Here is a 72,089-nt window from a genome sequence, read left to right on the forward strand (position 1 = left end):
GAAGGGGACACCAAAGAAATCATTATATTAGGATGAAAAAAAGTTAAAATACAGGTATACTTAAGTACCTCTGTAATGCCTGAGTTTGTATTTTATAATAGAGAAAAGTTCATAGCAATGTAGTTCTGTGCCAATTAAGGATCTTGAACTTTATGATGAATGTAATTCAGAATTCACAGTAAGAATAACAAAGAAAATGATACTACTACATTTGCATTTCAGAAAAAAAACGTACTGGCAGAAGCATGTATTCTGTGGGCCAAGCATAGTGAAGCTCTCAGCGTCTGCCAGAGTCCATCCCCTTTCACAGTAGCTGCATTTCCTACACTGGACTGCACATGAGTGAGATGAAACTTTATACTGGGCTAGATCACTGAAATACAATTCAATAATGACCACTATTTCAGTAAGCAACAGAACTTTGGAGTTTAAAATTATCAAATACAACATAACTTTGGGGTTTTTGTTTGTTTGTTTGTTTCATTTTTTGTTGGGTGGTGTGGTGTTTTTACTTCGGGATTTCGTTTTGGATTTATTGCTTTCTTTTGGGCCCCGCTTAGATTAAAAATAGTAAAGAGGATTTTTGAACAATTTTTGGAATGTTAACAAAATATATGAATAATAGAGGCTAGATAAATATAGGTTTACATGTTAGAATAATATTTATAGAACACAGATAAGGAAAAAGTGTTAAAGGTAGCAAAAGATCTCAGCAGTAAAGTCAAAGTTGAGGACTTAACCTTTCCAGAAAAGACTATTATCTGAGTATCAAGATCATATAAGGATATAATTTAATACATATATGTATAGACATTTTATAAAAATTTCTTATATATATGTACCAATGGATAATTATAGCATATTTATATGTGTGTTTATATAAAATAATTATGTATTTTATATACATATAATTATATACATACATGTGGTGATATATATATGACATATGAAACATTTAGTAGTGTCACTCCCTAGATCTAGCATATTCAAAACACCACAATGGGGTGAGTAGGGGATCTAGGCAGCAAGAGAGCAAACAGATCTCTGCGGAATGCACACGGAAAGCACACCCCTCCCCCGCGCCCCGCCTGATCCAGGGACCAGGAACAGAACTTTGGAACTTCTGTTCCCACCTGGCAACTCTGAGGCACAGAACAGGGCTCCACCCATCTGCCACCTGGACAAGTGGAGATCCTCAACCAGTGGAGAACCAGGGACACAGACAAGATACAAGGGAAAGGTAAGAACATATCACTGACAACAAAATGGCAAGAGGAAAGCGAAAGAGTATATCCCAAGAAAACCAAGACAACCTGGCGACACCAGAACCCAGCTCTCCCATAACAGCAAATATTGGAATGCCAAACACTCCAGAAAAAGAAGACACAGAACTGAAATCATACCTCAAGATGCTGATAGAGATACTTAAACAAGAATGAGAGGAAAAGCAAAAAGATTCAGAAGCTTTTAAAGAGGAAACAAGAAAAACACTCAAAGAACTCAAAGAACTAGAAAAAAACAGAACCAAAGAGATAAAGGAATGGAAGAGGGAATTTGAAACGGAAATTGAAACAATAAAGAAAACACTAAAAGAGATAACCCTAGAGGTAGAACACCTAAAAAAGAAATCAGGAGTAACATAAGCAAGCATTTCCAATAGATTAAAAGAGATGGAAGAGAGAATCTCCGGGGCAGAAGACAACAATTCAAACATAGACAAAACAGCCAGAGAAGATGCAAAAAACAAAAAGCACATAACCCAAAATGTCCAGGAAATCCAGGACACAATAAGAAGACCGAACCTAAGGATAATAGGACTAGAAGATGGAGAAGAGTATCAACTAAGCGGCACAGTAAATATCTTCAACAAAATCGTAGAAGAAAACTTCACTACCCTCAAGAATGACATGACCACGAGCATAATAGAAGACTTCACAACTCCAAATAGGTTGGACCAGAAAAGAAATACCTCCCGACACATAATAGTCAAAACACCAAGTGCCCAAAGCAAAGAAGGAATACTAAAGGCAGTAATTGAAAAAGGTCAGGTAACATTTAAAGGCAGACCAATCAGAATTACATCCGATTTCTCAACAGAGACTATGAAAGCTAGAAGAGCCTGGACAGACATCATGCACACCCTAAGAGAGCACAAGTGCCAGCCCAAGCTGCTATACCCAGCAAAACTATCGATCACCATAGATGGAGAGATGAAGATATTTCAAGACAAATCAAAATTTACACAGTATCTGACCACAAACCCAGCACTACAACGAATTATAGGTGGAAAAACCAATGCAATGAGGGAAAATACAGCCTAGTGAAAACAAGAAAACACCTAAACAAGAAAAGCAAAAGAAAGAAAGACACAGACACAACTCAACCCACAAAAGCAATAATAGCAGGAAACAGAAACATCTATTCCTTGATATCTATTAACATAAATGTACTCAACTCCCCAATGAATAGACATAGGCTTTCATACTGGATACATGAACAAAATCCAGCATTTTGCTGCATACAGAAAACTCATCTCAGAGACAAAGACAGGCACTATCTCAGAGTAAAAGAGTGGGAAAAAATCTTCCAAGCAAACAACCCCAAGAAGCAAGCTGGGGTGGCTATTCCAATATCGAATAAAGTAAATTTCCAAACAAAAGTTATCAAAAAAGATAAAGAAGGATACTTTTTACTCATTACCGGGGAAAACTGTCTGGAGGAACTCTCAATCTTTAACATATATGCTCCAAATAAAAAAGCACCCACATTCATAAAAAAAAACCAACTAAAGCTCAAAAAATACATTTGACCCCACACAATAATAGTGGGAGACTTTAACACCCCACTCTCACCAATGGACAGATCAGGGAAACAGAAACTGAACAAGGACACTGCAAAACTAGCAGAGACTTTGAACCAACTAGAATTAATAGATATATACAGAACATACTATCCCAAAGTAAAAGAATACACCTTCTTCTCACCACCCTATGGCACCTTCTCGAAAATTGACCACATAATTGGACACAGAACGAGCCTCAATCAATATAAGAAGATTGAAATAATTCCATGCATCCTCTCTGATCACAATGGTCTATGGCTAGTCTTTAACAACAACAAAGACAACAAAAAGCCCACACACACATGGAAACTAAACAAAGCTCTGTTAAATGATAGCAGGGTCAAAGAACAAATAAAGAAAGAAATTAAGGATTTCTTAATTAAGGAAATGGGATGCAATAAAAGCAGTACTGAGAGGGAAACTCATAGCCCTAAGTGCTTCCAAAAAGAAACTGGAGAGAGCTTACATCAGCAAGTGACAGCACTTGCTGATGAATGAAAATTGACCCTTTATAATCTCCTTGTACAAAGCTCAAGTGTAAGTGGATCAAAGATCTCCACATTAAACCAGATACACTGAAACTATTAGATGAGAAAGTAGGGAAAACCTTAGAACAGATAGGAACAGGAGAAAATTTTCTGAACAAAACATTAATGGCTCCAGCTCTAAGGTCAAAGATTATCAAATGGGACTGAATGAGAGTACAAAGTTTCTGTAAGGCTAAGGACATTGTCAGGAAAACAAAACGGCAACCAACAGAATGGGAAAAGATCTTTACCAACACCACATCAGATACAGGCCTAATATCCAAGGTATGCAAATAACTCAAAAAGCTAGACACCAGAGAATCAAATAACCCTATTAAAAAATGGGTACAGAGCTAAACGAAATGTTCTCAGTTGAGAAATATCAAATGGCTGAGAAATATCTGAGGAAGTGCTCGACATCCTTAGCCATCAGGGAAATGCAAATCAAAACAACCCTGAGATTCTACCTCATGCCAGTCAGATTGGCCAAGATCCAAACTCAGATGACAGCAGATGCTGGCAAGGTTGTGGAGAAAGAGGAACACTTCTCCACTGTTGGTGGGGTTGCAAACTAATACAACCACTCTGGAAATCAGTCTGGCGATACCTCAGAAAATTGGATATAGTACTACCCGAAGACCCAGCTATTCCACTTCTGGGCATATACCCCAGAGACACTTTAATACACAACAAAGATATATGCACCACAATGTTCATAGCAGCTCTATTTATAATAGCCAGAAGCTGGAAAGAACCCAGATGTCCTTCAGAAGATGAATGGATACAAAAATTGTGGTACATTTACACAATGGAGTACTACTCAGCCATCAGAAACAATGACTTAACCAAATCTTAAGAAAATGGCTGCATCTAGAGAATATCATCCTGAGTGAGATAACCCAGTCACAAAAGAACAGACATAATATGCAGTCACTGATAGTGGGATGCTAACTCTAGAGGCTTGCACTGCCCCAGAAACAACCTACAGACTGTATGAAGTCCAAGAAAAAAAACAAAACAAAACAAAACAAAACAAAACAAAAATAGTCATGCTCAATCCTTACCCACCAAGAACACATTGACAAATTCCGGATTGTACCCTGTATTACATGTACTGTCTGCTCATTGTAAAAAAAAAAAAAAAAAAAAAAAAAAAAAAAAATCTTTACACACCAAGAAAACTTTTACTATTTCCTGGTTGCATCTTGTTTTACATGTACTTTATTTATGCTCATTGTTACTGGTGGGATCTTTATCACACTATCAAACCTTTAAAAAAAAACAAGTACTGACAAAAATGTATTGTATAATTTTATGCAAAAAATGCTTAAAATCTGTACATTTATTTTTGTTTTGTAAAATAAAGTTGTTAAATAAAATAAGAAACTATTTTGCAACTATGGTGTATCAGTGCCCATAGTTTTCTTATAAGATCATCACTCTTTTGAAGACTTAATTTTGTTTTATGTATGTGCGTGTTTTCCCTGCATGTATGTCTGTATTCCAGGCCCATGCTTGTGGAGAATAGAAGACAGTGTTCGATCTTATGGTTTTGGAGTTACAGGTGTTTGTACACTACTGTTTGGGTGCTGGAAACTGAACCTGGATGTTGTACAACAGTAGTATACATGCTTAACCATAATTTCTGCCCCCTACCTCAAATAAATTTCTACTCTTAAAATGTTTTACACTTTAGACACAAAAAAATAGAAATGAGAATTGGAAACTTTCCTCAGAATTATTGTTGGTGATTGGAATGGAATGCTATGTTAACTGTCACTATATTGAGGTGGTATAAATTCTATCTTTTAAAAAGTCATTGCAAAATGTGTATATTTTTCTAGCATTTGAACTCAGTTTCACTTTTCACTTTCAATAGGGTTATGCTCTACCTATCACATGTTTAAAAGTTTATTTTCTTCTTTACGTACTGATTGTGTCTTGAAGTGTGAATTGTATGTATAAAAATTTGAAGCACAAAACAACAAAACAAAACAAAAAAAAAACAAGAAAATAAAACACCACAAGGGTCCATGTAATCATGTTTTACAAATTAATTTAAATTGTTTTACATATCTGGAGTCAAGAAAGTAAATTAAGACAGTTGGTTACTTTAGAGAGCTTCTGTACTCTGTGGCTACTAGTCATCCTTTTATATGAGGCAGCAGAATTCCAGTGGTTACCTGAAATTCTACCCGATTGTGTATATCTACAAATTGCCCTTTCTAAAGAAGTAGGCACCTATAAATGTAAAAGAAGCTAATAGGACACCAAATGGATGAAATCAGAAAAAGAAGCTTCTTTGCCACATAAATCTTCAAATTACTAAATTAATAATAAGGAATACTAAAAGCTGTATAAATAAGGAAAGATCAAATAACATAAAAGATAGACCTATTTGAATTACATTTGACTTCCCTTCTCTACAATCCAGAAAAGCCTGTTGTACAGGGTCTAAGCCCACATTACTATAAAAAAATTTTCAATCACCATATAAGGACAAAACACAATATTCTGCGAAAAAGTCAAATTTTACCAATATCTATCTGCAAATTCAACCTTACAGCCTGTACTAGAAGAAAAAAAAATTAATCAATGTGGTTAGCTCCATCTACAAAAACAAGCAGTAAATAATTTCACACCAGAAAAACTGAAATAAGTGTAACACACACACACACACACACACACACACACACACACACACACACACACACACACCATCCCCACTATAACCACTTCAACTACCACCACCACTATCACCACCACTACCTCCACCATAACCACCACCACCTCCACCATCGCCATCACCACCACCACCTCCACCATCACCACTACCACCTCCACCATCACCACCACCACCTCCACCTCCACCATCACCACCACCACCTCCACCATCACCACCACCACCTCCACCTCCACCATCACCACCACCACCTCCACCATCACCACCAATACCTCAACCATCATCACCACCACCTCCACCATCATCACCACCACTACAACTAACAACAACAAAATTAAGCACAAGAGATTGTGGAGTAATTCCATACCAGCAAAAGCAAGGGAAGTACATACAAACACACATGTACTTACACCAAAATAACAGAAAATAACAATCGCTGGTCATTAGTAGCTCCCAATATCAATGGTCTTAACCCCCCCAATAAAAAGGTATAAAGTAAGAAAATGAATATGAAACTGCTGCTTAGAAGAAACACACCTCACCAGCAAGATAGGCATTACCTCAGAATAATGTGTAAGAAAAATACTTTCCAAGCAAATGGATCCAAGAGCAAGGTTGGTGTAGTAATTCTAATATCTAAAAAAAAAAATTAGACTTCTAATCAATATTAATCAAAAGAGATGGTTAAGGACACTTTATACTTATCAAAATAAAAAAATACCAAGATGTCTCAGTTCTGAACACCACTGTCCAAAATGCAAGGGCAACCACAGTTGTAAAAGAAACATTACTAAAGTTTAAATCACACGTTGAACTCCAAATAATAATAGTGAGAGTACACAACATGCTTCTGTCACCAATGGACAGGTCACCCAGCAAATAAACAGAGAAATGCTGTATCTAACAAATATGATGACACAAAGGTACGAAACAGATATATAGAGAAAATATAATTTCACTCGAACACATGAAGCTACATCTTCTTTTAAAGACATCATGGAACTTTCTTGAAACTGATTACATTTTTTTTTTCATAAAGCAAGTCCCCGAAGATACAAGAGGTTGGTATAACCCCCAGTAGCTTTTCATACCACCACAAATTAAAGCTAGATTTCAGAAACAATAACAATAACAGAAAGCCTATTAATTCATGGAAATAGATTAACTCTCTACTAAAACGACCACTGGGTAATGCAGTTAAAAAAATTAAAGACTTTTTAAAATTTGATAAAAACAAATGCTCCACATATCCAAACTAATGGGACAGAATGAAATCAATGCTATGAGTGGACACTACTAACTGCTTGTGATAGTCTGAAAATATTTGTCCTAGGAAATTGCACTATTAGAAGGCATAGCCTTGTTGGAGGAAGTGTGTCACTCTGGGGCTGGGCTTGGAGACACTCCTTCTAGCTACCTGTGGATACTCAATCTGTTCCTGGTTTCCTTTGGATGAAGATGTAGAACTCTCAGCTCCTCCTGCACCATTCCTACCTAGATGCTGCTATACTCTAGCCTTAATGATATTGGTCTGAACCACTGAACCTGTAAGCCAGCCCCAATTAAATGTTGCCATTTATCAGACTTGCCATAGTCATGGTATCTCTTCACAGCAATAAAACTCTAACTAAAACACTGCCTTCATAAAGAAACCTAAGAAATATACTAGCAACTTTATGGCACAGCTGAAACCTCTAGAAATAGAAAGAAACAAAGACACCCAACAGGACTAGATTAAAGGAGAAAATGTTAAATTCAGGGCTGAAATCAATACATAGAAAAAAGAGAACAATACAAAGAATCAATGAAACAAAGAGTTTATTTTTGAAAAAAAATGGACAAGATAGACAAACACTTATTTTAACTAACTAAAATCAAAGAAAAAAATGTCAAAATTAGCAAAACCAGAAACAAAAAGGAGTACATAATAAAGACAGGGGAATCCAAAGAATCATTGGGTCATACTCCAAACTCCTCTATGCCACAAAACCAGAATTCCATCACTGTGTATGATATACACCATGGCCTTTTACATATATGTATGCTGAATTTGTTCCCTATTTTCCTAGTTTGTCGAGTGGTACTATTTTGAAAGGATGTTGAATGCTTTCATTACTTACTTGAGTTTGTCAATGTTCTCTTAATTTGTTACGACTGCATGCTATTTTAGTGCATTTCCCTTAAGTACATACCCCTGAACACCAAATAAAATTACTATTTGAACATGAAATCTAATTATTTTAATATTCTATATGTTTACAGATTATTTTGAAGCATTTAGTTTTTGCTACCCAGATTTAAATTCTAGGTGAACCATACTACCAGTCCCTGCCAAGGAGCCACCACAGATCCCCTAATGAAACATGCACACATTAACTTATTTTTATATCCATTTTATCTTAATGATTGGATACTTCTAAGCATCCTGCAGCCAACATGCTCTTATCTTTACTCCCAGTTCAACCCTCCTAATTCTGCCCTTAATTTAGTTGTTCGGTTACCATTAGTACTAGCTCAGCATCTTAAATTTGCCCTAAGCTTAGTTACACTTTCAGTCTCCTGCCTGCTGCCCCAACCCTAGTCCAGGAAGCATCCAATGGCCTCTCCACTCAAGATCTCCCAAGACTAGTCACTTTTTCTCTTTAGAAGCTTGGTGAATATTTCTTTTCCTTTCCTGAGCCAGCTAGACTGCTGGTGGGGAAAACTGGAAGTCTTGCCTCTTCTGCCCAGTCATAGATGCTAGCATAGATGTCAAAAACTATTTGGGGAACAGAACCTTGAGCATTTATTTTCAATCAGAGCATCAGAACCAGCCTCTAAGCAGTTTGTGGTCACATGTTATGATAATTTTTGCCTTGATGTTTCTAACCTTTACTTTAACCTCTTTCTATACCTAATACTCCCTTCCTTTTCATTATTTCTCATACCTCCTTTTCTTCCTCCCTCGTTGTCCCTTTCTTTCTGTTTAATTATGTCTTTTTAGATCTCTATTATCAAGAAAGTTCTATCATAAGAGAGGCAGTTACAAAATGTTCACCAAAATTTATTCACTTATCTACTTTACTTATTTATTTTGGCAAATATCTAAGGAAGATTAGTATTAGCTCTTTTTCAAATATTCAGTGGGTGAACTCTTGAGATAGAGCAGAGTGTAACGTGTTTGCTGAGATAACAGACCTCCATGAACATGTAGTGGCATGTGAGTATCCTCATATATATGTTTATACATAGCTCATACATGCATTGTTTTGTTGGTCATTGCAGAGAACCAGCATTTAGTTTGGCTGATCTTTCTATACTGTGTCTCTTGTAATATTACTAATGCTGTTATTGTTATTGAGAACTTTATTGCTATACTGTATTTATTCTATTTTCCCTTTCTTCCAGCTCTTCTCATGTTGCTTCCCTCTGTTACTCTTTTTCAAGGTCCTGGCCTGTTTTTCTTTACTAATAATTGTTAAATATATACCTATGAAGCTGAAAAAAGAACAGCAGAAAGATAGGGTTACAGTGGGAATAAAGCTTTGTTAAGGAGAACTATTTCCTTCTGGTAATCTGAATGGAATCTGTAACCTAAGATTCTTGTTGGAAAGGTAAATTACCTAGCTAAGAGACCACCCCTCAGGAAAGCTGTACCATTATTCATGAATATTGATCCACTTAAGCTATGTTCACAAATTGGGTAATTATTATATTTTAATGAGACTATACTTTTTTGCTTCCATGTATTCTTGGTTTTTCATGTGGTATTGCGTTTTGTTGTTGTTGTTGTTTCCCTAAGTCCTGACACAGAAGTACATAGCTTCCATTTTCTTCGCTTCTTTCTCTTTTGGATGATTCAGTGTGATTGTTATGGATAATTTTATATATTTATTGTTATTCCTCTGATGTCACCCATCCCACTCACTCCCATCTATTGCCTGCTTATATGTCTTTCCCTCATCTGATTTCCTGTTATCCATTTCTTGGCAGCTATCAACACTTAAAGCCTAATTATCATGGTATCTAACCAGTTTGCTCTCAAACAAACCTTTGAGTCTGTTCCAATATTCTTTTTTTTTTCTTTTGTCTTAAACAGATTAAGAACACTGCAAGGGAACACTGATCTTTCTGCTAGCATATATCAACTCTGTTAACAACAGGCTTAAGTTTAGTCATATCTATAATAATACCAAATATTATTGTAGTATGGCTGCTGCTTCTTTAAGTTATATGATCACTTAAAACAATGGTACTCAACATGTGAATAGCAACCACATTGGGGGTTAAATGACCTTTTCACAGGGGTCACATATTAGGTATCCTGCAAATCATCTACTTACATTAGAATTCATAAGAGCAATAATACTACAATTATAAAGTAGCAAAGAAAATTATTTTATGGTTTGGAATCACTGCAGCATGAGAAACTATTCAAAGATTACAGGGTTAGGAAGGTCATATCAGAACCACTGGTATGTATTACTAGGCAGCAAAATTGTACTAGTCTCTAGAACACTTACACATGCAAACATTGTTGTTAAATACATTAACTGCTATGTCAATCTCTAGTATTGGTAATGAGATCAACTTTCCATGTAGAAGAAGGCTGGGGAATTCATTAAATTCCCCACCCAAAATTTAATATTAAATATAGATCTTTGAAGTGTTAGGAGTCATTCCCCATGTTGAGAATTTACAGGGATTATAGGTGCTGATTTTAGGTAGCCTTGCTTATGGAAGTAATCTTGTTTAATAGATTGTTTTACTGGTGCTAATGTTGGAAGTCTTTCTTTGATTTGTATGTATTCTGTTTCTTTTGATTTCTCCAAGAAAGGTCATGCAACATATGAAAAGAACAAACTACATATTCTGAATGTTGAGTATAGGCTATTTTAGTAGATATTCAAGCTTTGAAACTGCTATATACTTTCTACAAAGACACGCTGCAAAACCAGAAATGACTACATCCAAAAATAACCAAAGAGACACAAAAAGTTATGGAGAAAATGTGGAGGCCCATAAAAAAATAGAAATTAAGTCAATGAAAATTCAGCACAGTAGGAACACAAAACCACCTACATATAAATATTCTAAACATAACATAAAGACACTGCTAATAAATAAAACAGTCTTTATTGAAGACTTTGACAGTCCACTTTAATCACTGATTAAATGATTGAACAGCAAATTATTATAAGGTTAAAGAAGATCCAAATAGCCTCACTTTTCAACCAGAGCTGGCTGATGCCAGTTAATCCCTCAAACTATTTCCTTAAGAAAATAAAACATAATTCAGATAATCTAAAACAGCTACAAAATTTATGAAACATAATATATATTCAAAGTGCCTAAAATCAAAATATTATGATATATTAATTAAATATAAATTAAAAACATTTAGAAATCAATAATATTTACAAATGTATCAACTGACTTATAAGGTGTTTAAACTCTTTTACAAATATATTATAAAATTTACTAAATATAAAATACTGTTATCATCAGAACACACTATTTAAAAAGATGAAATGTATCATAGTTATATTTAAATTAATTTTATGTGTCATCTCTACTGGGTCTTGACATGTCCACCATTTGCTTGAGTCCATAATTTTTATGAGATAAACATTTATAACTGGTATGAGTAAACAGATTATTTCTATCTGATAAGAATGAACATGATCAAACAATGTTGGAAGCAGAGATTTCTTTTTCTGAACACATATTTCTTGACTGAGACATCTCATCTTTATCTGCCTTTATACCACTGGCTTTACTAATTGAGAGCACTTCAAAGTTTTGACTTATATAACCAAGGTCTATATCATAAAAATGATTAAAAAAAATAGGACTTCCCCATTTCCTTAGGTATTTGAGTAGTAATTTCTCTTTCTTTCTTATCCATTATTGTTTGACTTTTCCTTTTCATAATTAATTTACTTCCTTAAACATTGTTTCCTTCAGGTTTCTGAAAACATGCAAAAGTAGCTGATTTGAAATCTTTGTAAAAAATCACATAACTGCGACCTTTAGCATTCATTTCCTTGTACAGGTCACATATTTATGATTTTTATGGCTCACATAATTTTGTAAATCATTTTATAATAAGCTGTAGGAATTATACTCTCTCACCCATGTTATACCCTGTAGCTATTTGCCCTAACTTAGTCTACAAAATGTATATCTTCTATAGTATATATGTGGTGATATGTACTCATTTACCTAATTTTATTACTAAGATTTGATACTGGCATTCATATGTGAATTAATGTAACAATTCAGTTAATGATTTTCTAGATTTGCTTGGGTAACTAGAAACAGTAAGATTTCATTCTTAGCCATTGAAGTAAAATTAGTCAGCCATGCCAATTTCAGACATTCTTCATTCTTTTCAAGGTTTTTAATATCATTCATATGAAAGCACATGCCACCTCACATTTTTTTATGGCCTTTCCTAAGTCTCCCTGTTTTCTATGTATTTTTATGCATACACATGAACTGCACTTAATACCATTATAGCTTGTAGCTTTGAAAACTAGGATGGACGATTTGTCTTTTAAAAGATGGTTGACTTCTTTTAAAAGCTACAATAATATCTTCATGTTTATTCCTAGATTTCAACCAATTTGTTAACTTTGTGAAACTGAAACATTTTCTTTAATTTATTATTTAGTAGTGTTTTTAAATATTATGAGTCATGGAAGCTTTTTCTAATTAGTTGGTAATTAAGCTAAAGCCTTTCAGGAACAGCACATTCCCATGCCCTGTCCTACATCAATAGAACAAACTTTATTTGTAATTTGTCTTATTAGGTTAGATCATTCCAGGCCTCTCTCCCATATATATTACACAGTATTTTAGTTATTATTTTGTTGTTTAAGAGAATGGAAAGACATTTTTGTCTGTCCACCATTTTTAGTCTAAAGTTGTTAGTTTGGGCCAGTTATTGGTTCGCCATTCATTAAGTCTTTGATCCAATTTGTCTGGCTATACCTGAATCTTCCATCTCCTGTTCTCACATCTCTCTCAATAGTTCCCTGAGAAGACTTTTTTCCCTGCAAATTGTCACTCAAATAATTTAGAAAGGCTCGTATTTTTAGAAACTGGATATGATATACCCATGGAGCAACCATTAAAAGAAAAAGAAGAAAAATATTTCTTAGTTTGATTTATTTTTCTTCAGATTACAACTGCTTACCTTCATGTATGTATGTGTACCATGTGGAAACCTAATATCCACAAAGGACACAGTGGGTCATTGTATTCCCTGGGACTAGAGTATACATATTTATGAGCTATCAAGTGAGTAATGAGAACTGGAGTCATGTTCTCTTCAAAGTAGCAAATGTTCTGTATCACCGAGCCATCTCTCTATCCCTTGGAAAGACTTGTTTGTTTCTGCACTGTTTTTTAATGAGGAAAGACATTGTGAGGTGCCACTTTATTCAAATAAAACTGACCTTCAAAATCTGAGCCTCATAGGCTGATATTGTTAAAGGTAGTTGCCCTGAACATTTTTAAGTTCCTGTGCTTAGTCCCACAATGCAAAAACCAATCAACACGCAAATTAATCCATCAATCTGCTCTTCAGGCAGAAAATGAAATACTCTGTACTATGATTTGAGAAGACACTTAACTGGGCTTTGTGGAGAAAGTTGCAAAACTTATTCTCTCTGTGATAAAATACAAAGCAAGATTATTTGATCTTTGAAAAGAAAAGGAAAATAGAAGATAGCTTAAGGGGTGGAAGATTAAGCTTTGATTAAATAATGAGCAGATAGAAAAAAAAGTCCATAAATATGAATAAGTAAATGCAGCTTAGGACTGTTTGTGTAAAGAAAGATACTGTGAATTTGTTTAATGTTTTGATTAAGTTTTATGAGGGTGGGGGTGCACCTAAGTGGATAAATTCAGAATTACAGTGACAACAATTACAGAACTCATTTAGAAATGTGATTTACTTTGTAGAATTTCTGCAGGGTATGTGTGCAGAATAGAGGGTGCTGATTAACTACTTTGTCCTTGCTGTATCCAAATACCAGAAAGATCAATTTAAAGAAGAAATTAAATTGGTAAAGAATTTGAGTTATACAGCCTAGATTGTTCTGAAGAAATGGTGGCAGGACAGTTACTGTCACTGACACAGGAATTAACCTGCTGGTTACATCAAATCAGCATTCAGGAAGCAGAGAAACTAGGCTAGAAGTAGACTGACTGTAAGTCCCAGTGCCTACTCCACAGTGAGCCAGTCAACACTTCCAGAGGTTCTACAACTTCTCAAAATAGTGCCACAATCTGAGGACAAATTGACACAGTATATGAATCTACAAGAGCATTTACTATTCAAACTATGGACCTCATTCTCCCATAAGCTTGTGGCAATCCCATAAGGTAAAATGGATTTAGTCCAACTTTAAAAAATTACCTTGTTTATAGTGTTGAAAAGTCCCGGGTTTGATTTTTTTCTCTTTTGATAAATAAGGTAATCTCTTTAATATGACTTGAACTTAACTAGCACAATATGAATGGATACACAAAACTGAACAGAAAAGACCCATAAGAACTCAACTCTACACAATGAATTGAAGGAAACTGAGGAAAACTGGGTGTGAGGAAACTGTTTTTTTTTTTTTCCCCAGAGAGACAAAACAAACAAACAAAACAAAACAACCCCACCAATTGTTTGTCCTGTGTCAAATGGTTAGCCCTAAAAACATACACACAAAAAAATTATATAAACCAAAGAGGTTATTTTTAGGAATACACATGTATGCAAGTAATTACAGATAAAAAGAGGCCATAGATATGAGGGAGATTAGGGGGGGGGGGTATTGCAGGATATTTGATCATACTGTAAATTCTGAGATTGTGTTGTTTACTTGAAAAATCTTTTTGTAGTTTTGGTATGGCTCAGAATTAGTAGACACCTTTAATCCCTCTAGCTAGAGTATTGACATGCCCTTAGCACATACTATTAATTCAGAACAATGAAAGTAAAGTTAGTTTGTAGAACAAATCACCCATGTTTGATTTTGATGTTAAATTGAGTGGCAGACAACATGAATGATCAGAGAGAGCAATTTAACTGCAACCCTCAAGAGAAGAGAGATGAGAGGAAATTTACTTTAAGGGCAGTGCAAAGAATGAGGGAATGGTCTTACCAGGTGAGTTTTACAGATTGGTTGCTGAGAGAACAAACTAAACACAGGTGACCAAACAAACTAGAGAATGAGGAGGAAAGAGGAGATTAGAACAGATTATCAAAGTTTGTATGAGGCCAAGCAAAGCAATTTAGGAGAGGCTGAGAGAGAAACCATATTGAGTCAATCACCTTCAGAGTTTTGAGCCAGAACAGCTAAGTGGACCAGCCAGCCAGGGTTCAGGCAGTAGCAAGTTTTGGAGACTGAAACATTCTACACAATTCTAGATTGTATTGTACACCAGCTAGAAGCTTTCAGAACTACTCTTGAGTTAGCATATGGACACAGGAAGTATCAGAGACAGCAATTTCTTCAGGTAAATAGAAGATACTATTTCTATTAAGAGAGCTATATAGGATGATTTTAAGGGAGAAAGGGGAATAAAAAACTATTGTAATTTTAATCTCAAAAGAAAATCTAAGTGCACATCTCCAGTATATGAGAGCATGGGTTAAATATTCTTATTCTGAGAGAAAAGAATGATAGTTCATCAAAGAAATATTTTATGCAAGCTGTTGTGGAATGTAGTTTATTATCATCTTGATCAAGTAGCTAAGACTACCAGTAAGATATTTTCATGTTCAGCTTTTTAATGTTCCCTCACAGATTGAGGGTTTTCCAGAGTCTGTGAGGGAATATTAGACATACACATGAGATTTCTAATTTTTCTACTAGTGACTGCATATCTTTAATCTCCACCTAAAGGTGGCCTTGTGGTTTCTGAGGTGGCTGAGGGAGAGGTGACTGTTCATGTATGCAGAGTGTAGGCTAAATGACATAGTGACTAGATCTATAAACCTACAGGTATTAATCATCCATGCTGGTCTAAGACAGCAACAGTTAATCTATGTCTCCAGGACATCTCATGTACGAACATCAACATTATTGTTGGCTTAAGTTAATGCTTTCTCTCTTCATTACAATATTTAAATTTACTTTAAAAATACAAAATGGGAATAGAAAAATTGTTCAACAAATAAACTACTTAAGTAACAAGTCCTGTGTTTAGGTGCTTAGAGCCATGTAAAATGTTTGGTTTGGTCATAAGCACCTGTAACCCTGAAACATTGGTGACAGGGACAGGTACTTCCTTGGAATGTACTGGCTAAGTAGCCTATTTAATTTGGTGAGCTCTGTGTTCAATAAAAGTATCTATCTCAAAAACAAGTAGGAAAGTGATGAGAACATTGACAGAATATACATGCACATACATGTATTCAAACACTACACAGAGATAGAGACAGACAAAGAGAAAGGAGAGCAGAGGAGAGAGAGAGAGAGAGAGAGAGAGAGAGAGAGAGAGAGAGAGAGAGAGAGAGAGAGAAGGAGGGAGAGAGGGAAAGAGAGAGATTATACATACATATACATATACTAAAGATGCTAAAAGTATGACTTTTAAATAATTTCACTTTTAATAATTATGGGTCAAGATGATGTCTAAATGCAAGAAGGCAGGTACAGAATAAAGGGAGGCCTGCCATTGGACAGGAATAAATAATCAGCTAGAACAAAGTTTTAGAAAGAGAGGGAGGAGCAAGAACATATGAGCAGGAGCTAGGAACAACATACAAGCAGATGTAAAGATTCTTCTCTGTGCATAGACATAGGTTGTTATGAATATTTTTAAGAAACGGGCGTGTATAGGATTTTGTGCTATCTAGATAGTAAAATTATAATAATTGAATCAGAAGTTACTGTGTGGCATTTTTTTTCCACATAGCAACTTAATTGAGTTCAAGAGAAGGTATAGTGGCAAGACACACCAAGCCTGCCATGGAATTAGCATGTGTGTACCTGGTGTGGTAACAAACCACAAAGGGAATTGTGAGTGAAGCCAATGTGTCAAGATGCTAGGCTGGAAGGGCTAATGGGCTGTCTAGCAGGAAGTCTCTGAGATATATTAGTGCAAGTTCCATATGGCCCAATGAAGTCAGGAATAGTATGGGAGCAACCACCCAGGTCAGAGAGAGCCAGGGCAGAGCAGAGCATCTTGCACAGAAACCAGTCACATGGCTTTTTAAATATTTACCACAATATATGGGCTACAGTTTTAATTTTTAATATTTGTACACTAAAAAATAAGGCTAAGGCTTGAACTCACTTTGTAACTATGTGCCTACGAAAAGTTCAGATATTCATAAATATTATAATTTGATTAGTTACCGTTAGTATATTCATTAGGAACCAAATGTTACGAGTTGCCTAAGTCAGAAGAAAACATTAGTAAAATACCTGAGTTAAGAATACAAGCTTTCAGTTTTCTGGGAAAGTTAGAAATACTGATGTGGACAATTTTACCTCCCTAGAAGAGCATTAATGATGAGACAAGTTTGTAGTTTCTCTTCAATGTCCAATTAATGTGCTGGTAAGCTTGGCAGAGTAATCTGTATATGGGATGGATCCCAGGTGGGGCAGTCACTAGATATCCTTTCCTTCAGTCTCTGTGCCACACTTTGTACCCATATTTCATTTAGACAGAACCAATTCCAAAAAAATAATTGGAGATGAGTGGGTGGCCCCATCCCCCAACCAGGAGAATTGCCTAACTCTAGATATGTGTCTTCAGGTTCTATCTCTCCTTTATGGGCATTCCAGTTACCTTTGAGTCCCAGGAGCCTCTTGTTTTTCTGGCACCTAGAACTTTATAGTGGCTACCCTCAGAGGCCCATTCTTCATTAATATACACCTCTGTACAATTTCCTGGCCCTCTGTATGCCACCTCTGTCTCCGCCCATTCCTTATTTGCCCACGCTTTACCCTTCCACTCATGTATTCCATCCAAGTCCCTCCAACCCTCTACTTTCTCTGAGTATTTTGTTCCCCTTTCTTAGAAGTACTGAAGCTTCTATATGTTGATTTTATTTTTAACTTGAGCTTCATATAGTCTGTAAGTTATATCATTGGTATTTCTAGATTTTTGTATGACATCCACTTATCAGTGAGTACATACCATGGGTATTGTTCTGTGACCCAGCATGAAATTTTCTAGTTTTATCCATTTTCCTGATATTTTCATGAAGGCTTGGTTTTTAATGGCTAAGCAGTACTCTGTTGTATAAATGTACCATATCTTCTGTATCCATTTGTCTCTTGAGGGAAATCTGTATTGTTTCCAGACTCTGGCTATTATAAATAAGGCTGCTATGAACATAGTGGAGCACGTGTCCCTCTTATATGTTGAAACATCTTTTGGGTATATGCCCAGGAGTGGTATGGCAGGGTCCTCAGGCAGATGTACTATGTCCAGTTTTCTAAGGAATTGCCAGATTGATTTCCTGAGTGGTTATATTATCTTACAATATACCACGCATATTGATATGAAACCCAAAAAATATTGCAGATGACACAATGTGCTTACTTATAGGAGCATGATATATCTGTCTCCTGACAGGTTCTGTAAGATCCTCAGAAATACATAGGTGGAGGCTTCCACCCAACCATTGGACTGAGAATGAGGTTCTCAATGGAGGAGTAAGAGAAAAGACTGAAAGAGCTGAAGGGTTTGCAACCCATACCTAGAACAATAATATCAACCAATTAGACTCTCCAGCGCACACAGAGACTAAACCACCAACAAAAGAGGACACATGGAGCAACCCATGGCTTCAGCTACATATGTAGCAGAGTATGACCCTGTTGGGCATCAATGGGAGGAGAACCCCTTGGTCCTGCGAAGGTTTAATGCTCCAGTGTAGGGGAATGCCAGGGCAGTGAGGTGGGAGTGGGTAGGTGGGTTGAGAAGCACACTCTTAGAAGGAGGGGGGAGGAGGAATATGATTGGGGGTTTATGGAGGTGAAACCAGAAATTAAAATAACATTTAAAATGTAAATAACTAAAATATCTAATAAAAATGTATGTCAGAATCAGGATCTTAGTGTTATAAACACCCTTTTCTGTGTTGAGTAGGAGTATTTTCTTCTTCAAATTGGATTCTGTAAAGACATTTTTATTGTGTATTTTTAAAAATTCAATGACAAATTAATTTTGGAAAACAAATTTGGAAAATTTGATTTTTTTTCTCTCTCTCTTTCTCGCTTTCTCTCTGAATGTCAGGCTTTCTCTCTGCCCCCTCTTCTATTCCTGCTTACATGTTTCTATAGTGATCAATAAGGTAGCTAATTTAGAGCTATGCAAAGTTTACTAATGACGATATCTGGGTTGTTTCCAGATTATAGCTTTGAAAAATAAAGTTGCAATGAACATAGTAGAACTTGTATCTTTGTTATATGCTAGAATTTTATTTTGTTTTATGCCCAGGAGTAGTATAGCAAGACCCTCAGATAGTACTATGTCCAATTTTGGTAAAGATTATTTCCTATTCTACAGATTTCCTTTCTGTCCTATTGACAGTGTCTTTTGCCTTACAGAAGCTTATCAGTTTTATGAGAGCTCATTTATCAATAGTTGATATTAGAGCCTGAGACATTGGTGTTCTGTCCAGGATGTTTTCACCTGTGCGGGTGTGTTCAAGGCTCTTTCCTAATGTCTTTTCTGTTAGATTCAATGTATCTGGTTTTATGTGGATGTCTTTGATCCACGTGGATTAGATTTTGTATAAGGAGATAAGAATGATCAAATTTCATTCTTCTACATGCTGACAACCTTTTAAATCAGCTTCATTTTTGAATATACTTTCTTCTGTTAGATTTTTTTTAGTTCCTTTGTCAAAGACAAAGTGACAATAGGTCAACGATTTTGACCAAACGTCAAGAGACCAAGGCTGATTTCTTGGACCAACTCTGCTCTATTTATCTACCAGCTTCTCTGTGTACCAATATCAATAGTTTCACTACTGTTCTATAGTAGACCCTGAGGTCAGGGATGGTGGTTTCCCCAGAAGTTTTCTGATTGTTGAGAATAGTTTTAGCTCTCCTAGTTTTTGTTTGGTTTTTTTTGTTGTTGTTGTTGTTGTTGTTGAAAATTTAAGAATTGCTCTTTTTAATCTCTGTGAAGAGTTGAGGTGGAATACTGGTGGGGATTGCATTGAGTCTATAGATTGCTTTTGGTAAAATGGTCATTTTTACTATGTTTTGTCTGCCAATCCATGAGCATGGAATATCTTTCCATCTTCTGAGATCTTCTTCAGTTTCCTTCTTCAGTGATTTGAAGTTCTTATAATACAGATATTTCACTTGCTTAGTTATGAGGTTGTCAAGAAAAAGGCATACCCCTCCATTGCTAATGAGATTGTGATTTTACTGGAATACAGTCTGGTGGTTTCACAGAAAATTGGACATAGTACAACCTGAGGGCCCCACTATACCACACTTGGGGATATACCCAAAAGATGCTCCAACACATAACAAGAACACATGCTCCACTATGTCCATACCAGCCTCATTTATAATAACCATAATCTCAAAAGAACCCAGATGTTCCTCAATAAAGAATGGATACAAATATATTGTCCATTTACACAATGGAGTATTTTTTAGTCATTAAAAACAATGACATCATGAGCTTCACAGGCAAATGGATGGAACTAGAATATTTCCTGAATGAGGTAACCCATTCCCCCTACCCCCAAAAAAACACATGGTACAAACTTACTGATGTGTCATTATTAACATAAAAACCCAGAATACAAATGATACAACTTACAAACCATAGGAAGCTCAAAAAGAAGGAAGACCACAAACTATAGATGCTTCATTCCTCCTTAGAAAGGGAACAAAATAATCTAAGACGTAGAGGGTCAGAGGGAATTGAGAGGAAGAGAGTAGGAGAAAAAATGGGAGCCAGCATCTAGCATGGGAGGAGATGGGGGAGAAATAGAGTGTCAGAAAAGTGAACAGAGGTGTATAGCAATGGGGTATGAAGATCTGTGTGTAGCCAACAAAAACTCCCAGACTTCAGGAAAGCAAGAGGTTTCTAGGACCCAAATTTGATGACACTATCTGAAATAGCCAACAAAGGGGAGAGAGAACTTGTAGAGACCATATCAAGAGGTTAGGCATAGCTCCCTGCTGAGGAATGGGGCCATCTACCTTTCTCAGTAATTTAACCCAGAATTGCTTCTATCACATGCAATTACAGGGACAGACGGTGGAGCAGAGACTGAAGGTAAGAGACTGTCTCACCTGGGGATCCATCCCATGTGCAACCACCAAACCCACTCACACATGGTGATGCCAAGAAGTGCTTGCTAATAGGATGTGTCCTGAGAGGCTCTGCCAGATCCTTACCAATACAGTTTTGGATGCTTACAATTAAACACCCACATGAGTATAGGGACTACATTGAAGGAGTCAGAAAAAGGACTGAAGGAGCTGAAGGGGTTTGCAACCCAATAAGAGAACAACAATATCAACCAACCAGATCCCCTAACATCACGTATCTTCCAGGGACCACAAATCAAACAGCACACATGGAGACACCCATGGCTACAGCTGTATATGTAGCAGAGGATAGCATTGTTTGGTATCAATAGGAGGAAAAGTTCTTGGTCCTATGAAGGCTTGATGCCCCAGTATTGGGGAAGGGTAGGGCAGTAAGGCAGGAGTGGGTAGGTGGTTGAGGAAGTACCCTCATAGAAGCAGTGGGGAAGATGTTGCATAGTAGTTTTGGGAGAGGAAAGTAGGAAGAGGGATAACATTTGGAATGTAAGTAAATAATAATTTTTTTCAGTGAAATGTTTTTTATACTATATCTACTATCGAGAAGTAGTTTATATTTTCATTTAAATCTTGATATTATTTTTATATTTTACTTATTTAATATGTCTCTTCTGATGAACCAAGTACATATAAGATGTATTTGATTATTTAAATTTTAACATTAGTCAAAAATGGCATTACTTTATAAAAGTTTCCTCTAAACAGACTAAAATGACTACCCACTTGAGATAATCTACAATATTTAAAGTTTTTATTTACCCTCATATATGATGTTCAAAATGAAATATATAATTTTTCCTATAGAAATTTTAAATATGATTGTTAGTATTTTGTCTAAGTGGAATACAATTAATAATCAACAATTCATCTTTAGTGAAGCACTATATATAAATATATATTTTAAAATAGCCCCAATTTTTTGAGTTTACTATGTGTAGAATGGGAATTTATTTGTACTGAAATATTTTTTTCAAGTATGAGACTAAATTATCAGAAGAAAAATACTTTAAAGAATTGGGATCCAGAAAAGGTCATTGATTGTGTTATACTTAAAAGCATTTTCTCACAGTTTCAGGTGCTTTAGGTAAATGATGGTTGTTATTGTCTTATGAGCTGGGGTGTTTGTCCAGCTGTTGACTTCTCAGTGAGTACACATCTGTCCTGCTTCCATTTGTGAACTCTGTGAGGAGAACAGCAATGAACATGAGTGTCTCAGAGTAGTTGGAGTTGAGATAGGTTAAAAAAATAGCATTGAGGAGGAGATAATGCAATTAAATATGAAAATTCAATCTCACAAAGAACAGATATATAATGGTACTGGCTGGTTTTATGTCAACTTGACAGAAGCTGGAGCTATCACAGAAAAAGGACTCTCAGTTGAGGAAATGCCTCCATGAGATCCAGCTGTAAGTCATTTTCTCAACTAGTGATGGGGGGGGCAGCCCATTGTGGGTAGTGCCATTCCTGGGCTGGTAGACCAGGGTTCTATAAGAAAGCAGGCTGAGCAAGCCAGGGGAATCAAGCCAGGAAGCAACATCCCTCCATGCCCTCTGCATCAGCTCCTGCTTCCTGACCTGTTTACGTTTCAGTCCTGAAATTTTTTGGTGATGAACAGCAATGTAGAAGTGTAAGCTGAATAAACCTTTTCCTCCCCAACTTGCTTCTTGGTCATGATGTTTTGGGCATGAATAGAAACCCTGACTAAGACAATAATCAAAAATAGAAATTAGAAAAGCCATGCTATAGAAAGAGATACACTGAAGCATAGACAGGGTACTCTGTTCTTCTTACTCCAAAGCATGAACACACATGGGCAGATAGAAGCAACAGCACATTGTTTTATATGTGTAAAAACCCCAGAGATAGAATATTTAAATGAAAATTGACAACCATGTGCCTTCTCCTTCATGAACGAGAATAGAACCCCTTTACAAGGCTTCATGAAACCTTTAGCTTAGCATACTTACCTTGCATCTTCCTGGCATGCAAATTTCTCTCCTTCAACCATCCTTTGGGCAGACAACCATAGCTGTCAATGATTTAGAACCCTGAGAAAACAGGTATTTTCTCTTTGCCTTGTAAGTTATTCAGACTATATTTTTCTTCAGGACTAATGGATGAAGATCACTGACGTTTGCTTTACTACATACAAAAGGTTATGTACAAAATTCAAGAATAAAAATATTTCAAGGGACAGCTTATACATTGGGGCTAGTGCCTCATGCCTGGGATCCTATACGAAGATGGTGAGACAATGTCTCAGTCCAGAGTAAAGGGAAGCAGGCTATTCAGCAACCTGACCTACATAAAAAGGCCCTCTTTCAAAACAGGCAAATGAATAGAAGAACAAAATAATAAAATATTTACATTATAATTCTTAATAATATAAAGACAAAGTTATAAAATAATTTGCATAAATGACTCATGTTTTTCTTTGTTTTGAATCTATGTGAAATAATTGTCACACAGTGCACCATCTAGTTCTCATTGATGGTAATGATGTATGTTCTACATATAGAGGAGTCTTTCAGGTTGAGGGGTATATATGTTGTTTCTATCTGCCTATGTGCATTAATGATATATGTGCTTCAAAGTATCTCCTTATAATAGCATTTTTTCTAATTTTTATTTTTGATTATATGTTTCCTCATTGGTGAGATTTTATTTAATATTTAAATACAATATTTCAACATAAAAACACATTAATCCCTTTGCTCTTTTCCCTCCAAACCCTTTTATATAGTGCTTCCTGTTCTTCAAATTTAAGGCCTCATTTTTCATTAATTCTTATCACATGCATTATGTATTTATATACACAGACATACACAAAAATATCTACATATTCTAAAATATATATTATTGATATGGGTATTTTCAAGGCTGACCATTTTGCTCTTGACAGTATAGTGGAATACTTTTTACTGGAGATTATTTCTTTAAATCATCCATTGTAATTCAATATATATTTACCTGAAAATAGAAAAAGTATAAAGATCATATAATATTAGCACTTGTATTAATACATCAATTAATACAGGAACTCAAATAAATGATTATTCTAAATAAATTTACTTGAAATCATTCAACGGTATTCAGAGTTCCTGTTTGTTTTCATTTTATTTTGTATTATAATGTATAGCTTTAAAACTCACGAATCATTTAACATCTCTGCTGTAACAAAACTGTAAATCAAATGTAGTATTTATTAACTTAATAATCTTATGCAATTTTGATAGCAAATAACTAGCTAGAAAGCTACTGTTACTTTGAAATTCACAGGTCTGTTGTGGATGGACCTCAGATTTATCATACGTTTCTTTTATTGCTCAATTTTTATAAAAATTTCCCTCTATCTCAGAATTTATCATTATATTAAGCCATGTATAAGCAGATTTTTACTCTTTCTTAATAGTAAATTGCTATTTATTTTATCAAATTTTGTGCTGATCGGAGACCATTTGAGCCATCGTTTGGCTGCGGGTTGTTTTCATTAAGGAAAATTCCTATTATCACTTGCTAGCTCTTGTAACTGAATATCTTGTCGTATAATCTATGTTTAGATGGAAGGAAAACTGTCCAGTAAGTGCATTAAAGTGACTAAGAGTGAATAGTAGGTTTTTATTACATGGTATAAAGAATAGGAGTAATAGAATGCTGAGCACCAAAATGTGCCGTGGCCAGAGTCCATAAGCAATCAGGAAATTAAGAGATGGGCCAATGTTGACACTTCAGTTCTTAATTATCCTAATTAGAGACCATCAGGACAGCAAAATAATGTTTATTGAGCCTGGCAACACGAAAGACTTCATTGTGCTTATTGCTTATTTTGGCAGCCATTTTACACTGTTGATACTCACGGTGTGTAGTTAACAAAATCTCATAAGCCATTTTCATGAACTGTGGTTAAGGTAAACCTAGCTATTCCTCCCCTCAGAAAACTGCCAATTGTAACTCAGATTAAGAATTCATACTTCCCATGTATTCCTAACCTACCATATTTGGTTTAATTTTATAATACATGAATAGGCCACCTTTCAAGAAATGATTGTTGTCTACAGTCATAATAATTGTAAGTAATATTCATCCATTAAATAACAGCATCTATTATATATCTTAAGGTATCATTATGAAACCATAGGCTAAATATATAACTAATATACTACACATTTAGAATAATAATTCTTACTGAGACTGGGGAGATGATTGGTCAATGACAATCTTTCATTCAAGCATTAGTAACTGAGTTTTCAGTCTAGAATGCATTAAAAATCATTGTTCTGATGGCAAAGCTCTGTAATCCTGGAACTGGAAAGGGGAGATCAAGTGGTTTCTTGGAACTCAGTGGTCATAAAATATAAGATAATCATGTTTTTTTTCTTACGTTTGTTTATATAGCAGATTACATTCATGGCAAGGATGTGGAGGTAGGGGTGAGTGTGTGGGAGGGGGAGCATCCTGAAAGAAGCAGGGATAGGAGGAATGAGAGAGGAAGGAACTGGAAATGGAGAAAATATTTGAAATGTAAATACATAAACTATCCAATTAAAAATTATAAAAACAAAAAGAACAATAATATCAACCAACCAGACCCCCAAGAGTTCCCAGGGACTAACCTACCAACCAAAGAGCACACATGGAGCAAACCATGCCTCCAGCTGCATGTGTAGCAGAGGATGTCTTTATCTGGCTTCAGTGTGAGGGGACTTCCTTGGTCCTGGGAAGGCTTCATGTCCCAGTGTAGAGGAATGCTAGGGCAGTGAGGTGGGTGTGGGTCAAAGCACCCTCAGGGAGAGGGCGACGGGATTGGGTGAACCAGGAAACATATGACATTTTTAATGTAAATAGATAAAATATTCAATAATACACAAAGAGTTCTCTGTTTATATCTGTACCCAATTTTTACATGGGGTTATTTAGTTTGTTGTTTAATTTCTTGAGTTTTTTTTTTTTTTTTTAATAAATTTTGGATATCATCCTTCTGTCAGATGTAGAGTTGGTGAAAATCTTTTTGCATCATATATGTTGCCATTTTTTTAATTGAACAACTTTATTTTAAAAAAAACAAAATAAATATACAGATTTTAAGCATTTTTGCATAGAAGTACACAAATACTTTTTTTGTCAGTACTTGATTCTTTTAAAGGTTTGATAGTACGCATTAAAATCTTACTAGTTACAATGAGTCTTTGCCTTAAGAAATGTTTTCAGTTTAGTGATGTCCCATTTATGTAATTGTTGATATTACTGCCTGAGCTATTGTTGTTCTCTTCAAGAAATTGTCTCCTGGTTCTATATTTAGGCTACTTTGTACTTCTCTTCTATCCATGAATCAGATTTTATGTTGAAGTGTTTGATCTACTTGGACTTGAGTTTTGTTCATGGTGACCAGTATGAATATATTCACTTTCTTCAACATATAGGTATCCCATTTGTTGAAGATATTTTCTTTTCTACGTTATATGATTTTTTAATTATTTGTCATCAAGTGCCCATATGTGTATGTATTTACTTCTGGTTCTTTTATTCAGTTACATCGATAAATCTGTTTGTCTTTATGCCAAAACCCTGTGGTTTTTATTACAATTGTTATGTAGTACAGTTTGAAATCAAGGATGAACGTACCTCCAAGATGTCTCTTATGATACAAATTTGTTCTAATGATCATGGGTATTTTTGTTAATTCCAATGAAGCTATGTATGTTTCTTTCAAGTTCTATAAGGAATTGTGTTGGATGGTTGGTGAGAATTGCATTGAATATGTAGATTGTTTTTGGTAGGATGGAAATTTTTAGTCAGTTTATCCTACTGATACATGAACACAGAAGATCATTCTGTCTTTAGGTATTCTTCTTTAATTTTTTAGCAAAGATTTGATGTTATAATCATACAGTTATCTCACTTGCTAACATCAAGATACTTCATATTATTTATAGCTATTGTGAAGGGCATTATTTCCCTAATTTTGAGAAATTTTATCTTCTGCCTTTTCACTTTGTATCCTGTTGCTCTCCTTTAATTATCTTGCATATCATAATTTCATTTAGGTTGCTTACATATATAGAATAAATTGATGGATTTTACATCTTGCCCAATCATTGCATCACTGGAATGAAGTCTACTTGATTATAATTGGTGATATTTTTGATATGTTCTTGAACTCAGCTTGCAAATATTTTATGAAGTATTTTTGCATCAGTGTTCTAAAGGTGCTTGGTCTTAAGCTTTTTCTTGGTTTAGTTTTTGTGTGGTTTAGGTATCAGGGTAATTGTCTTATAAATTAAATTTGGCAATGTTTTCATGTTTCTATTTTGTGGAGAATTTGAGTAGTATTGGTCTTAGTTCTCCTTCGAAAATCTAGTAGAATTCTGCATTAGTATCATCTTGCCCTGAGCAGGTTGGTTTGCTTGTTTTATTCTTTATTCCTTTGTTCATTTCTTTTCTCCTCTCTGTTTCTTTTTCTCTTCTTTTCTTTCTTTTCTTCCTGTTTTCCTTCTTCTATTTTAAAATTGAGAAACTTTCAATGACTGCTTTTATTTCTTTAAATGTTATTGGTCTATTTAGATTGTCTACCAGTCCTTCATTAAGGTTTTAAATTGATATTTATAAAGAAAGCTATTCATTTCGCCTAGATTATCCATTTTTGTGGCATACAAATTTTTGAAGTAAGACATTTTGCATTCCTTGGTATCTGTTGTTATGACTTTCCTTTTCATTTTTTAATTTTTGTTAATTTTTTATTCTCTCTGTGTCTTTTTCTTAGATGGCTAATTTTTTTTTCTTCTTGATGTTCTAAAATAACCAATTTTTGGTTTCATTGATTCTTTGTATTGTTCTTCTCATTTCTTTCTTTTTTTCTATTCAAGAGAATTAAATCATTTATTGAGTACACATGATAATGGATGACACACAAGCTTCGTTCCCATCTGTTATTTTATCTGATACCATTATTCAATTTTGATATTGCATAGGGTGTGCAAACAACCATTTTATAACCAAATTGTGACCTTGCTTGGATGACAATTTCAATGGTGAAACTCATTAAGTTACAAATGTAACTGGAAGTTTAAAAGCACCAAAGCTTTTGAAGACGATGGCTTTTCCAACCAAGCAACCATAAATAAATTCCAGATGGAACTTGGCACTACCCTGATGGAATTCTAACTTCACACTGTTGGGGAAGTTTACCATGATGGCTTCAGAATGACACTGGAGGGGGAGGGAGATGGGAGCAGGGTGGGATAAAGGGATAACAACTCAAATGTAAATACAGAGTATCTAATAAAAAGATTTTTAAAAAGGTGGCTTCAGAGTATACTAACTTTACACAATAGATTTAAAAAAACAAATTTATTCAGCGTCATGGTCAGACTACTACATTTAGCAATCAACAGCATGGGTTAAAAGAAAGGTCTACAGTAAACCTTTTGTTGGAATGCTTTACACTTTCCACAGAAGAGAAACTAAACTAACCTGTTATACAAATAGTCACAAATACAGTCCTGAAGTTTTTACCCACACACATGTGTATTTTCTAAAACATATGTTCTTTGTAGAAGCGAGGCCCTGCCACACTGTGCTGGGCGGAGTTCACAAATCCATTGTAACCTGTAGCTTCCCTGTCACTTCTCAGGCTCTCCTCTCCTGCTAAGCTTTGTTTCCTGGCTGTGATTAGAACCTCCTGCCAGTGCCACAGCTACTGCTGCTGCTGGAACCACCATGGTCACCTTGGTTCCGTGGTTTACCAAAGTATTGGCCTTTGCCACCATAAAGGCCAGAGCTCCTGCCTCCAAAGTTTCCTCCCTTCACTGGTTCAAAATGTGAAGACTGGTTGTTGTAATTTCCAAAATCATTGCTCCAAAATTGCTTCGGTTATTGCCAAATCCATTATAGCCATCTCACTGCCACGCTATCCATCACCACCACACCCGCCGCCATAACCACCACCAAAGTTTCCGGAACCACTTGGACCTCTCCGGCTGGATGAAGCACGGGCCATCTCCTACTTCGACAGAGCCTTTTCTTACTTCACAGTTATGGCCATTCATAGTACAGTATTTCTGAAGAATAATCTTATCCGCAGAATCATGGTCATCAAAGGTGACAAAACAAAGCCCCTTTTTTTCCCACTGCCTCCTTCAGCCGTAATTCCAATCACTTTAGTTTTTCCATACTGCTCAAAATAATCTCGTAGGTGATGTCCTTCAGTGTCTTCTTTAATACCACCAACAAAGATCTTTGTCACAGTTAAGTGGGCACCTGGTCTCTGAGAACATTCTCTTGACCCAGTTCTCTTAGGTTCCACAACTCTTCCATCCGCATTGTGTGGTCTTGGGTTTATGGCAGCATCCACTTCCTCCACAGTGGCATATGTGACAAACCCAAAACCCCTGGATCTCTTGGTGTTTGGATCTCTCGGTGAGTGTTCCCCGTTGCTCACAATGGCTCCTCGGACTCTTTTCGGTAGTTTCGAAGCTCAGCCCTCCGAGGAAGAACTTCCACAACTGTTCTGGCTCCTTGGGAGACTCTGACTTAGATATGACCGCAGGGTGATAAGAGCCTTCAGCGATGCTTTCTCAGCAGCGTGAAAGGGCCAGAAAGCATTCTTCTCATTTCTAATTCATTAACTGCAGCTCTAAATTTGATTATTTCCTATAGTCTAGTCCTCTGGTGTCTGTTCTTTTTCTAAAACTTTCAAGCATGCTGTGAAATCACTAAGATTTGACTAATTTCTTTATAAAGACACTTAGTTCTATAAACATTTTTCTTAGCACTACTTTCACTGTGTCTCATATGTTTGGATATGCTACACATTTATTTTTATTGAATTCATAAACGTCTTTATTTCCTTTTTTTTTTTTTCTTGACCCAGTGGTCATGGAAAGAGTTATTTTGTGTCCACGTGTTTTAAAGCTTTCTGTTGTTTCTGTTGTTGAGGTTCTGCTTTAATCTTTAATGCCCTGATAAGATTCAGGGGTTTAATTCAGTTTTTGTATATCTGTAAAGGTTTTCTTTGTGAATGAGTATATGATCTTTTCCCATCTCTTTTGGTTAAAAGCCTACTTTATTAGATATTAGAATAGATATTCCTGCTCGTTTCTTGGGTGTTTGCTTAGAATATACTTATCCAGCCTTTTAATTTGAGATAATGTATATCTTTGATGCAGATGTTTCTTATATCATCCACTCTGTTGGGCTGTGTCTTTTTACAAGGGAATTGAGTCTATTATGTTTAAAATATATTAAAGACTAATATGTAAAAAATATATTAAATGGTTATTATTTCATGTGATTTTGATGTTGGTGTGTGTGTGTGTGTGTGTGTGTGTGTGTGTATGTGTGTGTTGTGTGTGTGTGTGAATACTTTTCTTCTTTGGCTTTCCTGATGTGTAATTATTTATTTTCTGTGTTCTCTTACATTGGCACTTTCCTTCTAGTATCTATGTATGGCAAGCACTAAAATGATGTCTATGATGTATTTCATATGAACAAAAAGCACTATACATACTGAGTAGGTAGTATTTGTGAAAAATAAGAAAAGGAAGCCTTACACCTTGAATTCCAGAGAGGTTTGGAAAAGGGAATGTGCTGAGAAAAAAAAGAAGAAATATTGTGCAAAGGACAACCAGCTTGATCTTACTCAGCTCTTTAGCAGGCAACCACATCTGCCATGCTTCAGTGCATTTGATTTCTGTTTAATAGGTCATGAGAGGTTTTATAATTCTGTATGTCTGGGGTAATCTTATTTTCAAGTTCTGAGTGAATTATATTTTAGTTTCAAAAATAAAAATGCATGTTTTAGAAATTAAAATGGAGAAAGCTATAAAGAAGGTGCCAGGTCTCAACCTCTGGCCTTTTATGCATTTGAAAATATATGCCCATGTGAACATAATCTCATGTTAATGGTGAGTTTATAAAGTTTTTGTTGCACTTTTCCTTATAACCTAGCTATCTCATGAAGAATTGAGACTGGAGTATGATATTTATTTAGCGAGCTTTATGGATAAAACAACTGAGCAGTATTACTATATTTTAACTATCTGGGCAACTCTGGCTACCTCCCAGTCAAAAGCCCAGAAATATTTGAATTTTAGTTCTGATCTGGCTCTCTGGGCTCTAGTAGTTTTTTCATGATGTCTCCTAGACTCTCTTCCCATAACTTATCCCCCTCGCCCCTCTCTTTCTTTTCCTATTCCCTGGAGTCCAGCCTTATTCTCTCCCACGCTCAGTAATTGGCTGAGCACCTTTTCTTTTCTTTCTTCCTATTATTTTTTTTTGACAAATCAGAAAATAAATGGGGAAAATGCTTCTACAACAATGAGGAAAGAGATACTTAAGATAAGAATATTTAGAATAAGAAGCTCCTTCCCCACATGAAGTCTTGTAGTCCCATTCGGCAGGCACAATAAAGGCCCAAAACATGATCTTAAAATTTACCTTGGAATTGTGTTTGTGCGTACTTTATGTGTGCGAGACTGACTGTAGCAGACATGGATTCATAGAAGATAGACCTTCACCAAAGCTGCTGAGACACAATACTGAAATCCTTGTACTCTAGAGCCATGCCAGCACTGATGCCATGCTCTTGCTAGCATGCAGAGGATGCCTTATTAGGGAAGGTAATGCTAGAGGAAGACTGTCAGCCACACAGATGGCAGTCTTTGGACACAGCTGCACTATGGCTTCCTTGAGAGCTGTTTCCATTTCTGGTTGTGGACACGGCTGCCTTAGGACTTTGCTAAACCAATCAAACCTTTATATTTTTATGTAGCCAGAGCCTTCCATATTTATGGAAGCATAGACATAAGCATTTGAATAATACAAGTAATGTCATGTCTACAATTACAGAAATACATGTATACCCTCCAACACACACACACACACATACACACACACACACACACACACACACACACACACACACAGGAACACAGATAAATCTTTGGTGATATTTGAAACAATTAACAATTGCTCTCAACTATGTCAATAGTTTAATTGCTGACTTGTACATGACAGCCCAACGGTAGATCTACTATCCCAAGATAACTCAGTAGTAGTCTTGAAACAGGATTCACTTCTAAACGGGTGGGATTCATTGGAGATGGGATTGAATTAATTCAAATTTTATTATGCACAAATTTTCCTGAAGCTGCTTATCCACATACACAACTCTGAGCACATTCACCCATAATTTGTACATATGATTACTCCAAACATAGAGGATTATAAAATCTATTAGAATCTATTTAATGAAATCATACTTGCTGAATGATGGCATATATGGTTACCTGCAGAAGATCTGAACAAGATCAAGCCAGTTGTCATTTAAAGATAGATGTGATATTGGCACAGGAACCTCTTCATTTATTGAGGAATAATTGGAAGTAGATAGTTTCTTACAGATGACAATTCAATTGTTTTGAGAGTATATCCCATAGTAAATTGATCATGCTCTGTGGATGAATTCACAGCATATGGTTTAAGACAGAAATAATTTAAAATTAGTTACATTTTACAAGAAAAGGATATGAAGTTGCCAGAGGTACATGGTTAAAGATCCAGGAGTAGTTGGAATAGGAGAGTAGGAGGAGAATGGGATCAAATCATATTATACATATTTATGAAATTTATAAAAATACATTAAGTGCAAAGTGAAAAAGTATAGATTTAAGTTTATAATATTAAATCAATGTAAGATCATTTATTATAATAGATGCACAATATGAATGCATAATGTAATTATCATGGGGAACTGTAAACTTTTCTTATTATTTGCACTATTCACCTGTAATATAATATTGCTATAAAATATTTGTATAAATAAGAATAGTTAGAGCAAATAGAAATATCAAATACATGTCCTAAGTTATTATTTTTAGATTAGCATACTTAGTTATTCACAATAAACAAATCCACTTTAATTACTTTTTAAAATTTATCTGAGATTCATATTCTCAAATAAAATTATACAATCATATTTGTTTATAAAGAAATTACACTGAATTAACAACTATTGCTAAGATATCAAACTACTTGTTTATTTATGCCTATAGCTCTTCAAGTGCAAATAACTATTTTAACTAATGAATTATTTTTGAAGTTAATTTAGGTTCACAATAATAATATTTAAATATAATATCGCAACTGAAGAGAGCCAATAACAGTTACTTGCTTGGCTGATTATATGATAAATATTGTTTCCTACAATATAACACTCACCAATAAATGCCAATAATAATTGCAACAAAATCTTTTGCTTTTAAAGCTGTGTAAAAGGCAGAAATAATCATGTAATCATCTTGTAATTATATGGTACTTACTATGCAATTACATAGTAAACACATTGTAAATTCAAAATAATTACATGGTTATTTGCATTATGCATAGTATCTAATCCAATTTTGACACATAAAATAATGGTAGCAACCAAAGGGCTCCCAGAATTTCTCCCACCTACACTATAGGACCAGTAATAATGGAAATCATTTAAGTAAGTCATTGTATAAATGCTTGATAGTATTGAAAACTATCCATTCATATTTATAACATATGAAGAATTACAAATTGATACAGAATGGGATTAACAATTACTATAAATTATTAATTACAATTTATACTTACCAAAATTTTGGTGTTCATGACATTTAATGATATTTTATCAAGAACAATGTAAGGGATATTAACATGAAACATATTATGATGATGTTATTATATATACACTCAAACATATATATATGTTATACTTAATAAAGAGCATTTTCCTCCTTATAATCAATAACTTTTATATCTGATATAATCAATAATTTCTTAAAATTATAATAAAAATATTAGAACATATCTACCATATTTAATAAGCTCCATTCATGGACCCCCCCTCTCCTTCCAGTTCCTCCATTGAAGTACAAAATTATTGAAATTTCAAGTTTGCTTCACTTCACGTTGTGAACATTGTTTCTTTGGCAGACACGACCAAAAGCCAATGACTGGTTTTCTGCAAGTCCTCAGTCATAGAACAAGTGTCATCCTGAAGACAATAGAAAATGAAAAATAAAAACTGGCCACCCTAATCATTAATGTTACTGGTAAATATCCTGTACAGTCGGAAGCCAGGAAGAACAGACAGCATGCTCAACCTTCTGCACATAGAAGAGAGGTGTAACTCCTTCAAAACCTGCCATTTATTCCCCCATCAATCTCCTGAATAATTTTGCAGAGGTCCTGCACCTCTGAAACCCTTAATAAGACCAAAAATCTCTTGTGGATAACTCTGCTTGTGATTGAGTTTAAAAAGTCCATGTCTATAAGAGATATGGGGTATTTCAATAGCAAGCGGTTTCGGTTAATATCAGAAAAGAGGTAGCCCTGTTTCACTAAAAACAGTAGCAAAAAAGTGTAGTGTCAGTCATAGATACGTGTACCAAAAAGAACCCAGGAAAGAGTCATTCAAGAACAAGCTCTGAGGTGTGAGAAAACTGAGCACTGAGATGAACAAAGAACCAACTAGAACAGAAGGGACAGAATTGAGGACATCCCTTCAATTGCACCCTGACAAAAACAAAGGGTGAAAGCCTAACTCAATCAAGTTTAGGAAAAAACAAAAACACAAAACCCAACACTCAGTAAACTAATCTTCTCTGACCTTGAAAAAGTCTCTTTTAAGAGCAAAGCAACACAAATTATACACTCTGAGGAATGAACATACAGAAAAAGACCCAGAGTTGTGGACTGAATGTGTATGTTTATGTTGCGAGGAGGGAGGCCTTAAAATTAACAGTTGTGATAGTAGCTTCAATAAAGAGGAAGCAAGAAAGAAAGCAAAGAAGAAGGGAAGGAGAGGGAATGGGGAGAGATAAAAGGAGGGAAGAAGTGAGGAAGAACTGGACAGAAAAGGAAAGGACAGTCATTGTAATAGAAGAAAGGACAAAGAAATCGACCAAGAATTTTATACTCACCATACATACCTTTCAAAATAAAACCAAGACTTGTAGCCCAGCAGGCGTAGCATTTGTTCAAGAGTCACGTGTGATGCCGTGAACAGAGAGAGCTGAACAGAAATGGTTGGAGAACATGCTGAGCAGGAGTCTCTCGCTGTCTCCGGAAGAGGAAATCCCAAGGATAGAGGAAATCTACAGGGCCGCATTCTGAGCTTCCGGATGAAACTGAAAGCCTAAATCTAGATTCAGTAGTAGTTTTCAAATAAAAGTACTGGGTCAACGCCAGGCCCGAGACTTGCCTGTTACAGGTATTTCAGCTGAAAAGCTCTCAGCACGGTAATATTTTTCCATATTAATCCAAAGGTGTCATGTTGGGAATGGAGTAAACTCTGACGCCAGATATTTGAGTTCATTGCTCACACAGAGGCCCAAAGGGAGTGCTTTCTCCTTACCCACCCTTACTGCTGAAGCCTCTGTATATACACAGAGGTCTAAGATCTGTCTTCCAATTTTTTTGAAAATGTAGATTATGCCAGTGAGAGGAATGTGCCAAAGAATCAAGTGTGGTGGGCAAAGGGGAATAGTTGATTACTGTTTAAAGACACACTCAGTATCTGGAATTTGCATGTGTGACCTGCCTATGTTGAGTTATTTTGAGAGATGATATGGTGGAGGCTCTGATTAGGATGCCTACAGCAGGTCATGTGTCACATGTGAGGCCATGGTCAGGTGTCAAGACACACATGTAAAGGACCAGATTTACTATAACTGCCGAGGGCATCCAGATGTCAATTCTGTGCACCCCTTTGCAGTTTACTAATTGTGATATTGAGCATTCGTTGAATCCTACAATAGAGCTGAAAATTTTTAATGGGCAGACATTTTTCTGTCTCTCTTTTGAAAAGTGAGTCATTCCTACTGAAGTGAAGTGACTTGCTTTGCTCTAATGACTACTTTTCCATTGTGGAAACTGACATGTTTCCATTCTGAGCTTGTATGGTTGGTTCAAGGTTCTGCTTTCTATAATGGCTATCTATGTGCACCTTTCTTGGCATTCAAATGTTAAATATAAGAAAAAAATATTATATAAATATGACTTAAGGTTTTCTTCTTTCCTTTGATTTCTCTTATTAACAACACGTTTTAAGATGGGCTTTTAATTCCTTAATTCTGCCTATAGTGACTTATTTGTAGATCCCCTTCTTTACTGGATTCTCCAATCAAACACTGATTATCCTGAAGATCAAAGATTGTATTTATGTAGAGTGCTATGAAGTATCACATAACAAGATAACATTTTTTAACTTTTTAATTTCTCATATTAGTTAATTATAGTAAATATAAAGACAGATGGTATCTGGTTATGTCATAAAAATTCAGTTTGTTTGAAATAATAATAATCAATTTTTATCATTATAAACCCTGAAAATAAACTAATTTCATTAGTACTACATTGATTTAGGAATCAGTTTTTAAAGATATTCAAAAAGTTATCAGCAATGATTACAGTATTCTACCAAAAATTATATGTTTATTTATTTTTTAGCTTTAGATGGATATGAAAAACTGGGTGAACAAATGGAATGAAATAATAGAAGGAAACAGTATAATAACTGCTGTGTATGAATGGAAGACTGCAGATGTCCTTTTCTTACTAAAGAAGGTTCAAATTCATTCAAGTATTTTGAGATCTGTGTTGAAAAACAAATGAAGAAAAATAAATATTTCACAGAAAATGTCAAAATTGATAAAAGATGAGCAGATAGTTGAAAGATGACGGATGACTGATGGATGCATTGATAGATACAGCTATATATACATAATAGATAGAAAAAAATATATAGACAGGTGATAGATCATCAGAAGACAACTATTAGATTAAATATTATCTATTTTCACAGAGTCGAATCCCAATCACAGCTTTTTTGTTGGTGACATAGTTTGGAAGTTGAATTTGTCTGTATTAATCAGTTCTTTGTTCCTAAGGGAAAAATGGCTGAAAAAATTACTAAACACCAAACTAATAAAAACTTTTCTCTGTCTGGACTGCAAAATATGCTAAGGTAATGGTGGCATAAAGCTTGTAGGAGTAACCAACCAAAAGTTGATTCTTTTTAAAGTCCCTTCCATGAGATGAAAGCTATAACTAATGCTGCATGGGTCCTTAAGAACCAGAGTCTAAACTGCTCAAGACATAGGATAAAGGCAAATACTACTTGTCTCAACAAGAAAAGGTTGTGACAAAATGACTCATAATGCAATTCTGCTATGCTCATGAATGAATGCCTTTTGTAGCAAGCATCAGAGAACCATTCTCCTGCAGCAGATGAGAACAGATACAGAGACACACCTCAAATGCTGGGTCCTGCTTACATATTAAGTCTGTTAGCTTATGCCTTTTTATTGCGGAATTAAAACATATAAACTGCATACATGTCATACAGAGCATACAGACAAGAAAACATGTGTACATAAATATTATATATTCTTCTATATATAACACATAAATTACACTAAGATGAAATACATGAGATATAAAGAGACTGCAGTAATAACACACAAATTAGATCTTGAAGAGATTTTGCTAAAGGAAAATAATAACCTTGAACCAAAAAAAAAAAAAAAAAAAAAAAAACAGATTTATACCAACTTATTTCAAAAGACTAAAGAGCAGAGATCTCAAGAATATGTGTCATCAGAATAAAGACGCAGATAACACTGTAGATAAAAAGAACCTACATAGAGATATTTTATTGTTTTATCTATTTCTTCTATCTCTCTGTCTTTCTGTCTGTCTCTGTCTCTCTTTCTCCCTTCCTCTCTCCCTTTCTCTATCCTCTTTACACCCAGAATGCTGTACAATGTGGCGATCAGAAGGCACTTTGCTGAGCTGATGTCTTCTTTGACTCTGTACCATATGGATGTGGGATCAAATTCAGATCATCAGGCTGGAAATGAGCCCTTTATTCACTGAACCATCTTACTAATACAATGTATTTTAGGTCAAGCAAATTTTAGAAAGGTAGTTAACAAAGTAGAACGGGGAAACAATTGTCTATCTTTTAATCAAATAATATGATAATAGTGACTTATACATATTAGAACTTAAAATCCTACCTACAGGCTATACACCAGGGTCAATACACCTAATAAATCATGCTAGTACTCCAAATACACTAGGGTCCATACACCTAATAAAGCATGCTAGTACTCCAAATACACAAGGGTCCATACACATAATAAAGCATGCTAGTACTCCAAATACACAAGGGTCCATACATGTAATAAAGCATGCCAGTACTCCAAATACACTAGGGTCCATACATGTAATAAAGCATGCTAGTACTCCAAATACACTAGGATCCATACACCTAATAAAGCATGCTAGTACTCCAAATACACTAGGGTCCATACATGTAATAAAGCATGCTAGTACTCCAAATACACTAGGGTCCATACATGTAATAAAGCATGCTAGTACTCCAAATACACTAGGGTCCATACATGTAATAAAGCATGCTAGTACTCCAAATACACAAGGGTCCATACACCTAATAAAGCATGCCAGTACTCCAAATACACTAGGGTCCATACACCTAATAAAGCATGCTAGTACTCCAAATACACTAGGGTCCATACACCTAATAAAGCATGCTAGTACTCTAAAGCCCTTAGTAGTATCCAAAGACAACTTTTTAAGTTGATAACAGATCACAAGTAACAAAATAAACTTAGCAATTTAAGAATTAACATATTTGTGTTGCAAATTATACCTTCTAGAAAATGTAGACATCACATGGAACAGAAGAATTTGACCAAAGCAAGTTGTAAGAAGATACAGGTAAGTACTTCGGGCATATTCTCAACTATTCTCGGTAACAATAAAAATTATTTTAGATATTTTACGGATAAACTCAAGTTAAACATTTTAGTCTAATACATCTAAATTTTCTGCACACATGTTAGATGCATTTCCAAGTAATAAGAAGACCACCACCCTAACTGGAAAAATGTTGTTATAGTAAAATAATAAATTATGTTGCGGAGTACATGTTAAGATAAACATTAGTAGAACTTTTGTCTTAAAAAATTAATCTTGCAAAATATATCATAATATGGATTAAATAAAAAGATTTCATGTTAACCACCAACTCTGTTTTTTATTCAATTCCGTCTACTTATGTATACAAATTTGATATTTATTCTTAAAATATTTAACAGGCATAAGTGCTCATAAATCAGTTATGACAATCATTGTTAAAGCAATCAATAATGAGGAATATCCATTAATTCAAATAATATTGATAGGCTCATGAACCTGCATCAGTCTTCTGTGAAGTAAGAAAAATGAGACATGTTCTAAAAATCAATATTTTTTCTTTTTATATCATTCACTTGAATATTACTAATAACAAATGACTTCTTACCTTATGTGTCACTGGTCTAATTTTTAAATATAGGCTTCTTTACAATTTAATTCAAAATGATAATCTACATGGAACTAACAAGCTAAAAAGTTATTCGATGGTATATCATTTAAGGTTATTGCTTAATGTACGCATGTATGTATGCACACACATATACATGCATACATAAGACATACGTATGTAATACATATACTCACAAACACATACATCGCTAGGTGTGTATATGCAGCTGAGATTCATGTGTGGTAGCAAAGGAAGCAGTTTGCATTATGCTTTCTTTACCCCTCTGAGAAACACTCATTTGTTTTATTCTGAGGATAAATTGCTTAAGGAAAACAGCAGAAATCTCAGTACACAGCTTTGTAGCCCTTGTGAACTGCGATGTTATACAGGTATGTATTTAGGTAAAAATATGAAACGTGAAATTACAATACTCATTCATCAAAAAGGAAGCATTTTAATTGGTTATAGGTGGAAAATATCTACTTGACAGTCAGTTTCTCACTTTCACATAAGTGCTTGGCTGCTCGGATGCCTAATCTTGTTTAGTGTAGGAAAAGTAATTTGACATGAAAGTACCTAGATGGCTGCCGAAAATTAATTGCCAATTAAAAAAGAAAAATGTTTGTGCTACTCTATAAACAAGCCAACGTATAAACCTTTCAGTCTCCTTGCTTTATTTATGTCTTTATAGATCTGGTTTCAAGCTATTTGCATACAATTTACAAATTCATATTATAATTCCCAAGCATATTTATGATTTTATAGTTGTATATATTTTACCTCTGTGAGAATTATTTATTTCAGCATGCTACCGATGCTTATTATTTAACAAAAACATCACATTGCATTTGATACTGTATGTGTCTTCTCTAAAATGAGATATTTTTATTTACAAAGGAGAAAGAAAACATGTTACCACTACCAGTCTGCATGTCTGAGCACAAGCTTGTACAAATATAATACACATGTACGCAAGCACACATATACATATACACACACAAAGTACACAAACATATACATATATACACACAAATGTACACACTGACATGCAGACAAATAACAGAGACAATTTACATACATACACAAGCATATACACACCAGATGCACATACAAACTTAAAAAATTACACAAACTTAATCGCATAGACATAGCCATAACACAGAGCACATACATGCATACACATTTGAATGTACCGCACATACATATAGAAAAAAAGTACATGTACCCTCTACACAAACACACACATACACACACACACACACACAGAGAGAGAGAGAGAGAGAGACAGAGACAGAGACAGAGACAGAGAGAGAAAATCTGGCTTTAGAATTGAATCAACAATGATTAATGGCCTTTTGTGTATGTTAGTCTCCAATATACTAAGGAGCTTTTCTAGATGTTTCTGTTTGGGAAATTAAATAATTCTCAAAAGTTGAGTATTTATAAAGTATTATTCATTTAAAAATCTGAGTCATCAAATTCAGATAATCTGAGAGAATTATTATCATTCAAAAAGTGCGATACGTATAAAATATGGAGGAGAAATAAATGATAAAAGAATAGATGCTACTTTAATTTTGACATAAGTGAGGTATGAAATATGCCTGGTAAAAGCAATAAAGCCTTCAAGACAGCTTTTTTAAATTAATTTTTATTGTATATTCTCTGTAGTTACATTTCAAATGTTATCCCCTTTTCCCCCAATTACATCCCACTCCCCCTCAACTTACTTCCATGAAGGTGCTCTGTCTCCCAGTCTCCCTCTCCACCTCAGCACCTTGGCATTCCCCTACAGTGGGAAAACACTCCTTCACTGGACCCAAGGCCTCTCCTTCCACTGATTCTAGACAATGGTATCCTCTTCCATCCAGCTTTCTATCAGTGAGTATGTCATGAACAGGCATGTATGTCATGTAACACGACTTCTGGTCTAACATAAAATTCTAATTTAATACTATCCGGTTATAAATATTCACATTTTTATTTTATTTATACAGCAACATTTTACAATTGGATCAGTGTTACATCAAGTCATGTTTATAATTAGCACTTACAGTTAATACCTGAAACGTTTTTATATTTCCCATTTTGAACTTTTGGCAGCTCTTTCCATTCAGATCAAATTGTCAGTAAGATGTCACGCAGTAATCTGTTCAAGATCAGCTTCTCATCAAGACTTCTTAGTGAAAAGTGATAATATTCCTCCAAATAGTTTTAAAATTAATAGAGGGACTCTGGCACCTAATTGTGTTACTAAGGACAACAGACCATCTTATACTGGTTTTTACACAAACAATAGAAAAGTTCTATTTGACAGTGGCCTGGAATCTATGAACCTAATACTCTTCTTGATGTCATCCTGTTTCCTAAGCATGCAGTTAGCTCTCAGGTGTCTAGGCTGAATTAAGGCACAGCTGTTCTCAGAGCGTTTATCACAAAACTTAGAAAATAGTAGGATCGTGCCATATAAGCTCTACTCAGTTATTAAAATAAAATTTTGAGGCATCTTTGGTATTATCTTCCCTTTTTTCTTCAATACTTGTGTCTCTTAGACTAATAACTCAGTCATCACATCTAAGCAAAACTATTATAAAATTATCCATGAATGTATTATGATTATTTATTCCCAGCTATATACTGTGTTCTGTGGAAAATGTCTTAACATAATTACCTTTTAATCGTCTCTATCAATAAGAATACAGGGAGAAAAATGCCATAAAATTCTCTCACTACAATGTTATCCTACTTTTATGTCCATGGTTCTGTACAAATACTTTCTTATTATACATCTCCTGGGTTTATTTACTTTTTGTTCATGCTCAAATGTGGAGATTAAAACTTGTGTCTTATACTTGCACAGAAACAAATGTTTTACCACTGAGCACATCCCAGACACCATTTCTTTTAAGTTTGAAATAGGGCCTCATTATTATATCCTGGATGTCATGAAATCATTCTGTAGCACAGATGTACCTTAAACTATTGTAACTCCTTTATAAATGGAATTACAGACTATAGGTTTGAGGTCTTGCTCTACATCTCACTGTCTTATTTCCTTTGCTGATAAAATGATTTTTCATAACATTGTTGCAGAACATCTAAGCCAATAGGAAAATGGGCATTTAATGCACAGTTGCTCAAATAGAGAAATATTTTTAATTTTTATTATAGCAGCATTTCATTGCAATGTTCATATTCTCTTAAGTATGCTGCCTTCATGGTATTCCAATGGGTCATGGCAATTCATCAGTGACTATACTCTTAAGGAAAACTGACTCTCCCAGCCAGTGTCACCTAAGTACTTTGCCATTTAACAGAATAATAGTAATAGGTTCTTTTTTGGAACTTGTGACCGATAGAGTCCTTGGTTCTTGGCTCCAATATCCATGCCATATACAGGTTTCAACTGCTGGCTTAGGCCTTAAATCTGACCAGAAAGTATTTGGTTGCTCCCATGATATACATGCCATTAGTACACCAGTGGCAATGCTGTTCCAGGAATATGTTTATTGTCATTTGCAAAACTCAAAATTGGGTATTATTGATATTTACTTCTTTAATACCAAGAACAATCCTTGCTATAATGTTCAATATTTTGTTGCTTATCTGCTATGTAGCTTTGAGCAAGGCATCACACGTATTGAGATGCTAAAAATGTCACACGCATATATGTAAAGAATCATCCATATATTTGTTTTATCTGCTCATTCATGCTTTACAACAATTTTTTTCTGAGAGTAATTTTGAATTTCTGTTAAATTCTTTTACTCAATATGTACGATTTTGCATACCAAAGACATATCCAGTATTTGAGTAGAAACTCTGCAGTTTCTGTTCTCAGTACCTTGACCACTGAGGGTCTCTGCGTTAAGTACCATCTACTAAAAATAGGAAGTTTCTTTAATGAGGATTGGAAGTTGAATTGTATGTGTGTAATAATAAGTTATTAAGAGTCATGTACATACATCTGGTTAAATTTATCCAGAAAAAAAACATTGTATGTATGAGCTATTTAGTAATATGTGTCAAACTTTAAATCTTGGTGAAATATATTTGGTAGCCATAGAAGAAGGTTATGATTCAAATAAGATTGGTTGATTTATTGATTGATTTAGTCAAGTAACTAGATTTATTATTGCAAACTCTAGATTCTCTCATTATTCTATTTTTTAACATGTTGGCTATAAATTGTATCTTCCTTTTGGTTGTAAGGAAAAATGAAATATTTAGTTAAATGCTTTTTAAATTTCAAATACCACCTAGATATAATTTTCTGTTAATGGGTAGTTCCTGGTCAATGACCCATTACACATTCTGACCAGTTGTTCTGACAGATTTCACAAGAGGAGATTCAAACCAATGACATAAGTTCAAAATGGGCCCTTTTAGGCAATTCTCATTTAATCTCTCTAACTATTGCCATACTGGGTGACATAACTCAGAAGCAAAATCTCTACTCATCAACATTTCCAACATTTTTTACTTCAAATAGAAAAATGAAACATCCTCCAAAGATACATTATGACATTCCTACTGTGCCTTGCTGGATTATTGGCATAAATTGATGTTAATAATACACTGATTATATTAGTCTAATTACTTCATAGTTTACCTACCAATCTAACTGTTACTGCTATCTACTATATTCAACATTCTTCACAAATAATTATGAACATTTTAAAAGTGTAAACATTTGGAAAAGCAATTAATAATAAATAACTCAATATTGTTGGATTTTTGGCAGATATTTCAATATGCGTGCTACCTGCTTTGTGTAAGCAATATGTATATTTTAAAAATTGATTTGCCTTTGAAAATTAGAAACTTAGAGAAATATATAAACATAGACCTCATTACTGAAAAGAGCACTAAAATGATATTGAATAATGTCTTCTGATAATTTGGCAGCAATTTAGAATGTATCCTCATTCCTATGTGTGCATGGTTTTAAAATATAAAAATAATTATCATATTACTTTAGTATCCATATGTAAAACGATGCATGACTCTAATGTTTCAGGTATACAATCTTGAAAACTAGACACTGAAGTTGAAAAAATGCATTAAGTTTATATACTAGTAAGTATAGACAATTTATAACATTTCAAGAGAATACATCCTCAAACTTTGTAATTTTACAGTTTTAATATTTCAATATAAGCATATAAAATTCATTAACATAACCACAAATTCTTTGACAAGCTTTTTGGATCAAGTTAGAATAAGTCATTAAAATGCTTTAAGCAATATTTTAGTTTTCGGGTTTCAAATATTGAGCAAAACTTATTTTGTAAAAACAGAATAAAAAGAAAGTATTTTCTATTTATGTATGTATTTGTTTATTTATTTTTATACTCCATATTTTATTTCCCTCCCTGTCCACTCTCCAACTGTTCAACATCCCATACCTCCTTCCTGACCCACCCTATCTCCACATGAATATCCCCACCCCACCCACTCCACCAGATCTTCCCTCTTAAGTGGCCCCTAATCTTTTGAGTGTTAGGTGCATCTTCTCTCACTGAAACCAGACCCAGCAATCCTCTGCTGTATATGTGTTGAGGGTCTCATATCAGCTGGTGTATGATGCCTGGTTGGTGATCCAGTGTCTGAGAGATCTCAGGGGTACAGGTTAATTAAGACTGCTAGTCCTCCACAGGGTTGTCCTCTTTATTATCTTCTTGCAGCTTTTCCATAATTTAACCACGGGGGTCATTGGTTGGGTGCAAATATATTCATCTGACTTTTCCAGCTGCTTGTTGGGTCTTTTGGAGGGCAGTCATGATAGGTCCCTTTTTGTGAGCACTGGATAGCCTCACTCATTCATTTTTAACTCTCTTAAGTAGATGGTAAATTTCCATTTAAAACATTGTAGTTATCTTATCCTGCTAAATAAGCCATCACTGTCCTCTAGACTTCTGACATTAATGTAATTATTATTAGCTTGCAATTCTTATCTCAGACAGTTATATAGATAAAGTAAGCCCTAAGAAACATTAAATCGCCAATTTGACATTCTTCATTGTAAAGATGGTGACATGACTATTTTGCTATGGAGAATGACTATAATTATAATAATTTCAAGTACAAATTTATTACACTAGATATTTACAGGTCCCTTACTCTTTCTAAATTCTTTAGTCTTTAGAAAATATCGGTTGATATCACGGTAATGTCTTGGATATTCTAAAGCGCTTATATATAGTCACAAGAATGAATATAGGCATAGAGAGATTAGATAGATAGATAGATAGATAGATAGATAGATAGATAGATAGATAAATAGACAGACAGACAGGTAGGTAGGTAGGTAGAAAGATAAGCATAAACTTACGTATAGGTATATGCGTAAATTATATATGTATAGTACATATGTATATTACATATATATATATATATATATATATATATATATATATATATATATTACAAACCCAGAAGGCAAAGAGGTAGGTAAGTATGCCATGTCATTAAAAGCTCCTCCAGAAGTACAAAAATGCAGACAAAACCTTAGCAAACTGATGAGTTTATATATAATTTAACACAATGAAATGTCACAATACCCGTGGTATACCCTTTGATTACTAGAACAAGAATTAATAACAGTTAGTAGTTAGTTAACAAAATTAATAGAACAATTATACAACAAATAGGCAACAGAATATACATTTGTCTTTAAGTCATTTATTAACTAACCTGAACATTGCCATCTTTCATCTATATATGATTATGTTTGAATAATATATTTACATGCTTTTCTTTTCTACTTGACCTTTCAGTTATTATGGGAAATGCTTTAATGATATTGATTCTCAGATTTGATCGTCTATTTTATTGTGATTATTTCCTCTTCCTATCTTATATATTTGGAAAATACTTTATAAAGTCCAAAACTATGTCTTCTTATTGAAATGCCTGTTTTATTAGTAGTATTTTTTTTTCCTGATGACACGGTCAGCAAATTTCTACTGCATCTCCCTACAAGTTTAATTCATTTTCTCAGTTTCTATTTCTTAGAAACTAGTACAGGCTTAATACTTAACTCATAGAACATTTTGTTTGCAAATGAAGTCACAAAAGTGCCAATGTGAATCAGATGTTGAGGTTGTGATAGTTTCTTTATATATTCTTCTTTCATACAATACTTCCTGATTCTCCTCCCTGTCTTTGCACAGCCTGCCTTGATCTCCAGATCCACTGCTCCTCTGTTCTCTTTTAGAGCAGACCTCCCGGTGATATCAGCTGAAGACAGCATGATCAGATGCAATAAGGATAGGTGCAGATCCTAACATAAAGGAGACACAAGGCAACCCAGTAGGAAAAAAAGCATGCCAAGAGCACAAAAAGGAGTTAGTGATATCCCCCACTTCCACTCTTAGGAGGCCCAGGAAAACCCCACATTAAATAACCATGTATGCAGAGAACCTAGAGCAGATCCACGCAGGCTATTGTGATCATTGCTTAAGTTTCTATGAGTCCCTGAGACATGCTTGGTGGTGTCTGTGGGCAATGTTCTCCTGGTTACCTTGACCCTCTGCCTCCTAGAATCATTTTTTTTTTCTCTTATGCAAGGTTCCTGTTAATGTTTGGCTGTGTGTCTCAGTATCTTCTTCCATGAGCTGCTGGAGGAGGCCTCCTTGATGAAAATTGAGCTAGGCATCAACTTGAGGATAGCAGAATATTGTGAATAATTAATCCTTTATTATTCCGTTCTGACTGTCATAGATTCATCCACAGACCCAAGGGGGTCTAAGAAACCAGGAGATCTTGAGCAAATACGCGACTCTTCCTTGAAAAAGGAAATAGAATCAATTTTGTGGGTGGACTGAGGACATGTGGAGGTCGTAACAGGAGAGATCAGAAAGGAGGGAGGGGCAGAAGGAGAAAGAACAGAAGGATGGCTGACTACTGGGATAGTGGACATTTGGGGGGCTATGTGAAAAGTTCGTTCAATGCAAACTTCTTGGAGCCTATGAGGGTCACCCTAGTGAGGTCTACTAGTAATGGAGGATCTGACAGGTCTAACTTGAGGTCCAAGCTCCTAGAAAGAATCCATGACCAATCCATGACTGCTTGGGCGGCCCATTAACCAGAAGTTGCATGGCTCGGAGGCAAATGTGATAACTTCTTGACCATATGTAGTAGGGTTTCAGTTTTGATGATTTAGAGACAACCATTCTAGCAACATTTCCCCCCTCAGTCAATCTACAATTTTAACAGGATGCTAAATTCCCAGGGCTGAATTCTTTCTTATTGAACAATTTAGAACTGATTCTGTCAGTGAAACTCACTTTATTGTGTAGCTTATAGCACACAGCCCCAGTAATAAGAAGCCGGGATTAAGTCCTGGTTAGTCTCAGTGGCAAAGATTATTTATAAAAGATTACAAGGAACCTCTATGGGCAAAATGTGTAAGGATTGCTTAATGAAGCTTGGGACCAAATAGAAGCTGTCATAGTATTTGAGATTTGTAGAATACATATTGTGGAATAAATACATCACTGTTTCCTACACTTCAGTGAATAAAGCATCAGTAACATGATAAGTCGAAGTTTTAACCTACTAAATAAAACTATTGCAGAAAAGAAAACTATTTCTGTGTCTCATCTAAAGGAAAATCAATAGATTTAGAAATGACCATATACATTCAGAAAAAGTCTTATACAGTCAGAAGTCCTTCTGGTATCTTGTGTGGTAACTAGAGAACTCTTTGCAGATCTGTTGATGACTCAGAAGGATGCTATTTCTGATGGATTGATTTGATTTATATTACTCTTATTTTTCCACTACCACCTGGGTTCACTTGCTAGCAGATTTCATGTTAGCTCATCAAGTCTACAGAGAAACCTTCTTAAATTCACCACCACAGCCAGTAAGTAGTTATAGCTGTTACATAGTGTGACTCAGTACTCCACCACGTGCCTAGACACTAGGACTTACACAACAAGAACATCTGTGATTACAGCATTGTATATTATTATAATATTAAAATTTATGATTAGGAGTGACTTCTAGAGATACTAGTCAAAAACTTGAAAACACATGCTAAGCAGTGCTGTTCAACAGATGTACAACTGGAAATATTAGTAATATGACTGATTTTCTATTTATCATAATCAAAGAGCAAAAGTGAGGATTTAATTTTTATAACGTATATTTTACCTAGTATGTTTAAAATATTGTTAGCTGACATTAAATCACTATGAAACATCCTGGCTTAGTTTTATTTCCACTTATTTTCAGATTTCAATATTATTTTATATTTATATCAGATTTCAATACAGATGCTAAATTTTATTATAAGAGTTTTTTAAATCTAATACAACTTGGAGTTTAGGAAATAGGTTCATATCCCTTATACTTTCAAGATTTTGAAAGAAGGAATCAAGTGCTAAACTATTTTATTAATATTTACCATATGAGTTTTTTTTCACTGAAATCATCACAAAACTTTCTTAGGTCATTATTTGAAACCCAGTGTAATCTACGTCATACTTATCAGAACACAAAAAGGAATGAAAAAGAAACAGAAGGAAAGAAAGCACCAGCAAAATCTTCAACACTACAAATAAAGTGTAATGACCAGTTCGTTATAAAAATAAATAGTAAGCTGAGAGGCAAAGTGGACAGAGATATGAGTGAGTAAAAATTTAACAACATCTGACTTCAAGATCCTCACTGATGTCTACGGGCCTTTCAGAAGCCAAGAACAATGCATGGCAAATAAAAAACAGTTTTGACATCCTTAGAGAACAATATAAATGTGATTCCTTGATGGTCTGAGTATTCTTTATGCATGGAGCATTGAACTAGAGTGTGTACACTTACACATTGTACTCCCCAAATAGGAAGTTGAGATGAGTAATTTCAGTTCCAACAAAACAATGGGGCTCCTGCAGGTATGCCTGTGGGTCTTGAATAATTAATTATTTAACTAAGAACAAATATGTATAAACTCGAAGTCCTAATTTGAGATGAATTTTTATTAAAACTCGCAGGCAAAACAATGTCATTTCCAATTCGTCATGAATAAAGTAATCATGCTTCCCGTATTCTGCTTTCCTGTCTTTTCTACACGGCTCATTTCCGTGTAGGTTTTCATTTTTGTAGTTCCTTTGATCTTTTTTTCCTGTTTCCCACAGGAAGATTTTCTCAGTAGACATGTTTGAGATGTGTGACATATTACCTCGCTATGTGCATAGAAAACAGAAAGACGTATTAGACCTTAATGTTCAGTTGGGTGATTAAGAGGAATTGGAATGAATGATAACCAAAACACCTCTCAGCAAATAGATGGCTAAGTAGGAATTGAGCACTTTACATTGGAGCTTCCACAAAGGTTCAGAACTTTAACAATCCATTTAAGGGCTTGGGATAGCACCAACAAGTCCCCAATCAGTCTTTCCCTATTTAAAAGAGACCAAAGGGAGAACCTAATGAGTTTAGACTTATAGCCATAGAGATAATGAGAGCAAGACACCTTGGTCTCTAAGCAGAAACCCCTTGCGTTCCACATCTTCCCATCAAATCCTCTCATCTGGTTATTAGTTCTTCCTCCTGTAATATGTGAAACAGTATGAGGCTAGCATCTTTAAGAGGTACATTGCACAGACTGAGAGCCGGTGCTGAGCCAGGGAAAAGGTGAGATAACCAGACTTACACTGCTGACACTGGGAACATGGTGATAGAAAAGGTTTAGAATCAGATTTTTCTCATTTCCACTTATACCCAAATAAGTAAAGAGGCCACCTGTAAAGCATTTTCCCCATGACTAACTGTATGGGAAACATTATAACAAACACATGTTTTAGGCAGAAAGATGTTAACGTTGTTGGATACAGGTTGTTTAAACCTAGGCAGAATCCTCCTAAATGAATGATTCACCCATAGTAATGGCACTAATTCATTATGAAATTTCAGTCTATACCTATTTTCATTTTTTTTTCCAATCTGTTTTCAGTGCAATGGAAGTGGTTGTTTGTGGTGGTATTGTTTTAAAATTTTGTTTTACGTACATAATTTTACTCCATTTGTGCCAGGAAAATGCCCAAACACCTTCATTAGAAACAAAGGAAATCTGTTCGAAAGTACTGTGAACAGCAGGCACTGTATGCTTTATTGAACAGAAAAGCTTTAACAAACCTTAGCTTGCGCACATGTTCACTCTGCCTGTGTCTGTTTATGTTTGTGAGCCTCCTGGAATTGTGAGTGCAACAACAAAGTGGTGTTTAGCTACCCCCACTTTCTTGGCCAGGTGGTTGATTATATGGTTTGGCATATTTTTTGCAGGTGGTATACAAAATCATATATACCAGCTGCTCAGCCCACTGAGTAATACTTTGCTAAATGACACAGCCCCAGCCGTAGCTAACAGCATATAATGACGCTAGAGTGATATCTTTACTGGATTCATTTAGGTTCACAGAGAATTTTCTAAGAAAGACATTTCCCTGCCTTCATTTCTGTTTCATGCTGGGAAAGGCTGGCAAGAATTATTCGTGGCACATGTGAGCAATTCAAAGAAATATTGTAAAAAAAAAAAAAGGCACCAAAGCAGCCTTGCAGAGGTGTGCTATCTGCTTGATGACTTGGCATGCTGCCTCTGGCTGGCACAGCACCCTGGCTGCTGGCACACGGGGATGTTATATATACTTGCCATTGGGCCTCTCCTATGCGACTTGCTGTGTGCGATCAATATCGATTCACTGCATAAACAACCAGATGAACCTTGTATCTGAGGGACAGCAAATAGCATTTGAATTATTTTCCATAAATCTGAAAATGTAATCGTGGTTGACATTCCTATTAGTATTATATCTGAACCCGATGATCATAATTGAGTAACATTAAATTTAGTTTATTGAACAGCAGTCTACTGCCTGCTTTGGTGTGGCCATGATCTGTTAATGAAACCAGCAGAATGAAAAATTCTCTCAGTTGGTACACTTACCGGGGAGCAGGCAAATAGTATTTATTGCTATATGTGCAATTAATGGCCGTATTGATTCTTTGTTCTCTCCCTAGTAAATAGAGGATAAGTTGTGCTGTGTTTTCTTAGCTCTTCAAGGTTTGTTTCGGCTGTAATTAATGTGACAATAAGAATAGTACTCAAATTGTTTTCAGTAACTGGTTTTCATCTATGCAACATTTGCAGCTCACGTGTTACAGTGCTTAGAAATGATTAAATTGATAAGTGGCTCCATTGCCAAAATAATCCCATATGCTGAAGTGTGATTTATTAACATGCAAAAATCAGAAGGCAAAACTTCACTAGCCAAAATGCTGTGGTGGTTAATCATCTGCTCTTCCAGCTAATTCCATAATCCTCAACGTGACAATCAATTCATCATGCTGAAATCCAAATTCATATAAATCATGTTTCCAAGTTCTACATGCAGTCGATAAAATATATTGCACATTTCCCATATATTATGTGATATAATGTTAACTTATTATTCAAATTAAAAACTCGAACTATCCTATATGTTTATCCATTGTGCATGTAAAGCAATGAGTCTCATGTTGGCACATCTACAATTTATACTGTGCAAAAGGAAAGGAAGCTCTTGTGGGAAGAATTCATAGGAATATTGAGCAGATCTTCTGAAAGATGACCAGATGTTCCTAGTTCTTATTGTCTAGGATTCATACTTCATCTCCCATACTTCATCTTCTAGCCTTGAAGAGGAGAGGAAAAGAAGACAATTCCAAGGAGTTTAAGTTAGCATGCCAGAGGTTTTTCCTTCATTCCTATCATTCTAAAGTCTATCTTTTGTCAAGAATAAAAAAATAAAACTGGTGATGAAGAAGTCAGGAAGAGGGACACATACGGAAGGTTAATTGCGGAATTCAAAGTTCAATTAGTTATGAGATCAGGTGTGCATCATTGTGCAGGAGAATGGCTAACAATAACGTACAGTACATTTCAAAGGTTACAGTTACTGAGCTTAGATCATTGTACAGTACCAAAATCTTTGAGGAAACAGGTATATCTAATCTTACCTAATTATTCCATGATGTCTATATGTATCTAAATATTAAGCCATGATGTGTGGAAATGTTTGTGTGACATATGTGTTTAAATGATTTAAAAATAGAAAAGCAGGTAATGCTTAGAAATATAGGTACCACTGCTACATCTATGGATCACACCATGTATCGGGCTCTTCTTAAGACAGTTGTAAGCAAGAAGACAATCTTTGATAAGTAGATACAACCTCTGCTGCTCTGCTAAAGATGAGATTCTATAATTTTTACATGTGTGTCCATGGCATGAAAATCAATAGACTTTTATTTTAAAATATTTTATTGGTTATCTTATTTATTTACATTTCAAATGTTATCTCCCTTCTTTTCCTGGTTTCTCCTCTGCAAATCCCCTACTCCACTCCCAGCTTCTATGAAGGTGCTTCCCACCCAGTCAACCACTCCATCCTCAGTGCCCTAGAATTACTGTATGCTGAGACATCAAGCCTTCACAGAACCAAGGGCCTCCCTTCTCTTTGAGGCCAGATAAGACAATCTTCTGCTACATATGCAGCTGGAGCCATGGGTCCCTCCATGTGTATTCCTTGGTTAGTGGTTTGTTTTGTGGGAACTTTCGGGGTCTGGTTGGTTGATATTGTTGTTCTTCCTATGAGGTTGCAAATCCCTTCTGCTCCTTTAGTTCTTCACCTAAATTCTCCATTGGGGTTTCTGTGATCAGTCCGATGGTTGGCTTCAAGGATCCATATTTGTGTTGGTAAGGTTCTGGCAGAGCTTCTTAGCAGACATCCATATTAGGCACCTTTCTTGGCATCATCAGTAATGGCCAAATTTGGTGGGACAAATGTATATGGAAATAATCCCCAGGTGGGACATTCTCTGGATGGCCGTTCTTTCAGTCTCCGCTCCAATGTTTGTCCTCATATTTCCTTTAGACAGGAGCGATTCTGGGTTAAATTTCTGAGAAGGGTGGGTGGCCCCATCCCTCAGCTGTGGACAGTGCATAATCTGTAAATATGGGCTCTACATGTTCTCTCGCCCCTTTGTTGGGGAGAGAGTTCTAGAGTTCTAGAGTTGAAAGCACTAGAACAAAAGGAAGCAGATACACCCAAGAGGAGTAGACGGTGAGAAATAATCAAACTCAGAGCAGAAATTGAAATAATAGAAACAAAACGAACAATTCAAAGAATTAACAAAACCAAGAGCTGGTTCTTTGAGAAAATTAAAAAGATTGATAAACTCTTAGGCAGACTAACTAGAGGGCAAAGAAAAAGTATCCAAATTAACAAAATCAGGAAAGAAAGTGGAGTCATAACAATTGAAACTGAGGAAATTCTAGAAATCATCGGATCCTACTACAAAAGCCTACACTCAACAAAGCTGGAAAACGTGGAGGAAATGGGTGAATTCCTAGACAGATACCAGATACTAAAGTTAAACCAGGACCAGGTAAACCATTTACATAATGCCAAAGCACCTAAAGAAATAGAAGCAATCATCAAAAGCCTCCATACAAAAAAAAAGTCAAGGTCCAGATGGGTTCAGTGCAGAATTCTATCAGATATTTATTGATGACCTGATACCAATACTCTCCAAACTATTCCAAAAAATAGAGTCAGATGGAACACTACCTAACTCATTTTTGAGGCCAAAATGATACTCATGCATTAACCACACAAAGACCCTACAAGGAAAGAAAACTTCAGATCAATCTCACATATGAATCTTAATGCAAAAATTAAAAAATCCTTGTAAACCAAAGCCAAGAACACATCAAAACGATCATTCATCATGATCAAGTATGCTTCATCCCTGGGATGCAGGGATGGTTTAATATACATAAATCCATCAACGTAATCCACCATATAAACACACTAAAGATAAAATCCACACGGTCATCTCACTAGATGCTGAGAAAGCATTTGATAATATTCAATATCCCTTCATGTTAAAAGTCTTGAAAAGAGTCCAAGGCCCATACCTAAACATATTAAAAGCAATATGCAGCAAACCCATAGCCAACATCAAAATTAACAGTGAGAAACTTGAAACAATTCCACTAAAACCAGGGACTAGACAAGATTTCCCACTCTCGCCTTACCTAATCAACACAGAACGGGAAGTCCTAGCCGGAGGATTTAGACAGCAAAAGAAATGAAAGAAATACAAATTGGAAATAAAAAGTAAAAACATCACTGTTTGCAGATGATATGTTAGTGTAAGTAAGTGACCCAATAATTCTACCAGAGAACTTCTGAAGCTGATAAAAAAGTTCAGTAGAGTGGCTGAATATATAATTAACTCAAACAAATCAATAGCCTTCCTCTACTCAAAGGATAAACATGTGGAGAAAGAAATTAGGGAAAAGATACCTTTCATAATAATAATAAGTAATATGAAATACCTTGGTGAGACTCTAACTAAGCAAGTGAAGAACATGTATGACAAAAACCTCAAGCCTCTATAGAAGAAAATTGAGGAAAACCTCAGAAAATGGAAAAATCTCCCATGCTCATAGATTGGAAGGATCAACATTTTAAAAAAGGCCATCTTACCAATAGCAATCTACAGGTTCAATGCAATCCCCATCAAAGTTCCAACCCAGTTTTTCATAGAGTTGGAAAGAGCAATGTGCAATTTCATCTGGAATAACAAAAGACCTAGAATAACGAAATCCATCCCCAACAATAAGAAAACATCTGCAGGGATTACTATCCCTGACCTCAAGCTATATTACAAGGCAAATATGTTAAAAACTGCATGGTACTGGTACAGAGATAGCCACGTGGATCAATGGAATAGAATAGAGGATCCAGAAATGAGCCCTTACATATATGCTCACTGGATTTTTGACAAAAGAGCTGTAAATATTCAATGAAAAAAGGACAGTCTCTGTAAAATGGTGTTGGACCAACTGACACTCAGCATGCAGATGAATGAAAATAGACCCTTGCTTATCTTCATGTACAAAGCTCAAGTGTAAGTAGATCAAAGATCTCCACATTAAGCTAGGTACACTGAAACTATTTGAAGAAAAATATTGAAAACCTTACTAAACATAGGCACAGTAGAAATTTTCCTGAACAGAACACCAATGGCTTATGCTCTAAGGTCAAATATTGACAAATGGGACTTAATGATTGCAAAGTTTCTGTAAGGATAAGGACACTGTCAAGAAAACAAAACGGCAGCCAAAATTGGGAAAAGATCTTTACAAACCCTGCATCTCATAGAGTCCTAATATCCAAGGTATACAAAGAACTCAAGAAGCTAGACACCAGAGAATCAAACAACCCTATTAAAAATGGGGTACAGAAATAAACAAAAAGTTCTGAATTGAGAAATATCAATTGGAGGAGAAGCAACTAAGAAAGTGCCCGATATCATTAGCTATCAGGGAAATGAAAATCAAAAAAAGTCTGAGATTCCACCTAACACCAGTCTGAATGGCTAAGATCAAAAATTCAGATGAGAGCAGATGCTGACAAAGATGGGGAGAAAGATGAACACTTCTCTACTCTTGGTTGGGCTGTAAATTGGTACAACCACTCTTGAAATCAGTCTGGTGGTTCCTTAGAAAATTGGACAGAGTGCTACCTGAATACCCAGTTATTCGACTTCTGGGCATATAACCCAGAGAAGCTCCAACATACAAAAAAGACACATGCACCAAAATGTTCATAGCAGCCCTATTTATAATAGCCAGAACCTTGAAAGAGCCCAGATGTTTTTCAGTAGATGAATGGATACCTAAATTGTGGTATATTTACACAATGGTGTACTGCCCAGCTATCAGAAAAAATGACTTTATGAAATAAATAGAAAATGGATGCTCCAGGAGAATATCATCCTGAGTAAAGTAACACACTCCACTAAGAACAGACATAATATACAGTCACTAATAATTTTATACTAACCCTAGAAAGCTCTGAACACCCCAGAAACTACTTACAGAGTATATGAAGTTCAAGAAAAACAAAGGCTGAGGGCTTGGTCCATATACCACCTGGAACAACAGTTCCTAAAGTTTTAAAGACTGGTGGGTAGGATATCTGGGCAGCCAGGGAGCAGAGAGATCTCTGAGGAGTGCACACGGAAAGCGTGCCCCCACCATGCTTAAACCCACCAGCTTTGGGGTGCAGAACAGGGCTCGGACCATCTGCCACCTGGACCAGTGGAGATCCAGGGACACAGACCAAATACAAGGGAAAGGCAAGAACATATCACTGACAACAAGATGGCAAGAGGAAAGCAAAAGAGTATATCCCAAGGAAACCAAGACAACTTGCAACACCAGAAGCCAGCTCTCCCATAACAGCAAACAATGGAATCCCAAACACTCCAGAAAAAGGAGATGCAGACCTGAAATTATACCTCAAAATGCTGATAGAGATACTTAAACAAGAATGGGAGGAAAAACAAAAAGATTCAGAAGCTTTTAAAGAGTAAATAAGAAAAACACTCAAAGAACTCAATGAACTAGAGGAAAACAGAACCAAAGAGATGAAGGAATGGAAGAGGGAATTTAAAACGGAAATTGACACAATAAAGAAAACACTAAAAGAGATAACCCTAGAGGTAGAACACCTAAAAAAGAAATCAGGAGTCACAGAAGCAAGCATTTCCAATAGACTACAAGAGATGGAAGAGAGAATCTCGGGGGCAGAAGAAAACATTGTAAACATAGACAAAACAGCCAGAGAAGATGCAAAAAACAAAAAGCTCCTACTGAAATTGTCCAGGAATTCCAGGTCATCATGAGCAGACCAAACCAAAGGATAATACGAATAGAAGAGGGAAAAGAGTATCAACTAAGAGGCACAGTAAATATCTTCAACAAAATTGTAGAAAAAAACCTTCCCTACCCTTAAGAATGAGATGACCACTAGCGTAAAAGATGCCTTCAGAACTCCAAATAGGTTAGACCAGAAAAAAAATACCTCACGACACATAATGGTCAAAAAAACAAGTACCCAAAGCAAAGAAAGAATACTAAAAGCAGTAAGTGAAAAATGTCAGGTAACATATAAAGGCAGACCAATCAGAATCACACCCAATTTCTCAACAGAGACTATGAAAGCTAGAAGAGCCAGGACAGATATCATGCAGACCTTAAGAGAGCACAAGTGCCAGCCCAAGCTGCTATACCCAGCAAAACTCTCAATCACCATAGATGGAGAGATGAAGATATTTAAAGACAAATCTAAATTTACACAATATCTGACCACAAACCCAGCACTACAACGAATTATAGGTGTAAAACCCAACACACGTGGGGAAATACATCCTACTGTAAACTAGAAAACTCCTAAGCAAGAAAACCAAAAGAAGAAAATAACACTGACACAACTCAAACCACTAAAGCAATTATAGCAGAAAACAGAAAAAACTATTCCTTGATATCTATTACCATTCTTGGACGCAACTCCCCAATAAAGAGACATAGGCTATCAGACTGGATACATTAACAAAATCCAGCATTTTCCTGCATACAGGAAACTCATCTCAGAGACAAAGACAGACATTATCTCACAGTAAAAGGGTGGGAAAAAAACTTCCAAGCAAACAGCCCTAAGAAGCAAGCTGGATTGGCTATTGTAATATCGAATAAAGTAAATTTCCAACCAAAAGTTATCAAAAAAGAAAAAGAAGGACACTTTTTACTCATTACCAGGGAAATCTGTCAGGAGGAACTCTCAATTCTTAACATATATGCTCCAAATAAAAAAGCACCCACATTCATAAAAGAAACCCTACTAAAGCTCAAAAAATACATTTCACACAACACAATAATAGTGGGAGACATTAGTACCCCACTATCTCCATTGGACAGATCATGGAAACAGAAACTGAACAAGGACACTGTAAAACTAAGACTATAAACCAGCTGCAATTAATAGATATCTACAGAAAATATCATCCTAAAGTAAAAGAATACACCTTCTTCTCATCACACCCTGGCGCCTTCTGGAAAATTGACCACAAAATTGGACACAGATCGAGCCTCAACCAATATAAGTAGATTGAAATACTCAGATGCATCCTCTTGGATCAACATGGTCTACGACTGGTGTTTAACAATAACAAAGACAACAGAAAGCCCACATACACATGGAAACTAAACAATGCTTTGTTAAATGATAGCAGGGTCAAAAAAGAAATAAAGAAAGAAATTAAGGATTTTCTAGAATTCAACGAAAATGAAAACAAAACCTACCCAAACCTATGGGATGCAATGAAAGCAGTACTGAGAGAAAAACTCCTAGCCCTAAGTGCTTCCAAAAAGAAACTGGAGAGAGCATACATCAGCAACTTGACAGCACAGCTAAAAGCCCTAGAACAAAAGGAAGCAGATACACCCAAGAAGAGTAGACGGCAAGAAATAATCAAAATTAGGGCAGAAATAGATCAAATAGAAAGAAAAAAAAACCAGTGAAAAAATATACAAAACCAAAAGCTAATTCCTTGAGAAAATAACCAAGATTGAAAAACACCTAGCCAGACAAACTAGAGGGCAAAAAGAGAGTATACAAATCAACAAAATCAGAATGGAAAGTGGAGACATAACGGCAGAAACTGAAGAAATTCAAGAAATCATTAGATCCAACTACAAAAACCTATACTCCACAAAGTTGGTAAATCTGGAGGAAATAGATGAATTCCTAGACAGATACAAGATCATAAAGTTGAACCAGGACTAAGTAAACCATCTAAATAATCCAATAACACCTAAAGAACTAGAAGAAATCATCAAAATCCTCCCAGCCAAAAAAAACCCATGTCCAGACGGGTTCAGTGCAGAATTTTATCTGTCATTTATTGCGGACATAACAACAATACTCCCCAAAATATTCCACAAGATAGAATCAGATGGAATACTACCTAACTCATTATTTGAGGCTACAATAACCCTCGTACCTAAACCACACAAAGACCCTACAAAAAAAGAGAATTTCAGACCAATCTCACTTATGAATATTGATGCAAAAATACTCAACAAAATCCTTCCAAACCGAATCCAAGAACACATCAAAACGATCATTCACCATGATCAAGTAGTCTTCATTCCTGGGATGCAGGGATGGTTTAACATAAGGAAATTCTTCAATGTAATCCACCATATAAACAAACTCAAAGAACAAAATCACATGGTCATCTCACTAGATGCTGAGAAAGCATTTGACAAAATTCAACACCCCTTCTTGTTAAAAGTCCTGGAAAGAACAGAAATCCAAGGTCCATACCTAAACATAATAAAAGCAATATACAGCAAACCAACAGCCAACATCAAACTTAATGGTGGGAAACTTGAAGCAATTCCACTAAAATCAGGGACTTGACAAGGCTGCCCACTTTCCCCCTACCTATTCAACATAGTACTGTTAGTTCTGGCTGGAGCATTTAGACAGCAAAAGAAGATCAAAGGGATACAATTTGGAAAGGAAGAGGTAAAAATATCACTCTGTGCAGATGACATGATAGTGTACTTAATTGACCCCAAAAATTCCACCAGAGAACTCATACAGATGGTAAACAAACAAGTTTAGCAAAGTGGCTGGATACAAAATTAAGTCAAACAAATCAGTAGCCTTCCTATACTCAAAGGACAAACATGTGGAGAAAGAAATTAGAGAAAATGTACCCGTCACAACAGTCACAAAAAGTATGAAATACCTTTGTGTGACTCTAACTAAGCAAGTGAAGGACCTGTATGACAAGAACTTCAAACCTCTAAAGAAGGAAATCGAGGAAGATCTCAGAAAATGGAAAGATCTCCCATGCTCATGTATTGGAAGGATCAACATTTTAAAAATGGTCATCCTACCAAAAGCAATCTATAGATTCAATGCAATCCCCATCAAAATTCCAACCCAGTTCTTCATTGAGTTGGAAAGATCAATGTGCAACTTCATATGGAACAACAAAAGACCTAGAATAGCTAAATCCATCCTCAACAACAAGAAAACATCTGTGGGAATCACTATCCCTTACCTCAAGCTATATGACAAGGCAATTGTTCTGAAAACTGCATGGTACTGGTACAGAAATAGGCATGTGGATGAATGGAATAGAATAGAAGATCCAGAAATGAGCCCTCACATATATGGTCACCTGATTTTTGACAAAGGAGCCGTAAACATTCAATGGAAAAAGGACAGCCTATTCAACAAATGGTGCTGGTCCAACTGTCACTCAGCATGAAGAAGAATGAAAATAGACCCTTTCTTATCTCCTTGTACAAAGCTCAAGTGTAAGTGGATCAAAGATCTTCACATTAAACCAAATACACTGAAACTATTAGAGGAGAACAAAGGGAAAACCTTAGAACACATAGGCACAGGAGAAAATTTTCTGAATAAAACACTAGTGGCTCAAGCTCTAAGGTCAAAGATTAACAAATGGGACTTAATGAGATTGCAAAGTTCCTGTAAGGCTAAGGACATTGTCAAGAAAACAAAACAGCAGCCAACAGAATGGGAAAAGATCTTTACCAACTTCACATCAGAGAGACGCCTAATATCCAAGGTATACAAAGAACTCAAAAAGCTAGACACCAGAGAATCAAATAACCCTATTAAAAAATAGGGTACAGAGCTAAACAAAACGTTCTCAATTGAGGAATATTGAATGGCTGAAAAACAACTGAGGAAGTGCTCAACATCCTTAGCCTCAGGGAAATGCAAATCAAAACAACCCTAAGATTCCACCTCACACCAGTCAGATTGTCCAAGATCCAAATCACAGATGACAACAGATGCTGGCGAGGTTGCAGAGAAAGAGGAACACTTCTCCACTGTTGTTTGGGTTGTAAACTGATACAACCACTCTGGTAATCAGTCTGGCAATACATCAGAAAATTGGACATAGTACTACCTGAAGACCCAGCTATTCCACTTCTGGGCATATACCCCAGAGACACTTTAATGCACAACAAAGATACATGCACCATAATGTTTATAGCAGCTCTATTTATAGTTGCCAAAAGCCGGAAAGAACCCAGATGTCCTTCAGTAAATGAATGGATACAAAAATTGTGGTACATTTACACAATGGAATATTCAGCCACCAGAAACAATGACTTAACCAAATTCTTAAGAAAATGGCTGCTTCTAGAGAATATCATCCTGAGTGAGAAATCCCAGTCACAAAAGAACAGACATAATATGCAGTCACTGATAGTGGGATGCTAACCCCAGAGGCTCGCACTGCCCCAGAAATAACTCACAGAGTGTGTGAAGTCCAAGAAAAAAACAAAACAAAACAAAACAAAACAAAACAAAAATGTCATGCTCAACCCTTACCCACCAAGAACACATTGACAAATTCTGGGTTACACCCTGTACTACATGCACTTTTTGTTCATTGTAAAAAAAAAAAAATCTTTACACACTAAGAAAACTTTGATTATTTCCAGGTTACATATTGTTTTACATGAACTTTATGCTCATTGTAACTAGTAAGATCCTAATCACACTATCAAACATTAAAAAAAAAAAGTACTGACAAAAATGTATTGTATACTTTTATGCAGAAAATGCTTAAAATATGTACATTTTTCTTTGTTTTTTTAAAATAATGTAAAAAATAAAAAAATAAAAAATTTAAAAAATAAAAAAAATAAAAAAAATAAAAAAGGTTAAAAAAAAAACAACAAATGAAAAATCATTTTGCTTAATCTTTAAACACCAAGAAAACTTTGACTATTTCCAGGTTACCTCTTGTTTTACCTGTACTTTATGCTCATTGTAAGTAGCAAGATTTTAAGACATACTATCAAACCTTTAAAAATATCAAGTACTGACAAAAATATATTGATATACTTTTATGCAAAAATGCTTTCAAAATCTATACATTTATCTTTGTTTTTATAAAAAAAATTTTCAAATATAAAAAGAAAATGATAATTACAAGGTAGACACTGCTTATTTACAATACTTGTAATAGAAGTATGCAATGCAATGGAACAATGTTTTTATAATTATATTATATTAATAAAATAATAATAATTATTATTAGTATTATTAGCTTACCTATTTTTCCTCTTTGGGCACACTAGGTACACTCAAACTCTTAGAACTCAATAATTTAATTTTTCTTGTGACTACCTGTTAATTATTTTAACAGCCATTTTAATGCAACAAAATGAACCAGATTATCAGTATGTTTGTTACCAGGAAGATTAATAATGTGAACTCAGTTTGTGGTAGGCACTGTGCAGAGAATCTGGCCAGTCTATGAACAGATTTAATTTGGAGACCTGAGGCAAAGTTTCCCCATTTTTCTGCCCACTAGTGGTGGGTAAATACTTTATTCTCTTTTCTATAAATTTGACTTATTTTATTTTATTTTTTAAATTGGATATTCTCTGTATTTACATTTCCAATGTTATTGACTTTACCCAAACCAATCTCCCCTTTCCTCCCTTTGCATGAAGTTGCTCTCTCTCCCAACCATCCTCTCACACCTCAGTGCCTTGGCATTCCCCTACATCGGAAATACGAGCCTTCGTTGGACCAAAGGCTTCTCTTCCCATTGATACCAGAGAATGCTACCCTATGCTGCATGTGCACCTGGAGCCATGGGTCTCTCCATGTCTGCTCATTGGTTGATGTTTTAGTTCCTGTGAGTTCTGGAGGGTTTGGTTAGTTTATCATTTTCTTCTTCCTGTGGGGTTGCAGACCTGTTCAGGTTCAGCTTCTTCAGTCCTTTCTCTAGCTCCTTCATTGGAGTCCTCGTAGTCAGTCTGATGGTTAGCTGCAAGCATCCTCCTCTGTATCAGTATGGCTCTGCCAGGAGCTCCGAGGAGGCATCCATATCAGGTTCTTTCCAGGAAGAACTACTTCGCATCAGCAGTTAGACTCTAGAGAATCAAGTAATCCTATTAAAACTAGGGTACAGAGCTAAACAAAGAATTCTCAACTGAGGAATATTGAATGGCTGAGAAATGCTCAACATTCCTAGTCATCAGGCAAATGAAAATCAAAACAATGCTGAGGTTATACCTCACACCAGTCAGAATGGCTAAGATCAAAAACTCAGGTGAGAGCAGATGCTGGCAAGGATGTGGAGAAAGAGGAACACTTCTCCACTGTTGGTGGGATTGTAATCTTGTACAACCACTCTAGAAATCAGTCTAGCACCTCCTCAGAAAATTGGACATAGTACTACCTGAGGACCCTGCTATACCATCCCTGGGCATATACCCAAAAGAAGCTTTAATGTCTAAGAAGGACACATGTTCTACCATGTTCATAGCAGCCTTATTTATAATAGTCAGAAGCTGAAAAGAACCCAGATGTCCTTCAATAGAAGAATGGATACAGAAATTGTGGTACACTTACACAATGGAGTACTACTCTCCTATTAAAAGAAATGACCTCATAAAATTCCTATGCAAATGAATGGAACTAGAAGCTATCATCCTCAGTGAGGAAACCAAGTCACAAAAGAACACTTATGGTATGTACTCACTGATAAGAGGATACTAGCCCAAAAAGCTTGGAATGACCAATAAACGATTCACAGAACTTTGCAATAAAGGAAAAGACTTGTAAATTGAATGGATATTACAGTCAGGATTAATTAAATGGAGTAAACATTTTTAAAAAATCAAAGTGAACAAACAAAAGGGTGTGGTATCGTGTGTCATTTGTCACTTTCTCCTGCAGATTTTTCGAGAAGTTTTATTTATTTACATAATGGCTGTCAAAAGCACTCTGATTTCTTTCTTTCTTGCATTACTTGAACGACATTGTTTTTCTAAGTCTTTTTTTTTTAATCCTTCCAGAGATGTTTGTTCATTGTATAGATAGATGCTCTGTCTAGTAAAATATGAATGGGATTTTCTGGATGGATATTTTGTAGGTAAAAAATTCAGGAAAGAAATATTATTGCTTTCTTTAAGGTGAGTTTCGTAGTAAACGTATTTGATGAGAAATGTCCTTAAAACTGGGGTAACACTTGTGATAGCTTAGGAAATTTTTACTGATATGCATATCAAAAATGGTCTACTTTGCTTGCCTTTGTGGCTAGCTCTTCCCACAATACTGTGTATTTAGATCTCCTTCAATGTATTTGAAACTATTACTTATGACTCATGTGCCACTTTTCTTGAATTTTTCTCAGACAGGACCTCAATATTTTTGTATGAATGAATGAATAGATGCAAACAGAATACAACTTTAATGCTATTCCTAAGCCATTACTGCTCTGCTCAACTATGTAGAATTATTTTCTATTGCCTCAGAGATGGTGCTTGCTCAGTATTCATTTGCCAGTACTGTTCATCAGCTGGTTTGTTGGGTTACTGATTTGGTCATTTCTTGAAGAGACAGTGATTTAACATAATAAAAGCCACAGATACTGATGTTGCCTGAATTTAGATTAGACAAATATTGCACCCTTCTCGTGTGTTTCTCCATTTTGTTTATGGAGTGTGAAATACATAACCTATTGGTGCTTCTGCACCTTTCAATCAAGCATAGCCAACACTATACCGTATGCATCATTTCTGCTAACCTTGGTAAATTAGCAAGGTATTTGGGTAATCAGGCAGTTGAATGTTTGCACAGTTTATCACTTTATATGGAAAAGGAAATGTGTTCAGGAGGATTAAGCAAGGGAATAATGGCACATGGCTTATATTTAGAATATTGCTGCACTAAAATGAGAAAAATTAAAAATGATGCCTAGTGCTTCATTAAAAGCATGTTGGGTTTTATTAGTCACATGATAACACAACACCATACTCACATAACATTTTTTTTTTTTACTTGTCAGTAAGGTAGAAGGGAAACCTGTTCTCTTTTGCCTTTCCTTTTAACTTGAGAACACTGGTCCACTTCGACATCCATTACTAGTTATCAGTGTTTTCTTTAGCAAAGATTACAGTCCTTTGAGAACAATGCTGACAGCTTTGAGCAGACAAAGCATCATTATAATCAGTGCTGAAGATCCGAAATCGCATTGAGAAAGATTCCATGTTTATAGTGCTAGGACCACACACTGTGATGGTTTGCATTAGAAACTCAGCAGGTGTAGTAGGCAAAACTAAATCACAGCCATAAACTAGACATAGTGAGGATGTGAAAAGGTCATGTTTGAGCAAGGATCTATCTATTATGTTAAAATAAAAACAACATTTTTGCCATATTTTAAGGAGATTTGGTATTAAATATATGAATTCAATAATTATACAGCATTTGTGGAAAATTACGTTATTTGATATCAACAGCATATGGATGTTATGTGAAGAAACTGAAGACAGAAATGTTTAGTTTTGTAAGTATATAAAGGAAAGGAAAACAGATGTTACTCAGATGTTAAGTTCTAGAGCAGACCAATTTATAATATAAAGTTAAAAAGAGATTTTACATAGAAGGTGAAATCACATATTTAAGAGTTTCACTCAAACCACTACAAAGTAGCATCAATTTCCCCTCATCGCTGAACTTCATGCATGTGGCAGAAAGTGATTTTACAATAAAAAGTAATTTCTTTCTCTCAAAAGAAAGTACTGAGTATCTAAACGTTCATTCTTTATGTTCTCCATTCATCTCTGCTTTGAACTTGTTTGAAATCTTTGTCACATTTTTTTTCCATATCATTCTCTCATTCATCTTTTGAAAACATTTGCTCCAGTGGGGCACTGGAGAATCAGAGGTAGTATGATATCTCTTTCAGAGGGATTTAACTATTCCTGGAAGAGATGAGCACAAACATAATCACAGCAGTGCTGTTAGAATTACCAGAGCCAGGGAGAAGAAAATACCAGTCCCTGTGTTCACTGGCAAGGACACAGAGAGGGGCTGTGTGGAAATCTCTGTTTGTCCTATGGGTGCACACTCATCATGTAAATAAAGCCACTGTTTCCAGCAGAGTACAACACATAAAAAGCACAGAGAATGCAATAAGCAACTTGCTGAGACTGGCTTTCAGAAAGTTTGTGAGAAATAGCTGGATGGAAAACGGAAAAGAAGCATGATGCACACATGCTGAGACATTGGGTTTTGTCATATGTAGAAAATTTTAGAAGAATTAAAGGAGGAAAAAAAGGCCTGGGTGCTTGCATCTTAAAGGAATGTGTAAAATGACCCAGAAAATGAAAAATTGGGCAAAATAAAAAGGATCATTTATAAAATAGAACAGTTCTTCCCCACTGTTAATATTTATATTCTTGAAATTGATTTTTAATTTATTTTTAATTATGTGTGTGTGTATATGTACACAGCTGCAGATGCCCACAGCCATCAGAGAATTTAACTGTAGTGCTTGGAATTAAAGTTGGGTTCCTTAAGAGCAGTATGCCCAGTGAATTGAGTTTCTCTCAGACTCAGTCAGATAATCTTATATCTGCTAATGGACTGCAGCCTATGAAGAATGATGCAAGCTACACCAAATGTTGAGAGTAGGAGACTCTGTGCTCAGCCCTAAGTGGGCTAACTCTACCAAACTCCCACTCACCCAAGGCAGAGAGAACCTCACTGACTCGGCTCTAAGTGGCCTATCTCTACCAAACTCCCACATACCGAAGCAGAGAAACATGGTAGTGAAAGAAATATAAAATAAAAGGATGGAGAGGAATGCTGTGAATTCTGGGTATGATATGATGTACATGATATCGATGGGGAGCATGGCTGACACTGTGGACATGATGTGCCGACTAGGTTTATATCAATTTGAAACAAGCTAGACTCATCAGAGAGGAGAAAGCCTCAATTGCGAAAATGTGTTAGTAAAATCAGGATGTAGGCAAGCCTGTAGGACATATTTTTCGTTAGTTATTTACTTATGTTGAAAGTCCCAGTCCATCAAAGTTGTTGGTGATGGCATCTTTGGACTTGAAGTCCAGCGTTTGATAAAAATATAAACTAGGCAAACTACAGGGAGCAAATTACTAAGCAATATTCCTTCATAGTTTCTTTATTTATAACTTCACAAAGGTGAGAATCTAGAGGCTTGAGTTCCTGTGCTAGCTTCCTCTGATGCTCAACTGTACCAGAGTTGAATAAACCCCACCTCCTGGCCCAAGGTGCTCGGCCATGGTGTTTCACCACAATAGTAACCGGAACTAAGATGAATGACAATGGCCCTCATACAGTCACAGTACCTAGAATTCCCTAAATAAAAGGAATAAAATATAAAGCATGAAAAAAAAATCCCTCATAGATGCTGGAGATCTCGTCTAGGTCTTCTCTCTTATTGGTTGTAATATGTTTCAGGGATAATTTTTTTTTTTAATGAAGGTTTCTTTATTTTTTTTTTTTTTTTTTATGCTCCAGTGTATATGCCCAAAACCATGCAGATAAAGGCATCACTAGTAGGAAATTGTGGGTTGTCAAAAGAAAATGAATGAGGACATGAAATTGTGAGAAGCATATTGTGGGGATATTGGAAAAATTGGGGAGAAAAATAATGTTGGATAAATAAGATAATATTGCATTGTATATGTATATGAAATTCTCAAGAACAAAGAAAATAATAAAAGAAGAAAAAATTAACTGCCTTATGACTCGTATGTATCGTTCCAGGGAATGTACCTGAAGGAACATATATCAGATCACAGAAATATATGCACATACATACCTCTTGTTTCTTTACTTAAAATAGTAAAAGAAGGCACCAACATATATGTTCATCAACGGATGAATAGACAATGTACATGCGGTAGGAACACACATGAATGCTTTTTTCAGCTATAAAAAAGTCGCAATAATATGGATGAATATGTAAATTAATTTAGTAAATTTAGTAAACCAGGCTCTAGTAGATCCTCACTACACTTTTTGTATATAAATCCTAGTTTTAATGTGTGTGTGTGTGTGTGTGTGTGTGTGTGTGTGTGTGTGTAAAGGAAAATAGTTTATGGAACTTTAAAGGGGATCATAGGAGACTAAAACTGTTTTAAGAAAAAATGAAAATGGAAGAGAAAGATTGACATGGAAGCAGAATGGAGTAGAGAAATACAAGCTGGGACAAAAGGATAAGAGAGATGGAGAAAATTTGTGAATAAAATGCTGTAATAAAACATATTACTTTGTATACTAAAGTTGAAAACAAAACTAAAATCCCTATCATCCCAGACAGCTCCGGTCCAAAGCCAGAGTCAGCCCAATGCCATCAGGACCCGACAGCCTGCCTAGAGACTGCTGAGCAACCAGAAGAGCTGAGTACTCTCTCTTCTGATCCCACAGGAGAGAGGCCACCAGGAACTCTTGGGGCACAGGTAGGGCTGTGTAGCCTGGTAATAGATGATTCTAGCTCAAAATAAGATCTGGCCCACTACCATCATAACTCACAGCCTTATTTATAATAGCCAGAAGCTGGAAAGAATCCAGATGTCCTTCAGTAGATTAATGGATGCAAAAATCGTGCCACATTTACACAATGGTGTACTACTCAACTATTATAAACAATGACCTTATGAAATTCCTATGCAAATGGATGGAACTGGAAGTAATCATCCTGAGTGAGGTAACAAAGTCACAAAAGAACACACATGGTACTCACTCAATGATAAGAAGCTAATACTAGCCAAAAATCTCTAAATATCTAAAAACAAATCACAGACGTTTTGAAGCTCAAAATGAAGGAATGCCAGAAGGTAGATACCTCAGTCCTTCTTAGAAAGGAGAACAAAGCACTCACGGGAGAAAAATATAAGGACAAATAGATGAGCAGGTATTGAAGAAAAGATCATCCAGAGGCTGCCTCACCTTAGGTTCCACCCCATATGCAGCCACCAAACCCAAGTAGTATTGCTGATACCAAGAAGTGCTTACTGGGAAGAGCCAGATATGGCTCTGCCAGAATCATACAGATAGAGTTGAGGATGCTTGCAGCTAACCATGGTATTGTATACTGGGTCCCCAATGAAGGAGCTAGAGAAAGTACTGAAGGAGCAAAAAGGGTCTGCAACCTCATTGGAAGAAAAATATTATCAACCAACCAAACCCTCCAAAACTCCCAGGGACTAAAACACCAACCAATGAGCACACATGCGCAGATCCATGGCTCCAGTTCCATATGTAGCCGAGGACAACATTTTCTCATATCAATGGGAGAAGAGGCCTTTGGTCCAGTCCAGACATGTTTTCCCAGGGTACAGTAAATGTCAACTTGCTGAGATGGAGAGGGTGGTTGGGAAAAAAAGCACCTTCATGGAAACAAGTGGAAAGGGGGGGGGGGGGTTTGATGGGAATACTGGTAAAGGGAATAATATTTGAAATGTAAATACAGAGAATATCCGATAAAAACAAAAAAATTCTATCATCCAACAGATTAATATTATTCAGATAATTTATTAACATATCCTCAAACTTAGGTAAATATCATAAAATTCACAGCATGATTTCTAATATTATATGCTTGAACATTTTAAGTTCTCCAATAAATAACTTCTAGTATAGAAGTTATCATTAAGACACTAAGTTACAACCTCCACCACTAAGATTAAGATGACTGACAGTTCAATTTCTAGCACCTGATAGTACCTAGCAATATAATCTGTAACTCATTTCAGAGTTTTGCTGCCTTCTTCTGGCCTGAGTACTCATGGTGCACAGATATACATGGAGGAATAGCATCCAAATGCATAAATCTTTGTTTGCCCAATGGATTTTGAATAGACAGACCAAGAAAGGGTTCTTGGCTTTTTATGAGTTAGTGTAATTCTCCAAACTGTGGATCATATGATGCAATATACAGATCTTTGTTTTCAGTACTAGGTTACTTCCGAACATATGCTCTCCTGTACATGTTGTTTCTGTTGAGGTTTTACAGTTAAATTTCAAATTGTATTAACTAATACTCTTTTATATGATTATATTCTCCTTCCAAAGGATGAATGATATTCTTCCTAGCTTTCCTTGTGATTCCTTTCACTATTGAAATAGACTTTCTTGAGAACTTGATAGAATAATGTTGGGATCATTTGTGCAATTTTTAAAAAACTACATACAGTTCCTATCTTTTTTTGTCTAGTGAATCATTAACAATGAAGTATATATCTATGTCTATGTCTATATATATTTATGTATATATATTATATATAGTGTTTACTTTTGAGTAATTATGTTACATTAATATGCAGTAAGTGCTGTTTATTTTAAAACTCACAAAAATAGAAATGAGATTATTCCAAAACACCATTAAGTATGGGCTGAGTTTAAACTGCAACTCAAGTACCCTGCATTAACTCCAGTATGCCATTTATCCATTATCTTTACAAGAGTCCTATAGCAAAGACCCGAATCTTTGTTGTGATGATCCCAACAGACATGACCTGACATCAACTATTTCCAGAACAAAATGAGTGAAAGAGAAGAAAGAAATTCATAATTTAGTATGGCTACACTGGAATGAGTCCCAAGCCCTGACTTTGAGGTTACCAGTAAGAGCTTTTGGATTATAAAGAAAAAAAAAAAGAATCGTCTGGTACGGTGTAGCAGAAACATTCAGCCAGCGAAGTCTTCATTATGCTGTTATCTGGGTAATGATTATTTGGTTCAGGCTTTGTGTGGATCTGCTATCTACAAAAACATTACCGTTGTTCAAAGGGCAACTGAGTTTTCAAATGTGAGATTACTCTCCACACTATGAGATAATTGTTCCAGCCAAGAGTGACCTCTTTCAAAGATTTGTTGTTACTGGAATCTTCATATGTATAGTCTTGAAGTGGGTTGGGAGAAGTTAGTGGGCTTCAGTACTATTGATGTTGTAGTGTTAGTTTTTAGACAGAGACCCCTTAAGTAACTGACATGTCTAAATGTAGAATTGAACAGGAATCTGACTTGGAGTGTAAGGTAAGAGAGGAGTCATATATAGAGTGAAGGCTGAGATGGTAAGCTTTTATCCTGCTTTTAGTTACCTATCAGATTTCTATAGGTCAGTGAAAAGTCAGTGCTCTTTATCAAAAGCTGCCTCTGAATCCCTGCTACATTAGTAGTACTTAAGACCATCCATTTTCAAAGACCATGCTCAGCAGCGGATGCCTACAGTGTTTGTGAGGTCATGGTAATGCTGTGCCTTCTCCATGTGATAGTGATCTGTCTCTTCTTCTCTATTGATCCTACATTTTTATTCTGCCTTCATTTCTGAAATTAGTAACACTCAGATTCTCAAAACCACACTCGCTGCACCCTTATTGAATACCGAATGTTGGAGGTTGCTCCATCAGTCATGCAAACGCTCATCAAAAATCTGACATCCTGGGTGTTGTGTCACATACCTGAAAACTTAGAACTCAGAAGCCAAGGTAGGAGTAATATAAATGTAAGGAAATCACAACCTACAATGTAAGAGTGTATCATAAAAAGAAAGAAAAAAGGAAGAAAAGAATAGGAAAGAAAAAAGAAAGGAAGCAGATGAAGGAAGAGAGAAAAAGAATGTGAGG

General features: G+C 35.5%; 1 pseudogene across 1 annotated transcript; it reads right to left on the reverse strand.

Annotated features, from left to right (window-relative positions):
• Window positions 1-28,970: 28,970 nt before the first annotated feature.
• LOC308420900 (heterogeneous nuclear ribonucleoprotein A1-like) lies at window positions 28,971-35,488 on the reverse strand (annotated as a pseudogene). Its single transcript has 2 exons — window positions 35,310-35,488; window positions 28,971-29,919 (listed from the first exon to the last, which is right to left on the reverse strand). The product of its transcript is annotated as a heterogeneous nuclear ribonucleoprotein A1-like (transcript).
• Window positions 35,489-72,089: the final 36,601 nt, after the last annotated feature.

The sequence above is a fragment of the Micromys minutus genome (assembly GCF_963924665.1).
Source record: "Micromys minutus genome assembly, chromosome: 5".
Classification (NCBI taxonomy): Eukaryota; Metazoa; Chordata; class Mammalia; order Rodentia; family Muridae; genus Micromys; species Micromys minutus.